Raw genomic sequence first — 72,089 nt, forward strand, 5'->3', positions numbered from 1 at the left:
CACCTCCACAAGGTATAACAGAGCAAGCATCAAAGGCAATGGTCTGAGGTGAGTCAGACTTAGTTACATTAATAACAAAGGCGCTAGTAACAAAAAGGAAAGGAAAAGAAGCGATATAAAAGGTATGTGAAAATTAAACTTTCTTTAACTTCAACTTGGTAGGGCTCGACCCTGGAACGATAGCCTATGATTCTGGCAATGATGATGCTTTCTTGACTTGAGTATGATGGGTCCACCCCTTCTCCGCTCTACGAATAGCAGTCTCGGTGGTTAGTAATACAAGGTAGGGTCCTTCCTAGGCTGGCACGAGCTTCTTTCCTTTCTATCCCTTGATGAAAACGTGATCCCCGGGCTGATGCCGGTGCACTGGAAACTCTAAGGGTGGCACCTGTGCTAAAATACCTTTAGTTTTAAGAGAAGAGAAGGTGGAAGAGAGACCAAATATATAATTTCTAAGAAATTCATCTTTGGTTTCAAAAGTGGGAACATCAGCTGAGGAATGCAGGTAAGGTAGTCTGTATAATATTTCATATGGGGATAGACCAATATCCTTCCGGGGAGCAGTCCTCATGGTCAGTAACACAATAGGAAGACATTTGGTCCATGGTAACTGTGTTTCTAAAATTAATTTAGTTAAATGTTTTTTTTCCTCAGAGATTGGTTCATTCTTTCTACTCTTCTAGAGGGGGAGGGGCGCCGGGGAATATGAAAGTCCTATTTTATGTCTAACACTTGGGCCAGCGTCTTAATAATATGTGCAGTGAAATGAGTCCTGTTATCTGAATCAATATTTTCTGTTAGTCTAAATCTAGACATAATAGGTTCAACTAATGCCTTTACTACATTACTGGCAGTTGCCTTTGAGAAAGGAATTGCTTCTACACAGTGTGTGAAGTGATCTATTATTACTAATAAATATTTTAGACAGCCAACTGAGGGCGTTTCAGTGTAATCTACTTGAACAATTCAACCTCTGACCTAGGACCACTTTGTCCCTGTCTTTCTTCCTACTTTTAGCACCCACAACCTTTGCAACCTTTACTCTGACCTCCCTTGAAATATTGGCCTTGCCTACTTTCCTTTTGCATCCTTGAATTCTAGGGCCTTCCTTTCACCTCATTTGGCAAATCTTGCAGGCATGGGTCTAAATTTAACCTTTGGCAAATTTGCCCTGGGCAACTTTGCCAAAAGAATTTTGCTTTCTGTCTTTGCTTTTCTCTCTCTCTACATATTCTTTCTGGACTTTGCCTAAAAGCTCTTCTATTGAACATTTTTTCCAACTGTCAAGATTTTGTAACTTCTTTGCAATATCTGGTCAGCTGTTTGTAACAAAATACAGCTTTAACGTTCCTTGTCCTAGAGGGCTTTGTATATCAAAAGCTTTAGAGAGATTTTTTTACCTTAAGGGGCTGACTCTCTAATTCTTTTAACAATCATTTCTTTTAAATCTCTCATGTTATTTTGATGGGCTGCAAGATTATCGTCCCACTGTGGGCCTCTAGCTGGAAACTTTGTATCTGCTGCTGGGACATCTTGGCCTGGAGGATGATCATGTTCCGTTTCTCCCCTGAAAAAAGAATACTTAAAATAGACATTAATTCTGTCCAAGCATATAATTGAGGCCCTAAGAACTGATCAATTTGTTTTGCTACTCTATCCGGGTCATTTAATAACGGCTTAAGTTCTCTTTTCAGACTTCAGACCTCAGAAGCAGTCAAAGGTGTGTTCACGAAGCCAATCAGTCGGACCCCCTCCTTGAGGCACTTCCTTTAGAGGAAAAATCTTTGAAGCTAAAGCGAATTCTTTAGAGGAAGGAAAAGGAAAATTTTGGATATCTCTTTTACATTGTGGTATCTCCTGCAGAGGCAGTTTTGCAGTGGGCTCAGGAAAGGCAGAAACAGGAGGCGTGGGAGGAGAAAAGGCAGATGAGGATGCAAGAGGTGGGGGAGCTGGGAGTGGAGGATCTGCGGGCGGCAGTGGGAATGAGAGAGGATGATCCAGGGAGTCCCACTTATATGAGGGTTGCTCACAGATAAAATACTTTACCCTTGTCAGGCGAGGCCCCTCCTAACTTTGTTCTGCTCTCTGGTTGTTTCCCTCCCTCCTTTAATGGGTAAAGGAATGTAAGCAGGAAAGGGAGCAGCCGAAGACGCTCCCAGTTCCCCGACTGGGAGCGGGGCATACTCGGCTCCCTCCTGGCTCTGATTCCAGGTCCTTGGCCTCTCTTATCCCAAGAATGGGGAAAGGGGCCCCAGAGGTGGTGAGCTTACCATTCAAATAAGTATCATGGACCCAAAGAGTTTAGCAGAGATTGATTTATTAGGCAGAGAGACAGTTCTCACACTGCCTGAGGGGATTCAAAGAAGGAATCTATATAGGAAAGGAGCAGCAGGATTTTAACCCTGGAGCTATTCCCGTCCCATTCATGTTCTCATCCAATGAATAGAGTTCTTTCAAACTTCCGCTGGAGTGACTGATCTTTGACTTTGATACTGGATTGGCTACTTGGTACCCAACAGAGCCCCCTTTGAACAAAGAAACCCACCTGGATTTCTCTGCCTAGCCTGCTGGGGGCCGGGGGAAGTCAAAGAACTTTACATTTGAAACCCCTCTGGTTCCCAGATGGAGGTGAAACCATGCCCCTCACTGACCAGATAGAGGTTTTTTTCATTAACACAGTCCCTCAGGAGGACCGCCCCTCCAGCCAACAGAGAGCATAGTCTATCTCCTCTTGTAAGAGTGGACTCTTATTATTGACATACATTATCAGAAATGGACAGACCCAATCCTCATTTGGCCAGACAACTGCAGGCTTGAGGATGGTTCTTTGGTCCAAATAAAACAGCAATGTTTTATCATTTGTTGCTTTTTCTTATGCTTGGTCCTTTCATTATCCTTCTAATATGTTAGCATATGCCCTAAAGGGCTGTCAGGAGGAATCTGATCACCAGAGTCAGCTTTACTTCCTGTCTTTGTTTTACTAGAAGCATTACCCATATTAGGTACTAGTCAGGTTTCATCTCCTGAAACCAGCAGAATGCCCAACCCTTCAAGCTAGGAATGTCTCACCTTTCTGCCCCTATAAGGCCCAACCCCTCAAGCTAGGAATGTCTCATCTTTCCAGTCCTAGAAGGCCCAACCCCTCAAGCTAGGGATGTCTTGCTTTTCCAGCCCTGGGAGGTTGACCTGTTCCCTCCCTTTTCCCTTCTGAAGGTCCTTTGCACACTCATGCATACACACATTGAATCCTCCAGATGTTGACCACGAAAGAAGTACTTTGTTGCCCTCTTGTGACGTTTCCTACTTGGCTCTTGCACAGGGTTGCCTGGCCACCAGCGCTGCAAGTCTCTTTCCCCCATGTTGCTGAGAATCCGGATTTATTTCTCAGACTGAGTGTGGGTCTTGGCTCCCTACTGCTACAGCTGCCAAAAAGAGGTTGTGGGGGTGCACCTCCCCACAAGAGGGCTGGAGACCACCCCAGAGGGGGAATGCCTCCCTATACGGGCCACCAAATTGTTGAGAATAAGTGCTTATATTTTGATATCACAGGGAAGAATCAGTATTCAGACAAAAGTTTTCTCAGCAAGGCTTTCTTTTACTTTCTGCAGAAAGGGCACTGCTCGTCAGCAGTCTTGGCGCGAGAGTGCACCAAACAAAGGAGATGGGATTATATATAACTTGACTTGTCCACCTTACTGCTGTGTCCGGCCTCCATTGGCTGGAGCAGGACCTCGCATTCTATACTTTACCCAAGTGACTAACAACTTAAAAGTTTTCTAAATAGGCAAAGGGAGAGAGAACAAAGAAAAGAGAAAGCTGCTCATGAGGTGGTCAAGGAAGTGGCTCCAAATAAGGAATGGCATGAACTATGGGCTGGGACTTGCTTAGGCCAGTCTGGGCATGCCTAAATAAGTCAAAGCAGCTAGCTGGGCTAGAATATAGGGGCTAATAACGGATAGGGACTCTAGAGTAAGAATTTGTTATTCTTTAAGGCCTAAGGTGAAAACTTTGAAGAAGAACTTCTCTATTCCTTACAGTTTCCATGGACATTTGTTCCTATAAGCTCCAGTGTTTGTTCTAAAGTCATTGGCACTACACTAATTTCTGAAAGTCCAGGTTCAGGCAATTTCAGATTCATAATGAACTACAAATGAATGCCAGCAGTACTGTGTTTTTTTACTAGTACCCAACTAAGAATGTGTCCATTTTCATTGGGTAGAAAAAGTTTTTCTGAGTTCTGTGAGACATTCCAGCAAATTATTAATATCAAACCTAAGGAGGGGGTCATGGGAACCCCTGAGTTATATCAGCCAGAAAAATGGATGGCATCAGACTTTTGAGTGCAGTCCGAAGTGGGGGAAGTCTTGTGAGACTGAACCCTTAAGCCTGCATCCTCACATTAGCAGTGATGGATTAGATGCTATTATCCTCTAAGCCCCACTTTACAGGGGAGTGGGCAGACAGGAGTTAAGACGGGTGGGCAGTGTTAGGATCACAAGGAACCTCATATTACAGGTCATGTGAAAACTGTGAAGGCTGTGCTAGACAGCTTGTGTTTGTCCCTCCCAGTCCACTCTCCACCCTGCTCAAGGCCCCAGGAGGCAAGCCTGTAAGGACTGTATCAAAGGCCGCTGCAGCCTGCCTTCCACTGGGGTTCACCCACTGATTATCTCTGCAGAGGTCAGAGGGAGGGACGTGACGTCAGGGTACTGATTCCCTGGCTCCCTCCCTGTCAGGTTGTGTGAAGCTGGTTGTGTCACAGCTGAAAGGCACTTCCCTTCTACAGAAGGCCAAGTCCACATGACTCCTCTCTCCGGGATTTAGTTACTTTCCCCTCCCTTCAAATCTTTACACTTGCGGGAGCTAAAATCCAGGCTGCTACCAGCAGTGGATCACTACAGCATCCCTGTGGGATTCCTACAGCTACAGCATTCAGTAGTACCTTTGTGAAAAAACCCGCACGCTTTTTTCTTTGTATTTATTTGTTTTTTTTTTTAATTATTTTAAAGATGGGGGTTTGCCTGTGTTGCCCAGACTGATCTCAAACTTCAGGACTCAAGTAATCAACCTGCCTCAGCCCCCCAAAGTGCTAGGATTACAGGCATGAGCCACTGTGCCTGGTTCCGCTGCCATTTCCCCCGCCCAAGCTGTCCTTGGACTAGATGACTGGATAACATTCCAATTTGTTTTTCAGCTTCCACTCTTTTTTGCGGGGGAGAGGGTGGAGGGAAGGATATAAAATTAAAATGGCTTTGTTCTTTTCTAATTATTGCTTTGTTGTTGTCGGTTGTGGGTGATGGCAGGGGTGGTGAAACCTGCATTTTTGTCCATCAGTATCTTGGGTAGATTTCACAGCTTTACCGTCAGTTACTAAAATTTACTTCGCATTAATCCTAGATTTTATTTATCTGTTTTGTTTTAAGAATTTATTTAAAATTCCTTTTTTTTTTTAAAGATAGGGTTTCACCATGATGACCGGGTTGGTCTTGAACTCCTGACCTCAGGTGATCCACCCACCTCGGCCTCCCAAAGTATTAGGATTACAGGCGTGAGCCACCATGCTTGTCTTTTTTTTTTTTTGGAGATGGAGTCTCGCTCTGTCACCCAGGCTGGAGTACAGTGATGTGATCCCAACTCATTGCAACCTCTGCCTCCCAGGTTCAAGCAACTCTCCTGTCTCAGCTTCCCCAGTAGCTGGGACTACAGATGGACGCCACCATGCCAGGCAAAATTTTGTATTTTTAGTAGAGATGAGGTTTTACCATATTGGTCAGGCTTCTCTTGAACTCCTGACCTTAGGTGATCCACCCACCTTGGCCTCCCAAAGTGCTGGGGTTATAGGCATGAGCCACCACAGCCGGCCAATTGCTAACTTTTTTTTCTTTCTTTTTTTTTTTCCAGAGAGGATCTTGCTCTGTTGCCAAGGCTGGAATGCAGTGTCATGATCACAGCTCACTGCAGCCTTGAGCTGTTGGGCTCAAGTGATCCTCCCACCTTGGCCTCCTAAAGTACTAGGATTACAGGCATGAACCACTGCACCCAACCAATTGCTAATATTTTGCCAGCTATTCTACCTTTCTTTTTCCTTTTCTCTGGATTATTTTAAACCAAATCTCAAATGTCATGTCATCTTAACTGTAAATTCTTCAGTGTGTGTATATAACCAACATATAAAGTCAGTGATTAAAAAAAAAACAAATTCCAATGCCATTACCACACCTAAGAGAACAGTTATTATTATTATTAGTTTTGAGATGGAGTCTTGCTCTATCACCTAGGCTGGAGTGCAGTGGTGTGATCTCAGCTCATTGCAATCTCCGCCTCCCTGGTCCAAGTGATTCTCTTGCTTCAGCCTCCTGAGTAGCTGGGATTACAGGTACCCACCTCTGTGCCCAACTAATTTTTGTATTTTTAGTAGAGACAGGGTTTCACCATGTTGGCCAGGCTGGTCTCGAACTCCTGACCTCAGGTGATATGCGTGCCTCGGGCTCCCAAACGGCTGGGATTACAGGCGTGAGCCACTGAACCTGGCCAAATTATTTCTTAATATCACCTTATACCCAACAGATATTCAAATTTTCCTGATTGTGTCAAAATGTCTTTTGCAGTTTGTTTACATCAGGATCCAAAGAGTATCCAGTTCCTTCCTTTTTAAACTTTCTTTTTCTGGCTGGGTGCAGTAGCTCATTCCTGTAATCCTAGCACTTTGGGAAGCCAAAGCTAGAGGATCACACGAAGCTAAATCCAAAGATCAAAATCTTCTTCCTCTCTTTGCCAAATTAACTGCTATTTATCTTTCAGAACTCAGATCACCTTAGTTCTTCAGGGAAGGCTTCCCTGACTGTACAGATAAATCTTTCAGTCAGGCCAGGCACAGTGGCTCATACCTGTAATCCCATCACTTTGGGAGGCCAAGGCGGGTGGGTCACCTGAGGTCAGGAGTTTGAGACCAGCCTGGCCAACAAGGTGAAATCCTGTCTATACTAAAAAATACAAAATTAGCCAGGTGTGGTGGTGCACGCCTGTAGTCCCGGCTAATTGGGAGGCTGAGTCATGAGATTTGCTTGAACCTGGGAGGGAGAGGTTGCAGTGAGCCAAGATTGCACCAGTGCACTCCAGCCAGGGAGAGAAGAGCAAAACTCCATCTCAAAAAATATTAATAATAAAAGATAAATAAAAAATAAATCTCTCAGTCAGGATGCTTTTCTCTTTCAATTGCAAGTGACAAAAAAAAGAAATTAATCAACCAAACCAATCAATCAGTCAAAATGGCTTAAGCAGAAATAGGGGAATTAACTTTCTCATATAACCAAAATGTTTATCAGATGCTGATATGAACCTGGGTACGTGTATTTAACTAATATCTGGAATATTAGTTAAATACAGGGATCTGTATTTCTTGCCTTTCTTCTTCTCTGTTGGCTTTATCCTCAGGTGTATTCTACTTGTGTCATGGCCACGAGCAGCTCCAAGTGCATTCTATTAGCTTAGCTGTTCAACTGAAGAAGAACATCTCATTCTTAATCGTTCCAGGAAAATCTCTGCATCTCTCTCATTGGCCTGGCTTGAGTCACATGAAACATTCTTGAACCAATCACTGTGGTCATAGAAGTAGTGCTTTCATTAGTCAAGACTAAGTCATGTGACCTTCAGTGAAGTCAGTGGGGAGAGGCTGTGATTAATGTGTGGAGCAATGTTAGCTCTACCTGAACTGCATTGTCAGAGAATGGGGAAGGGGTGGTTCCCAAAGGAAAACTGAAGTTTTTTTTTGAAACAGAGTCTTGCTTTGTTGCCTAGGCTGGAGTGCAGTGGTGCAAACTTGGCTCCCTGCAGCCTTGAACTCCTGGGCTCAAGCAGCGCTCCCACCTCAGCCTCCCCAGTAGCTAGGACCACAGGTGCATGCTACCACACCTGGATAATTTTTAATTTTTTTTTTTAGAGGTGGGGACTCACTATGTTATTCAGGCTGGTGTTGAACTCCTGGGCTCAAGCAATCCTCCCATCCATCTTGGCCTCCCAAAGTGTTGGAATTACAGGTGTGAGCCACTATAGGCCTGGCCGGAAGTAAAGTTTTTAGAAGAGGAAATGTTGGATAGATGGAAACAAACGTCCACTCTTTTAGGTATATACTTTTTCTCCTCCTCCTTTACCTCCTCCTCCTTCTCTTTCTCCTTCTTTCTTCTTCTTTTTCTCCTTCCCCATCTCCTTTTTCTTCTCCTTCTTCTTGTTAAGAGACAGGTCCTTATTTTTTTCCCCCAGGCTGGAGTGCAGTGTTGCAATCATATCTCACTGTGCCTTGAACTCCTGGGCTCAAGTGATTCTCCCATCTGGCCTCCCAAGTAACCAGAACCACTGAAGGCAGGGTCTCACTGTATTGCCCAGGCTGTTTTCAAACACCTGACCTCAAGGGATCCTCTGACTTTGGCCTCCTAAAGTGCTGGGATTATAGGTGTGAGCCACTGTACCTGGCCCCATACTAACACACTTTTGTAACACTATGTACTTTCCTTCGTGGTACAAGTCACAGCTGCAATATTACACTTATTTGTTTGATGGTTTGATTGATGCTTATCTCTTCCATTAGGCTGTAAGCTCCACGAGGAGAGGCACATTTTTGTTTTACCTTATTGTTATATTCTCAGTGGGTGCTTGCCTCCAGTGGGTGCACTATAAACATCTGTTAGCTAAATGAATTAACTGTGTTTTGTATATCTTGTAGGTGTTATGTCATGATGATTTTGGAATTAGACAAATTTGAATTTCAATATTGATTCAGTGTTGGCTTTGTCACTAATTTGCTGTTAGACCAGTTAATAATTTGGCCTAAGAGTTACAAGTCACAGCTTTTCCACATTTGTAAAGTTGAAATAATAAGTGGTTCATTGGACTGTTGTGAGGATTTGAATAGATAATGAATGCAAGAGGTTTAACATACTATAAGAATTCAATAACCAACTGAGATTACTATTTTACTCTACCTATTACCAGGAAAACTGGTTATCCATCTTCCCATGACAGAATTGCTTTATAATTTACTCCTCCACCCAGGCACTCCTTCAACTGTAACTAGGGCATATATCCATATTTTCTACTCTATAGGGCTCGACCTTCTTACCTATTACTGGGGAAAACTCAGGCAGAACAATATGTCTCAGGGACCACCTTGCAGGTGATTCTGTGTGTGTGTGTGTGTGTGTGTGAGAGAGAGAGAGAGAGAGAGAGAAAGAGAGAGAAACAAGACTAAACCAATAAATAACATGCAACAGGTGAGGCTCTTGCCTCTTCCCAGTCACTTATTGTTTTGTACATTCTCAGCAATCAAAAGAATCAATACAATGGTCTTCTACTCCAGTCTCCACTTCTATTTGCATCTCTGCCTTTATTTCTTCATGGCCTCATCCAACTGAGGGGCTTCCTTCCATACCCAAACTATCCATTCTGCCATCATAAGTAGGGAAATGGATGTGTATTCCAGACCAACCTGGGCTGTAAGCACCACAGATACATCATACAATAGCCAGTGAATGGAAAGAAAGATCAGGCTGAGTGATCCAGAAAGGAAGTGCACCTCCACTGATGCCCTGGCTACCAGTCAGCATTCTACTGCAAGGTTATGGAGTTACTCCTCTTCTCACTCCAAGTGTTTGGGGAACAGTAATTACAAGAGCACACACCTGAATAGGAAGGGAACAAATTCCATGAAAAGGTGGGTGTGGGTGTTGGAATTGAATAGAAGACACTTTGCCGAGCTGGTGTTGTATAAGGACAAACCTGTGCTGACAGGAGAGGAATTGCAATAGTGGACCTCAGGAAAGAGAAACAATTGCTATGACTTAGTTTTGGTTTTGAAGGAGTTTACATCTAATCAAAAGGACAGATATGAAAACTAACCAATAATAAAAAGCAAAATAATACAAATTATAATAAAAGTCTGTATAAGGTCTTAATGTGGGAGAGCAACCTCTGCCTGGAGGAGTTAGAAAAAAAGAGTTTATTAAATGTTTCAAAGATAAAAAGACATTTGGGATAAATTTGAAGCAAGATGATATTTCTTGCATGCCTTGGGGGGTAAGGGTGAGCTGAGTAGAAGCAAACATAAGCAAATATATGGAAGCGTAAAGAAGCATTGTGGGCTAAGTGAGGGGCAGGTAATTTAGATATAGCTAAAAATTAAACCACATTTGAAGGAATGCATGTAGGTTGGATAAAGAACAAAAGTACAGGGCCAGGTTGAACGGTGCATTGACGTTGCAGCAGGACATTTAGGCTAGGAACTTGGACTTTGGAGAAATACCACCCTAGCTTTGAAACTCAGATGCAGTGTCAGTACAACACATTGTCATTTCTGTCCCACATCTCAGGAGGTGACTCTTTGTGGAGGAAACTGTTTGAGACCAGAAATTCACAAAACAGGTGTTTTTTTTCCCCTAGACCAACCTCATATACCTGCCTGTTACTTGATCTCCAATCACCGGTTCAAAGACTCAGACCCAGCGAGGGGTCAGCTCTGATTTGGTGTTTTTAAGATGTATAGTCAATAGCCTGGCGTGGTGGGTGGCTCATACCTGTAACGCCAGCACTTTGGCAGGCTGAGTTGGGCGGATTGCTTGAGTCTAGGAGTCTGAGACCAGCCTGGGCAAAATAGTGAAACTCTGTTTCTACAAAAAATACAAAACTTAGCCGAGAGTGGTGGCATGTATCTGTAGTCTCAGCTTCTCTGGTGGCTGAGGTGGAAGGATTGCTTGGGCCCAGAAGGTCAAGGTTGCAGTGAGCTGTGATCGTGCCCCTGTACACCAGCCTAGGTGACCGAGCCAGACTGTATCTCAAAAAAAAAAAAGAAAAAAAAAAAAGCAAAACCCATAAAGCCAGGTGACCCTGTATTATAGATTTCCTTTTCAAGATTTTATTTCTTAATGTCAGAGGTACAAAAATTTAGAAACTAGAGGGCTGGGTTGCAATAAAAAGTGGAAAGCAGGGCTGGGACAGACCATCCAGTGCTTCTGTCTTTATTAGAATCCCTCTAATCTTTACTTTGATAAGCACTTACTTTGCAAATCCTTTTGTTCTTCCACAAAACTTTGGCTCATAGAACCCCTTAAACTCTGCGTTTAGTGGAGAAAGAGCCTTCTGGAATGCTTTTTATTTTACAACTCATGTTGACCTGACACTGGACCTTAGATCTTCATTGCATTTGCCTTGAATGGGACCTTTGAACACACTGCCTGAAACAGACATTTGGGCACAGAGTAGTCAGTGATTAGTTAATGTTTCACCAACATTGCCAAATACTTATGCATACCTAAGATACCTGTTTCATTTTTTATTTTACTTCTTTCTTATTCTTATTTTTAAAATAATTTTTTCTTCCTGAAAACATGAAAATAAGTTGCTGAGATTATGGTCCATCATCTCTATAACATATAAATCTTAAGAACAAGGACATTAGGATAATAACTACAGAGTGATAACCTAACAATAAATTTCATGCTGATAAAATACTGTTGCTTGGGCCAGGTATGGTGGCTCATGCCTATAATTCCAACACTTTGAGAGGCCAAGGTGGGAGGATTGCTTGAGCCCAAGAGTTTGAGACCGCCTGGGTAACATAGCAAAACGGTCTCATTTTATTTTATTTAATTTTTTATTTTTTAATTTCCATAGCTTATTGGGGAACAGGTGGTGTTTGGTTACATGAGTAAGATCTTTAGTGGAGATTTGTGAGATTTTGGTGCAACAATTACCCAAGCAGTATACACTGCACCCTATTTGTAGTCTTTTATGCCTTGCCCCTTCCCACCCTTTCCCTCTGGGTCCCCAGAGTCCATTGTGTTATTCTTATGTCTTTGCATTCTCATAGCTTAACTCCTACTTATAAGAACATATGTTTTGTTTTCAGTTCCTGAGTTACTTCACTTAGAATAATAGTCTACAATCTCATCCAGGTCACTGCTAATGCCATTAATTCATTCCTTTTGGTTGCTGAGTAGTATGCCATCATATATATTATATAGATGAATATATATATTATATATGAATATATATAATATATTTACATATATATCCATCATATATATATGTATTTTATATGTATATATATAAAACCAGTTTCTTTCATTCTTGGTTTTTTTTTTTTTTTTTTGAGATGAAGTCTAACTCTGTTGCCCAGGCTGGAGTGCATTGGTGCAATCTTGGCTCTCTGCAACCACTGCCTTCCAGGTTCAAGTGATTCTCCTGCCTCAGCCTTCTGAGTAGTTGGGATTGTGATTCTCCTGCCTCAGCCTCCTGAGTAGCTGGGATTGTGATTCTCCTGCCTCAGCCTCCTGAGTAACTGGGATTACAGGCGCCCACCACCATACCCAGCTAATTTTTGTATTTTTGGTAGAGACGGGTTTTCTCTATGTTGGCCAGGCTGGTCCTGACCTCAGGTGATCCACCTGCCTTGGCCTCACAATGTGCTGGGATTACAGGTGTAAGCCACTGCACTCAGCCTATAGCATAGTTTCTTTATCCACTCTTCAATCAATGGCATTTGGATTGGTTCAATGTTTTTGCAGCTATGAATTGTGCTGCCATAAATATACATGTACAAGTATCTTTTTTTGTATAATGACTCCTTTTTCTCTGGGTAGATACCCAATAGTGGGATTGCTGGATCCAATGGTAGTTCTACTTTTAGTTCTTTAAAGAATCTCCTTACTGTTTTCCATAGTGGCTGTACTAGTTTACATTCCCACCAGCAGAGTAGAAGTGTTCCCTTTTCACTGCATCCATGCAGTGAAATTTTAATTTTTTGATTATGGTCATTCTTGCAGGAGTAAGGTAGCATCCTTATTGTGGTTTTGATTTGCAGCTCCCTGATCATTAGTGATGTTGAGCATTTTTTCACATGTTTGTTGGCCAGTTGCATATCTTTTGAGAATTGTCTATTCATGTCCTTTGACCACTTTTTGATGGGATTGTTTGTTTTTTTCTTGTTGATTTGTTTGAGTTCACTAATATCCATTCTGGATATTAGTCCTTTGTCAGATGTACAGATTGCAAAGATTTTTTCCTATACTGTAGGTTGTTTACTCTGCTGACTGTTCATTTTGCTGTGCAAAAGCTCTTTAGTTTAATTAAGTCCCAGCAATTTATCTTTGTTTTCATTGCATTTGCTTTTGGGTTCTTGGTCATGAAATCCTTGCCAAAGCCAACGTCTAGAAGGGTTTTTCCAATGTTATGTTCGAGAATTTTTACAGTTTTAGATTTTAGATTTAAGTCCTTAATCTATCTTGAGTTGCTTTTTGTATAAGGTGAGAGATGAGTATCCAGTTTCATTATCCTACATGTGGCTAGCCAGTTATTCCAGCACCGTTTGTTGAAAAGGGTGTCCCTTCCCCACTTTATGTTTTTGTTTGCTTTGTCAAAAATCAGTTGGTTGTAAGTATTTAGGCTTATTTCTGGGTTCTCTATTCTGCTCTGTTGGTCTATGTGCCTATTTTTATACCAATATCATGCTGTTTTGGTGACTATGGCCTTATACTATAGTTTGAAATCAGGTAATTTTGTGATGCCTCCCAATTTGTTCTTTTTGCTTAGTCTTGCTTTGGCTATGCAGGCTCTTTTTCGGTTCCATATGAATTTGAGAATTGTTTTTTCTAATTCTGTGATGGATGATGGTGGTATTTTGATGGAAAGTGTGTTGAATTTGTAGATTGCTTTTGGCAGTATGGTCATTTTCACAATATTGATTCTAGTCACCTATGAGTATGGGATGTGTTTCCATTTGCTTGTGTCATCTATGAATTCTTTCAGCAGTGTTTGCAGCTTTTCTCGTAGAGGTTTTTCCCCTTCTTGGTTAGGTGTATTCCTAAGTATTATTTTATTTTTTGCAGCTATTGTCAAGGGGGTTGAGTTCTTGATTTGATTCTCTGATTACTCAGTGTTGGTGTATAGAAGAGCTACTGATTTATGCACATTAATTTTGTATCTGGAAACTTTGCTGAATTCCTTTATCAATTCTAGGAGCTTTCTAGAGCTCCTTCTTAGGAGGAGTCTTTAGGGTTTTCTAGGTAAACAATTGTATCATCAGCAAACAGCAACAGTTTGAATTCCTCTTTACAATTTGGATGCCCTTTATTTCTTTCTCTTGTCTGCTGTGGTTAGGACTCCCAGTACTATGTTGAAGAGGAGTAATGAGAATGGGCATCCTTGTCTTGTTACAGTTCTCAAAGGGATTGCTTTCAACTTTTCCCCATTCAGTATTATGTTGGCTTTGGGTTTGTCATAGATGGCTTTTATTACATTAAGGTATGTCCCTTGTATGCCGATTTTGCTGACAGTTTTAATCATAAAGGGATGCTGGATTTTGTCAAATGCTTTTTCTGCATCCATTGAGATGATCATGTGATTTTTGTTTTTAATTCTGTTTATGTGGTGTATCACATTTATTGACTTGCATATGTTAAATTATCCCTGCATCCCTGGTATAAAACCCATTTGATCATGGTGAATTATCTTTTTGATATGCTATTAGATTTGGTTAGCTAGTATTTTGTTAAGGATTTTACCATCTTTGTTCATCAGGGATATCAGTCTGTAGTTTTCTTTTTTGGTTTTGTCCTTTCCTGGTTTTGGTATTAGGGTGATATTGGCTTCACAGAATGATTTAGGGAAGGTTCTCTCTTTCTCTATCTTGTAGAATACTGCCAATAGGATTTTTACCAATTCTTCTCTGCTGTAAATCTGTCTGATCCCAGACTTTTTTTTTTTTTTTTTTGAGAGGGAGTCTCTGTCATCCAGGCTGGAGTGCCGTGGCACTATCTCAGCTCACTGCAACCTCCGCCTCCCAGGTTTAAGCAATTTTCCTCCCTCAGCCTCCTGAGTAGCTGGGATTACAGGCACACGCTTCCATGCCCAGCTAACTTTTGTATTTTTAATAGATACAGGGTGTCACCATGTTGGCCAGGCTAGTCTTGAAATTCTGACTTTGGGTGATCCACCTGCCTCGGCTTCCCAAAATGCTGGGATTACAGGCATCAGCTACCATGGCCTGTTGGTAATTTTTAAACCACTGTTTCAATCTTGATGCTTGTTATTGGTCTCTTCCGGGTACCTAATTCTTCCTGACTTAAGCTAGGAGAGTTGTCTCTTTCCAAGAATCCATTCATCTCTTCCAGATTTTCTGGTTTATGCACATAAAGGTGTTCATGATAGCCTTGAATGATCTTTTGTGTTTCTGTGGGGTTGGTTGTAATATCTCTTGTTTCATTTCTCCGTGAGGTTATTTGGATAGTCTCTCTTCTTTTCTTGGTTAATCTTGCTAGTGGTCTATCAATTTTATTTATCTTTTCAAAGAACCAGCTTGTTGTTTCATTTATCTTTTGTATATATTTTTTGTTGTTGTTTCAATTTCATTTAGTTTTGCTCTGATCTTGGTTATTTCCTTTCTTCTGCTGGGTTTGGGTTTGGTTTGTTCTTGTTTCTCTAGTCTTTGAGGTATAACCTTAGATTGTCTGTTTGTGCTCTTTCAGACTTTTTGGTGTAGACATTTAAGGCTATGAACTTTCCTCTTAACACTGCCTTTGCTGTATCCCAGAGGTTTTGGTAGGTTGTGTCACTATTGCCATTCAGTTCAAAGAACTTTTAAATTTTCATCTTGATTTCATTTTTGACCCAATCATCATTCAGGAACAGGTTATTTAATTTCCATGTATTTACTTGGTTTTGAAGGTTTCTTTTGAGGTTGATTTCCAGTTTTTTTCCACTGTAATCTGAGAGAGTGTTTGATGTAATTTCAGTTTTCTTAAATTTATTGAGGCTCGTTTTGTGGCCTACCATATGTTCTATCTTGGAGAAGGTTTTGTGCACTGTTGAACAGTTTAGAATGTATATTCTATGGTTGTTGGATTGAATGTTTTGTATATATCTGTTAAGTCCATTTGTTCCAGGGTATAGTTTAAATCCATTGTTTCTTTGTTGACTTTCTGTCTTAATGACCTACTCTAGTGCTGTCAGTGGAGTATTGAAGTCCCCCACCATTATTATGTTGCTGTTAATCTCATTTTTTAGATCTATTAGTAATTGTGTTGTAAATTTGGGAGCTTCAGTGTTAGGTGCATATATATTTAGGATTGTGATATTTTCCTGTCAGACAAGGCCTTTTATCATTATATAATGTCCCTCTTTGTCTTAACTGCTGTTGCTTTAATGTTTGTTTTGGCTGATATAAGAATAGCTATTCCTGCTTACTTTTGGTGTCCACTTGCATGAAATGTCTTTTTCCACCCCTTTACCTTAAGGTTGTGTGAGTCCTTATGTGCCTGTAAGACAGCAGATATTTAGTTGGTGAATTCTCATTCATTATGCAATTCTGTATCTTTTAAGTGGCGCATTTAGGCCATTTACATTCAATGTTAGTATTGAGATATGAGATGCCATTCAATTCATTGTGCTATTTGTTGCCTGTATACCTTGGTTTTCTGTTTGTTTGTTTGTTTTTTAATTGTATTTTTGTTTTTTAAGTCTTGTGTGATTTATGCTCTAAAGAGGTTCTGTTTTGATGCATTTCCAGGATTTGTTTCAAGATTTAGAGCTCCTTTTAACAGTTCTTATAGTAGTGGTTTGATAGTGGTGAATTCTCTCAGCATTTGTTTGTCTGAAAAAGACTATCTTTCATTCACATATGAAGCTTAATTTTGTTGGATATAAAATTCTTGGCTGAAAATGTTTTGGAGGAGGCTGAAGATAAGGCCCCAATTCCTGCTAGTTTGTAGGTTTTCTGCTGAGAAATCTGCTGTTAATCAGATAGATTTTCCTTTTTAGGTACCTGGTGCTTTTGTCTCACAGCTCTTAAGATTCTTTCCTTTATCTGAACTTTAGATAACCTGATGACAATGTGTCTAGCCAATAATCTTTTTGTGATGAATTTTCCAGGTGTTCTTTGTGCTTCTTGTATTTGGATGTCTAGGTCTCCAGCAAGGTTGGGTAAGTTTTCCTAAATTATTTCCCCAAATATGCTTTCCAAACTTTTAGATTTATCTTCCTCCTCAAGAACACTTATTATTATTATTTGAGGTGGAGTTTTGCTCTTGTTGCCCAGGCTGGAGTGCAATGGCACAATCTTGGCTCACCGCAACCTCCACCTCCCAGGTTCAAGTGATTCTCCTGCCTCAGCCTCCTAAGTAGCAGGGATTATAGGCATGAGCCACCACGCCAGGATAATTTTTGTATTTTTACTAGAGATGGGGTTTCTCCATGTTGGTCAGGCTGATCTTGAATGCCTGACCTCAAGTGATCTGCCCATCTCGGCCTTCCAAAGTGCTGGGATTATAGGTGTAAGCCACCACACTTGGCCCCAATTATTATTATATTTGGTCATTTAACACAATCCCAGACTTCCTGGAGGCTTCATTTATATTTTCTTATTTTTTTCTTTGTCTTTGTTGGATTGGGTTAATTCAAAGACCTTGTCTTCAACTCTGAATTTCTTTCTTCTACTTGTTCAATTCTATTGCTGAGACACATCATAAAGGAGAGCTCAGGCTGACATCTGGTGGGTATCCTTCTGGGACAAAGATAATAGAAGAAGAAACTGGCAGCAACCCTTACTGTTCTGCAGCCACTGCAGGTGATCCCCAGGCAAGCAGGGTCTGGAGTGGACCTCCAGCAGTCCTACAGCAGAGGGGCCTGACTGTTAGAAGGAAAACCAAAAAACAGAAAGAAATAACTTCATCATCAACAAAAAGGACGTCCACTCAGAGGCCCCATCCGAAAGTCACCAATTACAAAGTCCACAAGTAGATAAATCCACAAAGATGGGAAGAAACCAGCGAAAAAAGGATGAAAACACCCAAAACCAGAAAATCTCTCCTCCTCCAAGGGATCACAACTCACCAGCAAGGGAACAAGGCTGGATGGAGAATGAGTCTCATGAATTGACAGAAACAGGCTTCAGAAGGTGGATAATAACAAACTTCTCTGAGCTAAAAGAACATGTTCTAACCCAATGCAAACAAACTAAGAATCTTGAAAAAAAGGTTTGATGAAATGCCAATGAGAATAAACAGAGAAGAACAAAAATGAACTGATGGAGCTGAAAAATACAACATGAGAACTTTGTGAAGCCTATTCAAGTTTCAATAGCTGAATTGACCAAGCAGAAAAAGGGATATCACAGATTGAAGATCAGTTCAAGGAAATAAAATGAGAAGGCAAGGTTAGAGAAAAAAGAGTAAAAAGAAATGAACAAAGACTCCAAGAAATATGGGATAATGTGAAAAGACCTAATCTACGTTTGATATGTGTACCTGAATGTGATGGAGAGAATGAATCCAAGCTGGAAAACACTCTTCAGAATACTATCCAGGAGAACTTCCCCAACCTAGAAAGGCAGGCCAATACTCAAGTTCAGGAAATACAGAGAACACCACAAAGATATTCCTCAAGAAGAGCAACCCCAAGGCACATAATCGTCAGATTCACTAGGGTTGAAATAAAGGAAAAAATGCTAAGGGCAGCCAGAGAGAAAGGTTGGGTTACCCACAAAGGGAAGCCCATCAGACTCACAGCAGATCTCTTGGCAGAAACCCTACAAGCCAGAAGAGGGGGCCAATATTCAACATCCTTAAAGAAAAGAACTTTCAACCCAGAATTTAATATCCAGCCAAACTATGCTTCATAAGAGAAGGAGAAATAAAATCCTTTATGAACAAGCAACTGCTGAGAGATTTCATCACTACCAGGCCTGCCTTACAAGAGCTCCTGAAAGAAGCATTAACATAGAAAGGAACAACCAGTACCAGCCACTCCAAAAACACACCAAATGGTAAAGAGCTTTGACACAATTGAGAAACGGTGTCAACTAATGGGCAAAACAACCAGCTAGCATCAAATGACAGGGTCAAATTCACACATAACAATATTAACTGTTAAGTGTAAATGGGTTAAATGCCTCAATCAAAAGAAACAGACTGGCAAATTGGACAAAAAGTCAAAATCCATCAGTGTGCTGTATCCAGGAAACCCATCTCACATGCAAGGATACATAAAGGCTCAAAATAAAGGGATGGAGGAAGATCTACCAAGCAAATGGAGAGCAAAAAAAAAGCAGGAGTTGCAATCAATCTTAGTCTCTGGTAAAATAGACTTTAAACCAAAAAAGATTAAAAGAGACAAAGAAGGCCATTACATAATGGTAAAAGGATCAATGCAACAAGAAGAGCTAATGATTCTAAATATATATGCACCCAATACAGGAGCACCCAGATACATAAATCAAATTCTTAACAACCTACAAAGAGACTTAGACTCCCATACAGTAATTGTGGGAGACTTTAACACTCCACTGTCAATATTAGACAGATCAATGAGACAGAAAATTAACAAAGATATTCAGGAGTTGAACTCAGAGCTGGACCAAGCAAACCTAATAGACATTTACAGAACTCTCCACCCCAAATCCACAGAATATACATTCTTCTCAGCAACCTACTCTAAAACTGACCACATAATTGGAAGTAAATCACTCCTCAGCAAATGCAAAAGAACAGAAATCATAACAAACAGTCTTTCAGACCACAGTGCAATCAAATTAGAACTCAGGATTAAGAAACTAACTCAGAACCGCACAGCTTCATGGAAACTGAACAACTAGCTTATGAATGTTGTCTGGATAAACAATGAAATGAAGGCAGAAATAAAGATGTTCTTCGAAACCAACAAGAATGAAGACAAAACATACCAGAATTTCTGGGGCACATTTAAAGCAGTGTCTAGAGGAAAATTTATAGCAATAAACGCCCACATGAGAAGCAAGGAAAGATCTAAAATCGACACCCTATCATCAAAATTGAAAGAGCTATAGGAGCAAGATCAAAAAAACTCAAAAGCTATCAGAAAACAAGAAATAACTAAGAAAAGAGGAGAACTGAAGGAGATAGAGTCACAAAAAAAAAGCTTCAAAAAATTAATAAATCCAGGAGCTGGTTTTTTGAAAAGATCAACAAAATAGACAGACCACTAGCCAGGTTAATAAAAAAGAAAAGAGAGAAGAATCAAATAGATGCAATAAAAAAGCTAAAGGGGATATCACCACCAATTCCACAGAAAAACAAACTACAATCAGAGATTACTACAAACAACTCTATGCACATAAACCAGTAAACCTGGCAGAAATGGATAAATTCCTGGACACTTGCACCCTCCCAAGCCTAAACTAGGAAGAAGTTGAAACCCTGAATAGACCAATAACAAGGTCTGAAGTTGAGGCAGCAATTAATAGCCTACCAACCAAAAAAAGTCCAGGTCCAGATGGGTTCACAGCCAAATTCTACCAGACATACAAAGAGGAGCTGGTACCACTCCTTCTGAAACTATTCCAAACAATCCTAAAAGAGGGAGTTTTTCTCAAATCATTTTATGAGACCAACATCATCCTGATACCAAAACCCAGCAGAGACTCAACAAGAAAAGAAAACTTCAGGCCAATATCCATGATGAACATATACGCAAAAATCTTCAATAAAATACTGGCAAGCTGATTGCAACAGCACATCAAAAAGCTTATCCACAATGATCAAGTAGGATTCATCCCAGGGATGCAAGGCTGGTTCAACATACATAAGTCTATAAATGTAATTCACCACATAAACAGAACCAAAGACAAAACCACATGATTATCTCAATAGATGCAGAGAAGTCCTTTGACAAAATTCTACAGCCCTTTATGCTGAAAACTCTCAATAAACTAGGTATTGATGGAATGTATCTCAAAATAATAAAAGCTATTTGCCACAGACCCACAGCCAATATCACACTGAATGGGCAAAAACTGGAAGCCTTCTCTTTGAAATCTGGCACTAGACAAGGATGCCCTCTCTCACCACTCCTATTCAATATAGTATTGGAAGTTCTAGCCAGAGCAATCAGGCAAGAAAAAGAAATAAAGCATATTCGGGAAAGGAGGAAATCAAATTGTCTCTATTTGCAGATGACATGATTGTATATTTAGAAGACCCCATCATCTCAGCCCAAAATCTGAAATTGATAAGCAACTTCAGCAAAGTCTCAGGATACAAAATCAATGTGCAGAAATCACAAACATTTCTATACACCAATAACAGACTTAAAGAGAGCCAAATCAAGAATGAACTGCCATTCACAATTGCTACAAAGAGAATAAAATACCTAGGAATACAACTAACAAAGGATGTAAAGGACCTCTTCAAGGAGAACTACACACCACTGCTCAAGGAAATAAGAGAGGACACAAACAGATGGAAAAGCATTCCATGCTCATGGATAGGAAGAATCAGTATTGTGAAAATGGCCATACTGCCCAAAGTAATGTATAGATTCAGTACTATCCCCATCAAGCTATCTATGACCCTTTTTACAGAACTGGAAAAAAACCACCTTAAACTTCATATGGAACCAAAAGAGAGCCCGCATAGCCAAGTCAATTCTAAGCAAAAAGAACAAAGCTGGAGGCCTCACACTACCTGACTTCAAACTATACTATAGTAATCAAAATTACTACAGTAATCAAAATAGTATGGTACTGGTGTCAAACCAGAGATACAGACCAATGGAACAGAACAGAGGCCTCAGAGGCAATGCTGCACATCTACAACCATCTGATCTTTGACAAACCTGACAAAAACAAGCAATGAGGAAAGGATTCCCTGTTTAATAAATGGTGTTGGGAAAACTGGCTAGTCATGTGCAGAAAGCAGAAACTGGACGCCTTCCTGACACCTTACACTAAAATTAACTCCAGATGGATTAAAGACTTAAACATAAGACCTAGCACTATAAAAACCCTAGAAGAAAACCTAGGGAAAACCATTCAGGACATAGGCACAGGCAAGGACTTCATGACTAAAACACTGAAAGCATTGGCAACAAAAACCAAAATAGACAAATGGGATCTAATTAAACTCCAGAGCTTCTGCACAGCAAAATAAACAATCATTAGAGTGAACTGGCAACCAACAGAATGGGAAAAAATTTTTGCAATCTACCCATCTGACAAAGGGCTAATATCCAGAATCTACAAAGAACTAAAACAGATTTACAAGAAACAAACAAACCCATTCAAAAGTGGGCGAAGGATATGAACAGACACTTTACAAAAGAAGACATACATGAGGCCAACAAACATATGAAAAAATACCATCATCACTGGTCACTAGAGAAATGCAAATCAAAACTACATTGAGATGCCATCTCACGCCAGTTAGAATGGCAATCATCAAAAAATCTGGAGACAACAGATGCTGGAGAGGATGTGGAGAAATAGGAACACTTTTACACTGCTGGTGGGAGTGTAAATTAGTTCAACCATTGTGGAAGACAGTGTGGTGATTCCTCAAGGACCTAGAAATAGAAATTCCACTTGACCCAGCAATCCCATTACTGGGTATATATCCAAAGGATTATAAATCGTTCTACTATAAGGTCAAATGCACACTAATGTTCATTGCAGCACAGTTTACAATAGCAAAGACCTGGAACTAACCCAAATGCCCATCGATGGTAGACTGGACAGGGAAAATGTGGCACATATACACCATGGAATTTTATGCAGCCATTGAAAACAATGAGTTCGTGTCCTTTGTAGGGACATGGATGAACCTGGAAACCATCATTCTCAGCAAACTTACACAAGAACAGAAAATCATAATCAACACATTGCAAGAAAAAAAGAGCAAAAAAATAGATAATAAAAAAAAAGAAAAAAGACAAGAACAGAAAATCAAACACCACATGTTCTCACTCATAGGCAGGTGTTGAACAATGAGAACACATGGACACAGGGAGGGTAGCATCACACACTGGGGTCTGTCTGGGGGAAATAGGGGAGGGGAGGGATGGCAGGGGGTGGGGAGCTGGGGAGAGATAGCATGGGGAGAAATGCCAGATATAGGTGATGGGAAAGGAGGCAGCAAATCACACTGCCATGTGTGAGCCTATGCAACAATCTTGCATGTTCTTCACATGTACCCCAAAGCCTAAAATGCAATAAAAATAAATGCTCACCATCACTGGTCATTAGAGAAACGCAAATCAAAACCACATTGAGATATCATCTCACACCAGTTAGAATGGTGATCATTAAAAAATCTGGAGACAACAGATGCTGGAGAGGATGTGGAGAAATAGGAACACTTTTACACTGTTGGTGGGAGTATAAATTAGTTCAACTATTGTGGAAGATATTGTGGTGATTCCTCAAGGACCTAGAAACAGAAATTCCCTTTGACCCAGCAATCCCATTACTGGGTATATATCCAAAGGATCATAAATCATTCTACTATAAGGACACATGCACATGTATGTTCATTGCAGCACTGTTTACAATAGCAAAGACCTGGAACCAACCCAAATGCTCATCGATGATAGACTGGACAGGGAAAATGTGGCACATATACACTATAGATTACTATGCAGCCATAAAAAAAACGATGAGTTTGTGTCCTTTGTAGGGACATGGATGAACCTGGAAATCATCATTCTCAGCAAACTGACACAAGAACAGAAAATAAAACACTCCATGTTCTCACTGATAGGTGGGTGTTGAACAGTGAGAACACATGGACACAGGGAGGGAAGCATCACACACTGGGATCTATTGTGGGGGACTAGGGGAGAGACAGTGGCAGGTAGGGAGTTGGGGAGGGATAACATGATGAGAAATGCCAGATATAGGTGATGGGGCTGAAAGTGGCAAACCACATTGCCATGTATGTACCTATGCAACAATCCTGCATGTTCTTCACATGTACCCCAGAACCTAAAGTGCAATTATATGTATGTATATAAAATAATAAAATAACATTTTACTTGTTTCTTATTTATGCTATTTCCTTGAATATATCTCCCTTCACTTCTTTATCATATTTTGGATTTGCTTACCTTTTGTTTTACCTTTCTCTGCTGCCTCCCTGATTAGCTTAATAACTAACCTCCTGAATTATTTTTCAGGTAAATCTGGGATTTCTTCTTGTTTCAGGTCCATTGCTGGTGAGTGAGTATGATTTTTTTGGGGGGGAGGGGGTGTTAAACAGCCTTGTTTTGTCATATTACCAGAATTGGTTTTCTGGTTCCTTCTGATTTGGGTAGGCTCTGTCAGAGGGAAGGTCTAAGGCTGAAGGCTGTTATTCGGATCTTTTGTCCCATGGGTTGTTCCCTTGATGTAGTGCTCTCCTCCTTTTCCTGTGGATGAGGCTTCCTGAGAGCTGAGCTGTAGTGATTATTATCTCTCCTCTGGATCTAGCCCCCAGAAGGTCTACCAGGCTCTAGGCAGGTACTGGGGGTTGTCTGCACAGAGTCTTGTGATGTGAACCATCTGTGGGTCTTTCAGCTATAGATACCAGCAACTGTTCTAGTGGAGGTGGCAGGGGGGTGAAATTGACTCTGTGAGGGTTCTTAGCTTTGGTGATTTAATGCACTATTTTTGTGTTGGTGGGCCTTATACCAGGAGGTGGTGCTTTCCAGAGAGCATGAGCTGCGGTAGTATGGGGAGTAACAGGAGGTGGGTGGGGCCCTGAACTCCCAAGACTATATCTGAAGCCCTTTGTCATCAGTTACCAGGGTGAGTAGAAAAGGACCATCAGGTGGGGCAGTCCTAGGCATGTCTGCGCTCAGACTCTTTTTGTGGGGTTCTTGCTGGGGCTGCTGTAGGGGATGGGCCTGAGGTTCCCAGGTCAATGGAGTTGTGTACCTAGGAGGACTATGGCTGCCTCTTTTGTGTCATGCAAATTGTTAGGGAAGTTGGGGAAAGCTGGCAGTCACAGGCCTCACCCAGCTCCCATACAGTTTGAAGGGCCGGTCTCACTCCCTCTGTGCATGCCCCAACAGCATCTAGTCTGTTTCTAGGTAGTGGGAGAGCACAGCTGATAACTTGCCCCAGACTACATGCCTCCCAGCTGTGAAAACAAATAAGGCTTTCCTTCTACCCTAGCCTGTGGAGTCTGCACACTGGATTCATGCCCTCCCCTGAGTCCTGGCCTGGAGGCTTCTATATCAGTTCAGATTGTTACAAAGTTCAGCTGGAGATTTCCTTCTCCCTGTGGCCTTTGCCTAGTACCTCTGGCCACTCTCCTGGAGGACCTCTGTGAGGCCAGGAAGAAACAGGTTGCTAGGGGACCCAGTGAGCTTCCAGAAGTTTTGCTGCTGCTTCCTCTACCCCTGTATTTTGCTCAGCTCTCTAAATTGACTCAGTTTCAGGTAGGGTCAAAATCTTCTCACATAATCTAGGCCTTCAGTTTCCCCAGTGGGTTGTGTGTGTTCAGGGGTGGATCATCTCCCTTTCCCACTTCCACAGTTTTGGCACTCACAGTATTTGGGGTGTCTCCTGGGCACTGCAGGAGCCATCTGCTTCCTTCAGGAGGTCTGTGGGTCCTCTTGGCCTTCCTAATTTGTTTCCTGCAGTTGTTCTGGGCAAACATTCACAATGTGAGCTTCCACACACCACCTCTACTTAAAAAAAAAAAAAAGAAAGAAAAAAATACTATTATTTGATACACAGTTTACATTCAGTTTTCACTGATTATCTCAATATCATCCTTTGTAGCAGTGTATTCACCCTGGAACCAAGATTTTATTTTGTCCCTTTAGTCTCCTTTACTCTAGAACACTTCCTCAGCCTTTCATTGAAACTTTTATTAGTCACAAAACACAGGGCCAGATGCTGTGGCTCATGCCTAATCCCAGCACTTTAGGAGGTCAAAGTGGGTGGATCACTGAAGTCAGGAGTTTGAGACCAGCCTGGCCAACATGGCAAAATGCTGACTCTACTAAAAAATACAAAAAATTAGCTGGACATGGTTGCACATGCCTGTAGTCCCAGCTACTTCGGAGGTTGAGGAGGGAGAATTGCTTGAGCCTAGTAGGCAGAGTTTACAGTTAGCTTAGATGGCGCCATTGCGCTCCAGCCTAGGCAATAGAGTGAGACTCTGTTTTAATCTAAAACACACACACACACACACACACACAGAGCTCAAATACAAGTAATGAGACATATGCTAGGGGGTAAATATGTTATATGTAATTTTCAGTGCCACAAAAGAAGTAGTACTCAAATATAAATTTCCTTAGCAAGGCAATTTACTTCTATAGACATGTGTGTCTCACAGATGGAGCAATGGCAAGTACACACCTGGACAAGGGAGGGGAAGGGGTTCTTATTCCTGACACAGGTAGCCCCTACTGCTGTGTCGTTCCCCTATTGGCTAGGGTTAGACCGCACAGTCTAAGCTAATTCTGATTGGCTATTTTAAAGAGAGCAGGGGTATGAGCCAGAGTGGCAGAGTAGGTAGTTTGGCAGGAAGGGTGGTTATGGGACAGGTCAGAGCAGGTGACCAGGGGTGACTCAGGTCAAAGCAGAGCAGGTGATTGGAGCAGGTGACTGGAGCAGGTGACTGGGATGAGTCAGGACAGAGCAGGGGACTGTGGGAACAGATGTGAACTACTGATTAGAACTGGTGGAAAAGGTTATTACTGAAACTACAAGAAAGTTAAACTTTGCAATGGAGAATTAAAGAATGAGAGACCTGAACATACTGACATACTGATTCTTTGAAAAGAAGCTTGGAGTTCAAACAAATATTTTAAATGTCATCTTGTTTCACAACAGGAGACCTTGCAATAGTCTATGTGTAAAAAATGAGAATTATTCTTTCGTCTTTTCTTTTTTTTTTTTGAGATGGAGTCTTGCTTTTGTTAACCATGCTGAAGTGCAGTGGCGCAATCTTGGCCCACTGCAACATTTACCTCCCCAGTTCAAGCAATTCTCCTGCCCTAGCCTGTCGAGCAAGTGGGATTACAGGCATGTGTTATGATGCCTAGCTAATTTTTGTGTTTTTAGTAAGGATTTCGTTTGACTATATTGGCCAGGCTGGTCTCGAACTTAGGTGATCAACCTGTCTCGGATTTCCAAAGTGCTGGAATTACAGTCATGAACCACTGTGCTCAGCTGAGAACCATTCTTAAACTAACTAAAAACCAATTAAAGAAACAGTTTTCAAAAGAGGTATACAGAGGACATACCTAATTTGATGTGGAGTTACATAAGAAGGAAGGATCAGTGCTAACTCCACAGTGTCTAACACAGGGATGGGTGTGGGCGGGAATGTCCACTGCTCAGGAGACTGCAGGGAGGAATCATGCTATCCCACAATCATGCTTCCCACAATCACGGTGATGGTGGGAAGATGGTGAACTAGTTTTGGACATTTTGGGTACAAGGTGACTCAGTAGTGGTCCAGCTAGAATTATTTAGTAGTAAGGTGAGCAACTTGTCCCAGTTTACATGGCCCTTTCCTAGTTTTAGCACTGAAAGTCCACCCAGAAACCACTTATTTCTGGGCAAAATGGGGCAATTAGTTACTCTATGATCAGTAGACCATTAGTGACATGAATGTGAGGCCCCTAGAGTGGTGAAGTTGGGGACAGAGAGACAAAGACACCTGTGTAAAGGTGATCATCAAAATTTTGGTGGGCATCATCACAACTCAGGGACAAAAAGTCAGGTGAGCCTCAAAGGATTAACTAGAAGCTGAGACCCAAAGCATCTCTTTTTGAGCAAGCAATTTTCCTAGACTAACAATCATAAGGCAAGAATTAACTTAGTTACCATGCCTTTTAAGTTATTCTTTATACTGCTGTGAGCTGTTCATAAACTTAGTGTCTTAGAAATATAAATGAAATCAAATTCCTTATCTATCTAGGTGGCTGTTATCATTCCTTCAATCTGTGATTTCTTTACTAGACTCATTATTAATTTGGGAGATTTAATTTCTTTTTTTAATGTTACTCATGTTTTGTTTTTTTTCTTTTTTCTGAGATAGAGTCCTGCTCTGTCACCCAGGCTGGAGTGCAATGGCATGATCTTGGCTCACTGAAAACTTTGCCTTCCACATTCAAGTGATTCTCCTGCCTCGGCCTCCCAAGTAGCTGGGATTACAGATGCTCACCACCATGCCCGGCTAATTTTTGTATTTTTAATAGAGAGTGGGTTTTTCCATGTTGGCCAGGCTGGTCTTAAATTCCTGACCTCAGGTGATCCACCCGCCTTGGCCTCCCAAAGTGCTGGAATTACAGGTGTGAGCCACTGTTCCTGGTCTTATTTTTTTTCATTCAATTCTTTACAACCACTTTCCATAGCTGCTTGTGATTATTACTTTTCTTTTCTTCTTTTTTTTTTTTGCATTTTACTAAATTTAATTGGACCTTATTTTTATAATAAAAATGAAAGCAGCTGAATGATAGAATGGCTTAAAGGAGAAAAAGAGGGAAAGAAAAACATGCATAACAGATAACCTTTTGACATTGACTGTGAGGATAGCACAGTCTATATATTCTGTCTGATGCTCAAGGGAAAAAAAAATGCCACTTCTAACTTTGTGACCTTTCCAAAGTCTTGATTGGTATACGGAAAGTGTATTTTTCTTTTCTTTCTTTTTTTTTTTTCCCAGAGAACTGTTCTCAAAGCATAGATCTACCAGATCTGCTCCTCCCAGCCTTCCCAATGATTCTTTTTTTTTTTATTTTAAGGAAAGAAAAAAAAGGAGTGAAGGAGAGGAAGAAAGAGGAAGAAAAAGAGGGAGAGAGAATGGAAATGTTGCTTTATTCTAAAAAATGGGCATTAATAATGGCCAATCAACATTTCATTTAAACCTATGAGTAGGTGTGATGTGGTATTGACAAGAATGTATATTTTGTGTATTTAAAGTGGAGAGCTCTATAAATATTTATTAAGTTTACTTGTTTCGGATGTGAGTTCGAGTCCTGGATATCCTTATTAATTTTCTGACTCATTGAGTCTAAGTATCTATGTATCTTGGTGTTAGGATCGTTAGCTCTTGTTGTTGCATTGATCCTTTTACCACTGTATCTTTGTTGCTTTAAAATCTATTTTATCAGAGGTGAGAATTGCAACTCCTGCTTTTTATTTATTTATTTATTTTTGCTCTCCATTTGGTTGGTAAATCTTTCTCCATCCCTTTGTTTTGAGTCTTTGTGTATCCTTGCATGTGAAATGGGTCTGGATGTAGCATACCGTTGGGTTTTGGCTGTATCTTTTGATTGGGGGATTTAGTCGATTTAAATTTAGGATTACTGCTATTTGATGTTAACTGACTGTTTTATCCATTCGTTGATGTAAATTCTTCTTTATGTTGATGCTCTTTACCTTTTGTTATATTTTTAGAGAGGCTAATACTGGTTGTTTCTTTCTATGTGTAATGCTTCTTTCAGAAGCTCTTGTAAAGCAGGCCTGGTGGTAATAAAATCTCTGAGTACTTGCTTGTTCATAAAAGATTTTATTTTTCCTTCAGTTGTGAAGCTTAGTTTGGCTGGATATGAAATTCTGGGCTGAAAGTTCTGTTCTTTAAGGATGTTGAATATTGGCTTCCACTCTCTTCTGGCTTGTAGAGTTTCTTCTGAGAGACCTGCTGTAAGTCTGATAGGCTTCCCTTTATGGGTAACCTGACCTTTCTCTCTGGCTGCCCTTAGTATTTTCTCCTTTGCTTCAACCCTGGTGAATCTAACGATTATGTGCCTTGGGGTTGCTCTTCTTGAGGAATATCTTTGTGGTGTTCTCTGTATTACCTGGGGTTGAATATTGACCTGCTTTGCTAGGTTAGGAAAATTTTCCTGAATAATATCCTGAAGAATATTTTCCAGCTTGGATTCATTCTCTCCATCGCATTCAGATACACCTATCATACGTAAATTAGGTCTTTTCACATAGTCCCACATTTCTTGGAGACTTTGCTCATTCCTTTTTATCCTTTTTTCTCTAATCTTGTCTTCACGTTTTATTTCATTAAGTTGGTCTTCGACCTCTGATATCCTTTCTTCTGCTTGATCAATTCGAGTGTTTAAACCTGTGCATACTTCTAGGAGTTCCCATATTGTATTCTTAAGTTCCATTAATTCACTTATATTCCTCTCTAAATTGTCTATTCTCATTAGGATTTCGTCAAACCTTTTTTCAAAGTTCCTAGTTTCTTTACATTGGGCTATAGCATGTTCTTTTAACTCACAGAAGTTTCTTATTATCCATCTTCTGAAGCCTGATTCTGTTAATGGGATGTACTCGTTCTCCATCAAGCCTTGTTCCCTTGTTGATGAGGAACTGTGATCCTCTTTAGAGGTAGAAGCATTCTGATTTTGAGGATTCTCAGCATTTTTACGCTGGTTTTTTCCCATCATTGTAAATTTATCCACCTGTTGTCTTTGTAATTACCAACTTTCAAATTAGGTCTCTGAGTGGACGTCCAAGTTGTTAATTCCCAGGACCGAAATATGAGCAACCCACTGTTCTGGCCAAAACAGTGGCATTAAGACTGATGGTGCTTTTCTGCCTGGGAATCTCCAGTCTGGCTTCCTTCTTGAGTCCGTAATAGGTGACTCTGCCTTCCCGGAGCTCCAAACGTCGGTCAGAAGGGGAACCAGTCTCGTTTACTCTGCACCAAGAGCTGCCGCGCCGAGGTGCTGGCACAACTGCTGCACCGGCCACAAGAGTTGCACTGGCAACCCATGGGGCTCCTCCACTGGGACTCTTCTGCTCCATGAGTGATAAAAATTTGTCTGAAAGTGTGACGTCCTCTCATTCTCTGCACTTTCACTGGCAGCTGCAATCCCGAGATGTTAGCGATCAACCATCTTGGATCGTTCTCGATTATTACTTTTCAATTCTGAATTATTTCCCAGTATAGCATTTTCTGCAATATGCTCCATTTTCTGCATCATGAGTTTCAGCAGAATGGATCTTTGAGTAAATAAAATAGGAATAAATTTAAAAGTTTGTTCAGCTATGGACCTTGTAAAAATCATAGGAACTGTGCTTTTTTGATATTAATTTCCCAAAATAAGAAATAGACTTCAGTTGATGTGTAGCTTCATTGTATTAACATGTTACACTCATTTTTTTTTTCATCTTATTGTTGGTCCTTGTTTTGTTGAAATGTTTTAACTTAGTAAGTCAAGCATAAGTAATTAGTTTGGCTCAAGGTCTTAATTACAGGTCTTACAGGGACCAAAGGCCATTTATTCTGCATTCCCATCCAGGGCTTTTCCTGAATTTGCTTCTATCCTTAGCTTTCCTGAAGACAGCAGAGGCTAAACCTGACATATCCATATACAGGCATACCTCAGAGATATTGTGAGTTTGATTCTAGACCACCGTAATAAAGCCAATATTGCAATAAAGTGAGTCACACACATTTTCTGGTTTTTCAGTGCATCTAAAAGTTATGTTTGCACTATACTGTAGTCTATTAAGTGGGCAAATTATTACATGTAAAAACAAGTATACACTTTAATTTTAAAATAATTTATTGCTAAAAAAGATAATGATCATGTGTGCCTCCAGCAAGTCATAATCTTTTTGCTCATGGAGGGTCTTGCCTCAATGTTGATGGTTGTTGACTGATCAGGTTGGTGGTTGCCAAACATTGGAATGACTGTGGTAATTTTTTTTTTTTAAATAGGGTCTCACTCTGTTGCTCTAGCTGGAATACAGTGGTACAGCCATAGTTTACTACAATCTCAAACTCCTGGCCTCAAGTGATCCTCCTGTCTTGGCCTTCCAAAGTGCTGGGATTACAAACCTGAGCCACTGCACCCAGCTGAAATTTCTTAAAATAAGACAACAATGAAGTTTGCCACATCGATTGACTCTTTTGTAAAAGATTTCTCTGTAGCATACAATGCTGCCTTATAGCATTTCACCCACAGTAAATCTTTCAAAGCTGGAGTTTGTCCTTTTAAACTCTGCTTCTGTAATATTCTAAATATTTTGTTGTTGTTTCAACAATGTTTGTGGCATCATCACCAGGAGTGGATTTCATCTCAAGAAATCACTTTTTTTTTTTTTTGCTTATACATAAGCAATTCCTCATCTGTTCAAGTTCTATCATGAGATTGCAGCAATTCAGTCACATCTTCAGGCTCCACTTCTAATTCTCTTGCTATCTCCAGCACATCTGCAGGTACTTTCTCTGCTGCAATTTTGAACCTTTCAAAATCATCCATGTAGATTAGAAAAACTCCTTCCAAATGCCTGTTAATGTTGATATTTTGACCTCCTCCCATGAATAATGAATGCTCTTTTTAAATTTTTACTTTAAAAAAATTTTAACCTTATTTACATTGAAAGACTAAAATGTTTCTAATGGCATCTAAAGTGGTGAATCCTTTCCAGAAGATTTTCAATTTACTTTGCCCAGATTCACCAGAAGAATCACTATGTGGCAACTATAGTGTATGAAATGTACTTTTTTTTTTGAGACATGGTCTCACTGTGTTACCCAGGTTGGAGTATAGTGGTGCAATCTTGGCTTAAGGAAGTCTCCACCTCCCATGCTCAAGCGGTCCTCCAACCTCAGTCTCCTGAGTATCTGGAACCACAGGGACATTGCCATCACACTCAGCTAATTTTTTTGTGTATTTTTGGTAGAGACGGGTTTTTACCATGTTGCTCAGGCTGGGAAATGTACTTCTTAAGTAATAAGACTTGAAAGTCAAAATTACTCCTTGATTCAGAGGTTACAGAATGAATGCTGTGTTGGCAGGCATTAAAACATTAATCTCCTGTACATCTTGAAGGAAATAATGTATATGATGGTCCATTTCCAAGACAAAGTGCCTTGAATAGGCTTGGTCCACAAACTACGGAAGGTCAGAGTATACTAGGCCCCTGCTCTGATAGCCTGTACCTACTTATCGGGGCCCCCCTTAGTTGCCCTCACCAGAACCAAAGAAGTTTAGCCTAGAATAAAAGTTTACTAGCCTGCAAAATAGCTCACTTGATCTATTCCTATTGGCTTGCCTGACTACCTAGGTCATAATCATAAGTCAAATACTTGAAATACTCCTGAGCTGACTATGATTGCAATGCATTGTAGACTGCAACAAAATGCAGCGAGACAAACCTAAAGAAGACACCTAAAAATCCCTACCTCACAACCAATAGGCGACATCTGGGAAGACTGTGACCCCATAGTAGTCAGCCTCTAAGGAACCAGGTGGGGGATCTGCACGCTAAGGGATAAATTGCTTGTTGTAACCTGCTGGGTCTGTCTGCCCATCAGACACCTGATCTCGCAAGACTGTCATTAAAAGTCTTGCTTTCACTATTCCCTGTGTCTCTGAATCCACTCTTTGGGTTTGGACAGGTAAGTTTATTTCTCACAATCTCCACCAGGGCTCTTGTGTGACCAGGTACATTGTCAATGAGCAGTAATATTTTGAAATGAATCATTTTTCTAGGCAATAGATCTCGACAGTGAGCTTAAAATATTGAACCATGCTGTAAACAGGTGTGCTATCACCCAGGCTCTTTTGTTCCATTTATAGAGCACAGGCAGAGTAGATTTATCATAATACTTAAGGGCCTCAGGATTTTTGGAATGGTGAATGCACACTGCCTTCAACTTGACGTCATCAACGACATAAGCCCCTAACAAGGGAGTCAGCCTGTCCTTTGAAACTTTGAAGCCAGGCATTGACTTCTCCTCTCTAGCTATGAAAGTCCTAGATGGCATCTTCTTCCAATAGAAGGCTGTTTCATCTACACTGAAAATCTGCTGTTTATTATAGCCAGCTTCATCAATGGTCTTAGCTAGATCTTCAGGATAACTTGCAGCTTCTACAGCAGCACCTGTGGCTTCACTTTGCCTTTTATGTTATAAAGATGGCTTCTTTCCTTAAACTTTTGCTAGTGTCAAACTTTTCTTCTGCAGCTTCCTTACCTCTCTCAGCCTTCATAGAATTGAGGAGTTAGGGCCTTGCTCTGGAGTAGGCTTTGGTTTACAGGAATGTTGTGGCTGGTTTGATCTTTAATTTGCTAAAACTTTCTCCAAATCAGTAAATATCTGTTTTGTTTTCTATCACTCATGTGTTCACTGGAGTAGCACTTTTAATTTTTTTCAAGTTTTTTTTTTTTTAAGGGCTTCTTCTTTGCATTCACAACTTGGCTGCTTGGCACAAGAGGCCTAACTATTGGCCTGCCTTGGGTTTTTTGTTTTTTCTTTTCTTTTTTGAGACACAGTTTCACTCTGTTACCCAGGCTACAGTGCAGTGGTGTGATCTTGGCTCACTGCAACCTCCACCTCCTAGGTTCAAGTGATTCTTGTGCCTCTGCCTCCTGAGTTGCTGGGATTACAGGTGTTAGCCACCACACCTGACTAATTTTTGTACTATTAGTAGAGACGGGGTTTCACCATGTTAGCCAGGCTGGTCTTGAACTCCTGACCTCAAGTGATCCACCTGCCTCAGCCTCCCAAAGTGCTGGGATTACAGGTGTGAGCCACCACACCCAGCCCTGCCTTGGGTTTTGATGTGCCTTCTTCATAAAGCTTAAACATTTCTAGTTTTTGATTAAATGTGAGAGATGTGTTATTCCTCCTTTCACTTGAACACATAGAGGCCATGGTGGGGTTACTTATTGGCCTAATTTTAATATTGTTGTGTCTGAGAGAATAGGGAGGCTGAGGAGAGGGAAAGAGATAAGGGGAACAGCCGGGTCAGTGGAGCAGTCAGAGGATACACATTATTTATCAAATTCACTGTCTTATATGAGCATGGTTCATAGCAACCCAAAACAATTACAATGGTAACATCAAAGATCACTGATTATAGATCACCATAACAGGTACAATAATAATAAAAAAAGTCTGAAATCTGGTGAGAATTACCAAAATGTGCTGCAGTGACACCAAGTGAGCTGCATAAGAATGGTGCTGTTTAGAATGGTGCCAATGGACTTGCTCAAAGGGTTGCCACAAACCTTCAATTTGTAAAAAATACAATATCTATATTTAAAACAAAGCATTGAAAAAAGTAATCCACAAAGTGCAATAAAACAAGGTATGCCTCAATATCCCCACCCCCCGCCATCCCTCCCCTAGCCCTCCAACCCCCAACAGACCGCAGTGTGTGATGTTCTTCTCCTTGTGCAACTTGTGTTCTCATTGTTCAGCACCCACCTATGAGTGAGAACATTCAGTGTTTGGTTTTCTGTTCTTGTGTCAGTTTCCTGAGAATGATGGTTTCCTGATTCATCCATATCCCTACAAAGAATATCAACCCATCTTTTTTATGGCTGCATAATATTCCATGGTGTATATGTGCCACATTTTCTTTGGGGAGGGATAACATTTAAAGAAACACCTGATGTAGGTGATGGGGGCTGGGGGGGGAGGAGAGAGCAAACCACCATGGCATGTGTGTACCTATGCAACAATCCTGCAAGATCTGCACACGTACCCCAGAACTTAAAGTACAATTTAAAAAATAAAATAAAACAAGGTAAGCCTGTAATACTGCAACGCCTTATGTTTCCACAGCAATTTTTCATACTTATTTGATTCCTATGGCTATGAAGTGGACAGTTCAAGTTCTGCTGTCATTCTCATCTGTAGGAGATTGGTCAGGGTGGTGGGAAAAATTATAGGAAAGATATAAACCTTCTTGGAAGGCCAGGAGGCTTTGCAAAAGCTTCAGGAAAGGGTTATGACTGAAAGCAGGCTAATCCTCTTACCTTGAGCTAATGGCAGAGGGCAGATAACAAGGGAGTGTAAAGGAATTTATCCAGGTAAGTTGGTTTACCTATTTCTCTGGGAACCAACCTTTGATCATCCATGCACAGGACTGCCTCCTACTTGGGAGGTCAACAATGTTAGTTACCCACAAATGGTGTTTGCTCCAGGCCTTTGTCATTAAATCTGTACTAAATAAATTCAAGCATCTCCGGCTTATCACGGCTGTACCTTCTCATTGGCTGTGTTAAGCCATGCGGTCCCCTAGCCACGGTCACAGGCAGAATACCTGTGTCTGTATACTCTGTTCATCCATTGCTCAGCCAAAGTCTGTGGGACAGAGTCAGCACTCATTTCGAAAAGTGAGGCACCTGAGATAGAAAGTGACTTGACCAGTGTCACAAGATGAATCAATGGAGGTGCCAGCAGAGGAGACAGAGACAGAATCTCTGACTCCTTAGCTGATAGTCTTAGGACATCAGATGCCAGTTGATGCTCATATAATGTCACCCAAAGGTATAAAGCACACCTGAGATTTGAATATGTGACCTTGCCAGCCACATTGCTTCCACTTTTTGCCATCATTTTGTTGAATTCTAGCCCATAGTTTAAAATTTAAACCCACAGGGCTGGTCTTGATGGCTCACATCTGTAATCCCAGCACTTTGGGAGGCCAAGGCAGGTGGATCACTTGAGGTCAGGAGTTCGACACCAGCCTGGTCAAAATGGTGAAACCCTGTCTCTACTAAAAATACAAAAAAAGTATCTTGGTGTGGTGGCAGATGTCTATAATTCCAGCTACTCAGGAGGCTGAGGCAAGAGAGTCACTTGAACCCAGGAGGCAGAGGCTGCAGTGAGCCAAGATTGTGTCACTGCACTCCAGCCTGGGTGACAGGGCAAGACTCTATCTCAAAAAAAAAAAGAAAAATTAAACCCACAGGATAAAGCCTGACTTATTAGATGTGGAATATAGTGAGAAGAATTTGAGAGAATGAATTTCTTTTTTTCCCTCTCCACCACGTCCACCACCTGGGTACGCTCAAGTCCCTGGAGTGTCTCAGTGGACTGTGTATACAACTGTGGCAAATTGTATTTTCAAAAGATGGCCATAACAATATCTCCCAACTCACATGCTCTTCTTACAACATGCTGTGCCTTTGACCCTTCTCTAATAGAGAGGTTGAATCTATGATCCCTGCCCTTGAATATGACTGGGTGACACTATGTGACTTCTGAGACTAGACCATAGAAGGTGACAGAACACTACCTGGTTCCACTGGGACACTTACTTTTGGAACCTGGCCAACATGCTATGAGGATGCCTAAGCAGCCACATGGAGAGTCAACGTAAAGGTATTCCTGTCAATAATTCCAACTAAGTGCTCAGCCAACAGTCAGCATTAATCACCAGACACCTAATAAGTGAGTCTTCAGATGATTGCAGTCCCCAGGCTAGAGGAACTATCCTGACTCCCTCCTGTCTTGGGCAAACCAAGAGAGTCATTTATCCTACCCTGGGTGTTGAGTCATATTCTCCCCTCTGCCCCTGCCACATTAGCTGTTGAGTCTTCCTAGCTGCAGCCCCAGACTCATGGAGCAGAGACAATTCAAGCTGTGCCCTTTCTTTTTTATTTTTTTTTTTAAAGACAGGGTTTCACCATGTTGGTCAGACTGGTCTTGAACTCCTGACTTCAGGTGATCTGCCACCCTTGGCCTTCCAAAGTGCTGGGATTACAGGCATGAGCCACTATACCCAGCCTAAGCTGTGCCCTTTCAAGATTGCTGACCAACAGGATCTGTGAGCATAACATCTTGGTTGTTGTTTTATGCTACTGAAGTTTGTACTATTGGACACAATAAGTTGTAAATTTCTCTTCAAAGAATCAGTATGTCATTGTGTTGAGTTATTTGTCCTTCATTTTAAAATTTTATTTCCTTGTAGTTCCAGTAAACAACCTTCTCCACTGGTTCTAATCAGTAGTTCATATCTGTTCCCCCCGGCCCCTCGCTCCATCCTAACTCAATCTAGTCACCTGCTTCAGTTACCTGCTCCGGTCACCTTCTTTGACCTAGGTCACCCCTGGCTACCTGTTCTGATCCTCCCATAACCATCCTTCCAGCCAAACCACCCTGCCACTCCAGCTCGGACCCCTGCTCTCTTTAAAATACCCAGTTGGGATTAGTCTAGCTTGTGCGGTCTAACCCTAGCCAAATAGGGGAATGACACAGTGGTAGGGGTAACCCCCATCAGGCGTAAGTATCCCTTTTCCCCCTTGTCTAAATGTGCTGTCACCATTGCTTCATCCATGAGCCACACCCTTCTATAGAAGTAAACTGCCTTGCTGAGAGGATTTATCTTTGAGTGCTATTTCTTTTGCAGAATCAAAGTTTTACTTATAACAGGATGGTTCAGCAAAAGATAATTGGAACAACTTCTGAGGATTTAGGATCCTCCACCTTTAGATGGTCCAAAGCTCCAAGCAAAATATCTCCTTCAAAGGGAAACAATTCAGGCACAGCCCAAACTTAGATGCAGGATTTCAGCAGGCTGAAATTTCCTCCCCAGTCTTAGCAATCTGACACCTCACTTCCATAGTAGAAGATTTAGTCTGTAGTCCAATCGAAGGGCCTGAGGATGTTACCAGTGAAGCTGTTGTCTTTTTATAGACCCGAATGAGTAATTGAAATATATGATCTCTAATAGCAGATTCAACCCTAGAATTATAGGATTTAAATGTTGTATTAGTTTGTTCTCACACTACTGTAAAGAACTACCTGAGACTGGGTAATTGATGAAAAAAAGAGGTTTAATTGACTCACAGTTCCACTTAACAGTAAGCATGCCTGGGAGGCCTCAAACTTACAATCATGGAGGAAGGTGAAGGGGAAGCAAGAACCTTCTTCACATGGTGACAGAAGAGAGACAGAGAGAGAGCAAGGGGAAGTGCCACACTTCTAAACCATCAGATCTCAACAGAACTTACTATCCCACTCCCATGATCCAGTCACCTCCCACCTCCCACCTCCCTTGACATGTGAGAATTACAATTCAAGATGAGATTTGAGTGGGAACACAGAGCTGAACCATATCACATGTTGATGTAAATGAGCTGATCATTTCATTTACTGGAGACAGTTTTTTATATAGGACCTGGGAGGGAGAATATCAGAACAATGTGTTCCTGAAAATAAGTGATGAACTTAGTCTGCCCATTGTTCTTTCTCTCCTGTATCTTCAGCATGAGACTGAGGTGCTTTTCACTGCTCAAGGCAGGTGTCTCTGGCCACATTTAAACATATTAAGTCTGTCCAGCACCCCAGCTCTCTACTGCTTTTCACAACCAAGCCGTTTCATTTTTTATTTTGAACTTTAAAAGTTAAAATATAAACAAAGAACAGAAAAATGTACAAACCAAAGAAGTAAAATTTACTGGATTATCACAAAATACATTCCTTGATCACCTTTCAAGGCAACAATGTAAATATTGCTAACACCCCAGAAATCTCTCTCATGCCCCCTCCCAATCACTATTTCCTCCCCCAAAGGCAACCTCTTGACTTTAGCATTAGAGTTTAGCTATGCCTGCTCCAACTTTATCTAAGTGGAATCATGAAGTATGTATTTAGCATTTAGCTTCTCTTGTTCATTGTTGTGCTTCTCATATTCATACATATTGCTCCATGTAGCTATTTCTTTCTGCATAATATTCCACTATATGTATATACTACAATTTACTTATGTATTCCATTGTTGATGGCATTTTTGTTATTCTTCATTTTGGGATATTACGAATATACTGCTATAAACATTCTATTACATGCCTGCTGGTCTGCTAGATATATATCTAGGAGTGGAATTACTGTAGCATAGGATATGTGCATATTCATAGTCACATATTCAGCTTTAGTAGGGAATAGCCAAATAGTTTCCTTTTTTTTGTTTTGTTTTGTTTTTTAGAGACAGGATCTCACTCTGTCTGTCAGGCAGTAGTAGGGAATAGCCAAACAGTTTTAGTAGGGAATAGCCAAATAGTTTCCTTTTTTTTTTTTTTTTTTTTTTTTTAAGAGACAGGATCTCACTCTGTCTCTCAGGTGGTAGTGCAGTGGCTCAGTAATGGCTCACTGCAGCCTCGAACTCCTGGGCTCAAGCAATCCTTCCATGCCAACCTCCTGAGTAGCTGGGACTACAGGCACCCACCACTGTGCCTGGTTAATTAAATTTTTTTTGTAGAGGCAGGGTCTCACTATGTTGCTCAGGCTTCTCGGGAACACCTGAGCTCAAGCAATCCTCCTGCCTCAGCCTCCCAAAGTGCCAAAAAATACTGATGTGAGCCACCATGCCCAGCCAGTTTCCCAACTTACACAAATTTACACTCCCTGGAGTAGTGGATGTAAGCTTTCCTTGCTTCACATCCTCATCAACACTTGGTATTGTTAATTATTTCAATTTAAGCTATATTGAAATGTGTAGTACTGTCTCAGTAAGGCTTTAATTTGGATTTCTCTGGTTATTAATGAGTGTGAGCATATTTTTGTGTCATTGGCCATTTGAATGTTCTTTTTTGTGAAGTAAAGAGACCCTTTAAGCCTCCTGCCCATTTTTTCTTTGTTTTTAAAGATATGTCTACTGAATAAAGGAAGAAATAATCCATTTTTTATTCAAATATGTAGAGATTATTTTTAAATGAGGACTTCCAGGTTTCAGTTCCATATGTAATGAGCCTAGAAGCTGCCACCCCGTCCTAACAAGTAAGCTGAATAGTCTGAAAAATCAGCAACACTTCTTGGATCTACAAGAGAGTTGGGGACACAGGAAAAACTGTTGCTCCAAGATTGTAGAGACAGACAGGGTATCCCAGGGAATCATGATTTACCAGAGCAGAGACTTCATGAATGGAAATTACTGCCAGGAACCAGTAGGAGTCATGATTTACCACAGCAGAGACTTGTGAATGGGAATCACCGCCAGCCAGGGTAGGAAAACCTAAACTGAAATTGATGGATTGCTAATGGCTCAGTGCAGACAAGTCTGAGAGTTTAAAAAACCCAGGCGGACCTAGTCATCACGCCTTCCCCCAACTTTTGCGAGTTCTACCTTCAGGAGCTTGACCAGCTTCTCATAGTAAGTATCAGAGAAAAATCTTCTCATGCTTCTGGCAGGAGGAGGGGAAAAGGAAGCATTTTGAAATATTCCAGAGGATCCAATTCTTCTTAATAAGGTCTGCTGCCCTCAGTAGAAACTAGTTAACCAGATTGTAACCTGCTGGGGGATTATCAGAGCCTAACTTGCTGAGGAAAAGGGAAATACCTAATTCCAGCCCACTGTAGCCATTCTCTTCTGCCCAGGGGAGGAGAGAAAAACAACTTAGAAACACTTGTGAAGTTTGCAGTCCAGAGGCACAGGATCATAAAAAGACTGAGACCTGATCATAAGACTATAGAATGCTTCCCTCCCCTCTGCACCTTCCTACCACATTACCAAAGACCTATTTACAGGAGTTACTTTTACACAGTAGATCATTTCTAGCTATCAATGCAAAATTACAAGGCATACTAAAAGGCAAAAGCACAAATTGAAGAGACAAAGTAAGGATCAGAGCCAGACATGACAGGAATATTGGAATTATCAGACTAGGAATTTAAAAACAACTATGGGCCATCCATTTCTCCATCAGCCAGGAAGGACATTGGTGTTGAGATTGCCATACCTATTAGGGACAGTAACTACCAGTGCTTTGACAAAACCTCAGTTGCTTGGCCTTCAACCAAGTGTCTGTGATTTCATATTGTTGGAACATTTGTTGTATCTCTGGGGGTTGCAGTTCTTCATAAGTTTGCCGTGGCTGAACCAAGAAAGCAATGATAGATTTCTACAGAAATTGTAATTCCATGAAAGATTTTGTGGAGATGAGGAAAGTGCAAAGTGATTACAGAATATAAAGAATTTCTTTTGGTTGAATTACTTAGAAGTTTGTCATTGACCTGTGTTTCTGAACTATGAAACATGAATTTGTGGACTAACAAATAGGTTTTTTGGTTTTTTTCTTTTGCTGGGTGCAGTGGCTTATGCCTGTAATCCCAGCACTTTGGGAGGCTGAGACAGGTGGATCACTTGAGGTCAGGAGTTTGAGACCCTAGCCTGCCCAACATGGTGAAATGCTGTCTCTAGTAAAAATACAAAAAATTAGCTGGGCATGATGGTCCACGCCTGTAATCTCAATTACTTGGGAAGCTGAGGCAGGAGAATCGCTGGAACCTGGGAGGCAGAGGTTGCAGTGAGCCAAGATCATGCCATTGCACTCCAGCCTGGGCAACAGAGAGAGACTTTGTCTCAAAAAAAAAAAAAGAGAGAAAGAAAGAAAGAAAGAAAGAGAGAGAGAGAGAGAGAGAGAGAGAGAGAGAGAGAGAGAGAGGGAAAGAAAGAGAGAGAAAGAAAGAGAGAGAGAGAAAGAAAATAGTTTCCTTTGATAAATAAACAATTAACAAATACTGTGGACAGAAAAACAACTATGAGCAACATGCTAAGGACTCTAATGGATAAAGTAGATAACATGCAAAATCTTTTGGTTGGCTGGGCATGGTGGCTCACGCCTGTAATCTCAGCGCTTTGGGAAGCTGAGGCGGGTGGATCACCTGAGGTAAGGTGTTCAAGACAACCTTAGCCAACATGGTAAAACCCTTTCTCTATTAAAAACACAAAATATTAGCTGGGTGTGATGGAATGCACCTATTATCCCAGCTATGCAGAGCCTGAGGCAGGAGAATCACTTGTATCCAGGAGGCAGAGGTTGCAGGGAGCCAAGATTGCACCACTGCACTCCAGCCTGGGCAACAGAATGAGACTCCATTCAAAACAAACAAACAATAAGAACAACAACAAAACCCAGAAAACCATGTGGGCAATGCAAGGAGAGATGGAAATCCTAAGAAAGAGTAGAGAATCTTTGAGCTTGGGGATATTCCAATAGAAACCTCCAAAACTGAAAAGCAAACAGCATATAGACTGAAGACAAAAAATAAAAGAACAGAATATCCAAGAACTTGGCAACAACTACAAAAAATGTAAATGTAAATATGCATAATGGGAATACCAAAAGAAGAAGAAAAAGAGAAACGAAAAGAAGACATGTTTAGGCAGGGCATGGTAGCTCACACCTGTAATCCCAGCACTTTAGGCGGCTAAGGCAGGTGGATCATGAGATCAAGAGATTGAGACCATCCTGGCCAACAAAAATTAGCTGGGCATGGTGGCGCATGCCTGTAGTCCCAGCTACTTGGGAGACTGAGGCAGGAGAATCCTTGAACCAGGGAGGCGAGGTTGCAGTGAGCCAAGATCACGCCACTGCACTCTAGCCTGCAGAGCAAGACTCCGTCTCAAAAAAAGAAAAGACATATTCAAAACAATAATGACTGAGCATTTCCCCAAAGTGATATCAGACACCAAACTAGATCTGGGAAGTTCTGAGAACATGCAGAAGAATAAATGCCAAAACAAAAACAGATCCCACAGAACTACACCTATGCATATAATTTTTAAATTATAGAAAATCAAGCATGGTGGCACACGCCTGTAATCCTAAAACTTTGGCAAGCCAAGGCAGGAGGATCATCTGAGCCAGGAAGTTCAAGACCAGCCAGGGCAACATAGTGAGACCTCATCCCCCCCCCAAAAAAAAGAAAGAAAATCAAAGATAAAGATAAGGTCCTGGAAGAAGCCACAGGAAAAAGCAACTTAGCTACAGAAGAGCAAAGATAAGAATTACATCCCATTTTTCTTCAGAAACCATGCAAGCAAGAAGAGAATGGAGTGAAATATGTCATGCGTTGAATGAAAAAAAAAGCTACCATCTTAGAATTATATACCCTGCAAAATTATTTTTCCAAAGTGAAGGATAAATACTTTCTCAGACAAACAGAAATTGAGGGACTTTGTTATCTTTAAACTTGTCTTGCAAAAAATATTAAAGTAAGCTTTTTTAGAGAGAAGGAAAATAATGTAGCTCAGATACCTGGATCTGTATAAAGAAAGGAAGAACATTTAAGGAATAAGTGAAGATAAAAATTTTTTCTTACTTGACCTAACAGATACCAGTTTGTTAAAAACAGTAACAATATGTATTCAGTTATGTATGCATTTATAATACTGTATGCTTATATGTAAATGAAATGAATGACAGCAATTGTACAAGGAAAAGGAGGGAGAAATTAGTATTATTTTGTTATGAAGTATTTATATTATCAGTTAAGTGGTTTAGTGTTATTTGAAAGTCAACTGGATTCATTGTAAATGTATTTTGCAAAGTCTAGGGCAATCACTAAAAAATGTAGGAAAAAAAGAATTATAATTGATATTCTAAGAGAGAACATGGAATCACATGAAATGCTCAATTAAAACCACAAAATACAGAAAAAGATGTAAGACAAAAATAGTAACAAAGAACAAGGGCTACAGATAAAAAAATGGTAATATATATGCTCGATATTAATCCAACTATATTAGCAATCACTTTGAATATCAATGGTCAAAATGCACTAACTAAAAGATAGAGATTTTCAGAGTGGATCAAAAAACAAGACACAACTATGTATAGTCTATAAGAAACTCACTTTAATTCCAATTAGATAAGTCAGAACAACAAAAGAAATCCACTTTAAATATAAAGATGCATATAGATTACAAATAAACTGATGAGCTAGGCTTGGTGGCTCATGCTTATAATCCCAGCTACTTGGAGGCTGAAGCAGGAGGATCACTTTGAGCCCAGGAGTTTGAGTCCAGCCTGGGAAACATAGCAAGACCTTGTCTCTTAAAAACAAAAAGTAGGCCAGGCACAGTGGCTTACACTTTGGGAGGCCAAGGCATGTGGATCACCTGAGGCCAGGAGTTCGAGACCAGCCTGGCCAACATGGTGAAGCCCATCTCTACTAAAAATACCAAAATTAGTTGAATATGGTAGCAGGTGCTTGTAACCCAGCTACTTGGGAGGCTGAGGCAGGAGAATCGCGTGGACCTGGGAGGCGGAGATTGCAGTGAGCCGAGATCACGCCACTGCACTCCGGCCTGGCGCCTGGTGACAGAGCAAGACTATGTCTCAAAAAAAAAAATAGATATATATATACTATGCTAACAGTAATCAAAAGAAAGCAGGAATATCTACAGCTGGACCTCGAACAATATGGACTTGAATGGTGGGGTCCACTTAGACACAAATTTTCTTCTGCCTTCACCACCCACAAGACAGCAAGATCAAGCCCTCCTCTTTCTCCTTCTCAGCCTACTTATGATGATGATCCAATCCACTTAATGAATAGTAAATATATTTTCTCTTATGATTCTCTTTTTTTCCCTTTTATTTATTTATTTATTATATCAATAGGTTTTTGGGGAACAGCTGTTGTTTAGTTACATGAATAATTTCTTTGGTGGTGAGTTATAATTTTCTTAATAACATTTTTTCCTCTAGCTTACTTTATTATAATAAAACAATATGTAATACATATAACACCAATGATATGTTAATCAACTATGTTATCGTTAAGGCTTCAGGTCAACAGCAGGCTATTATTAAAGTTTTTGTGGAGTCAAAAGTTACACACAGTTTTCCAGGCACAGTGGAGTATACCTGTAATCCCAGCAACTCAGGGGGCTGAGGTGGGAGTAGCACTTGAGGCCAGGAGACCAGCCTTGGTAATGTAAGGAGACTCTGTCTCTAAAAAATGAAATAAAATCAAAACAAAAAGTAAAATAAATAAAATATAAGTTTTACATGGATTTTCAACTATGCAGAGGGTCAGAGTTCTTAACCCCTATTTATTCAACCCCTATGTTGTTCACTGTATATTAATTTCAGGCAGAACAGACTTCAAACAAGGAGAGTTATTAAGAATAAATAACTTTGAGAAGATATATTTATCACATAATGATAAAGCAGTCAATTCTCAAAGAAGACAACAATTCTTAACATGTAGCATTTAACAACAGAGCGTCAATATATGTGAGATAAAACAGAATTGCAAGGAGAAATCAATGAATCCCACCATTGATGGAGATTTCAACACCTCTCTATCAGAAATGGACAGATCCAGTAGGCAGAAAATCATTAAGGATGTAGTTAAACTAAAAAATACCAGAAAGTTTGGGCGCCGTGGCTCAAGACTGTAATCCCAGCACTTGGGGAGGCTGAGGTGGGTGGATCACTTGAGGTCAGGATTTCATGACCAGCCTGGCCAACCGTAGTGAAACCCTGTCTCTCCTGAAAATACAAAAATTAGCCGGGCGTGATGGTGCATGCCTGTAATCCCAGCTACTTGGGAGGCTGAGATGGGAGAATCTCCTGAACCCAGGAGGCAGAGATTGCAGTCAGCCGAGATTGCACAACTGAACTCCAGCCTGGTAGACAGAATGAGACTCTATCTCAAAAACAAATAAACAAACAAAGAAAACCCCCTCAAAAAACCACTACCAAGCAACTGGATAAAATTAACATCTATAGACAACTTCATCCAGTAACAGCAGAATATACATTCTTTTCAAGCTTTCATAGAACATTCACTAAGACCACATTCCGGGCCATAAAATACACCTTAACAAATTTAAAAGAATACAAATCATACAATTTCTGGTTTCAGATCACAGTAGAATTAAATGAGAAATCAATAACAGAAAGATAACTGGAGAATTCCCAAAATCTGTGGAGATTAAACAACAGATTTCTAAATAATAAATGGGTCAAAGACTAAATGAAAAAATATTTTGAACTGAATGAAAATGAAAATACCACTTATCAAAACTGATAAAATGTAGCAAAAGCAGTGCTTAGAGGGAAATGTATAGCATTGAATGTCTATATTAGACAAGAAGAAAGATCTAAAATCAATAGCTTAAGTTTTCACCTAGCAAAATAAGAGTAAATTCAATCCAAAAGTAAGCAACAGAAAAGAAATAATAAGAATAAAGCAGAGCCAGGCACCATGGCTCACGCCAGTAATCCCATAACTTTGGGAGGCCAAGGTGGGTAGATTACCTGAGGTCAGGAGTTCAAGAATTAAAGCTGAAATCAATACAATTGAAAAGCTGTACAGCTTTTTTTTTTCTTTTGGAGACGGAGTCCACACTGGATTGCAGTGGCACGATCTCAGCTCACTGCAACTTCCATCTCCCAGCTCAAGTGATTCTTGTGCCTCAGCGCCTCTGAGTAGCTGGGATTATGAGTGTGGGTCACCACGCCTGGCTAATTTTTTGTATTTTTAGTAGAGGCAGGTTTTGCCATGTTGGCCAGGCTGTTCTTGAACTCTTGGCCTCAAGTGATCCACCCTTCTTGGGCTCTCAAAGTGCCAGATTACAGGCATGAGCCACCACGCCCAGACAACAATTGACATCCTTTTAAAATTGAGTCTTCCAAACAAAGAACACGTTATATTCCTCTATTTATTTAGGTTGTCTTTATTTCAATAATATTTTATTTGTTGGATTTATTACCATGTATTTGATGTTTTTGAAATAATAAAAAATGATGTTTTTAAATGCTTATTTTCTATTTGTTGCTGGTATAAAGAACTAAAGTTGACTTTCCATCAAGTTTAAAGAACTCATTAAATCTAATGATTTATCCGTAGCTTATTTTGCATTTTTAGATTTAAAATCATATTACCTGAAGTTAATGACACTTCCATTGTTTTGTTTCCAATATTTAATCAATTTTTGATTTTTTGCTTTATTGCACTGGCTAGTTCAATATTGAATGAAAAGCAGGTATCCTTTTATTATTCAAGGGAAATCTCAACATTTCACTAAGTATATGGTTACTGTAGATCTTTTGTAGGTGCTATTTATCATATTATGTAAGTTTTCTATTATCCCTAGTTTTTAAAGAGTTGTATCATATAGTGTATAGATTTGTAATCAGACACTCTGCTTACTGCCAATTATTTTAATTTATTTAAAAATAGTAACAATTTTTGTTTGTTTTTAGGCAGGGTCTCACCCTGTCACCCAGATTGGTGTGCAGTAGCACAATCTTGGTTGTCTGCTGCCTTGACCTCCTGGGCTTGAGTGAGCCTCCTGCCTTGGTCTCCTCAGTAGCTGAGACTGCAGATATGTTACCATACCTGGCTATTTATTTATTTATTTATTTATTGAGACAAAATCTTGCTCTGTCACCCAGGCTGGAGTGCAGTGGCACCATCTCGGCTCACTACAACCTCTGCCTCCCAGGTTCAAGTAATTCTTGTGTCTCAGCCTCCCAAGTAGCTGGGAATACAGGTGTGTACCACCATGCCAGGCTAATTTTTGTATTTTTTTGTCGAGATGGGTTTCACTATGTTTGCCAGTCTGGTCTTGAACTCCTGGACTCAAGTGATCTGCCCACCTCAGCCTCCCAAAATGCTAGGATTACAGGTGTGAACCACCATGCCTAGCCTTAATTTTTTAATTTATTTTATTTTATTTTATTTTTTTGAGATGAAGTTTCGCTCTTTTTGCCCAGGCTAGAGTGCAATGGTGTGATCTTGGCTCACTGCAACCTCTACTTCCTGGGTTCAAGTGATTCTCCTGCCTTAGCTTCCAAAGTAGCTGGGATTACAGGTGCACACCACCATGCCCTGCTAATTTTGTATTTTTAGTAGAGGCAGGGTTTCATCATGTTGGCCAGGCTGGTCCTGAACTCCTGACCTCCATTAATACACTCACCTCAGTCTCCCGAAGTTCTGGGATTATAGGTATGAGCCACTGCATCCCGCCCACGATCTGTTTTTATTTTATTTATTTATTTATTTATTTTGAGATGGAGTCTTGTTCCCTTGCCCAGGCTGGAGTGCAATGGCACTGCACTCTGCAACCTCCGCCTCTCTGGTTCAAGCAATTCTCCTGCCTCAGCCTCCTGAGTAGCTGGGACTACAGGCACACACCACCACACCTAAATAATTTTTGTACCTTTTGTAGAGACGGGATTTCACCATTTTGGCCAGGCTGGTCTTGAACTCCTGACCTCGTGATTTGCCCACCTCAGCCTCCCAAAGTGCTGGGATTATAGGTGTGAGCCACCGACCCCAGCCAATCTGTTATTCTTAATAGGTAAATTAATCTGCTTTCCAGTTGACATTTTTCATCCCTAATTAATGTAGCAAGCCATGTTTGAAAATATCTCCAACTTTAAGTTCAGGGAACATCTGTTACGTGTTTGATTTTGCCTACATAGCAGCACAGCTGGCTAAATAGGTGATGAAAGGCACACAATGGGAGGTGGCAACAAGAAGTGCTGATTGCAATTTGAAAGTGTGTATCCAGAGTAACACATTACTTTTGAAAATATATCATCCGGGCTAAGCATATTAATTATTCAGATGTCATCTCAGATGTAGTACTTGTCAAAAACAAAGAGTGCTGTGTTCCCAAAACACGTCACACTCAGTGCACCTAGTATCAGCAGCTGTTTATGTTCATTCTAAATTACTTCAGTGCTTCAACTTATGCCTTTTCTATTTAATATGCATAGCCTTAGGTGAGTTATTCATTGCATAAACATATCTAGGGACTGATAATAATTTATTTTATGCTCCAATATGTTGTAGTATAGATAATGCTGAATCTGGTCTTTCATTTCATTAGCATTTTTTTTCTGGTGGAGTTTCTAAAGGATTCCTCCTCCTCCTCCTCCTCCTCTTTCTTCTTCTTTTCTCTCTCTCTCTCTCTCTCTCTCTCTCTCTCTCTCTCCACTGCTTCCTCTTTTCCCCATGTCTCTCACACACTATTGATTGATTAAGATGGAGTTTTGCTCTGTCACCCAGGTTGCAGTACAGTGGCACAGTCTCTGCTCACTGCAACCTCTGTCTCTCAGGTTCAAGCAATTCTCTTGCCTCAGCCTCCTGAGTAACTGGGATTATAGGCATACGCCACCATGCCTGGACAATTTTTTTTTTTTTTGAGACGAAGTCTTGCTCTGTTGCCCAGGCTGGAGTGCAATGGCGCAATCTCGGCTCACTGCAACCTCCGCGTCTCGGATTCAAGCAATTCTCCTGCCTCAGCCTCCCGAGTAGCTGAGATTACAGGCACGTGACACCACACCCAGCTAATTTTTTATTTTTAGTAGAGATGGGGTTTCACCATGTTGGCCAGGCTGGTCTCGAACTCCTGACCTCAGGTGATCCTCCCACCTCAGCCTCCCAAAGTGCTGGGAATATAGGTGTGAGCCACTGTGCCCGGCTGCCTGGCCAATTTTTTATACTTTTAGTAGAGGCAGGGTTTTGCCATGTTGGCCAGGCTGGTCTCGAACTCCTGACCTCAAGAGATCTTCCTGCCTCGGACTCCCAAAGTGCTGGGATGATAGGCGTAAGCCACCATGCCTGGCCTACACCAATTATTATATTTCCTTCTCAGAGATTTAATCATTATTTTAACATAACATAACTTGGAAGTATATTTTCTAGTTACTTACATTCATGACCGAAGTTTTTCGTAAGATAACACAGGCGCTTTTCTTTCTGAGATACAAATGTGCTGATGGAAGCCTCTCAAGGAAAATTCTACGTAATCCCACCCAGTGAGCACCTCCCTCAACCTGTGCGTCCTTCTGGCTCCACTTCCTCTGATATTGAGGAAGACCTAGGTACTCCTAGCCTCAGCAACCCCTGCCTCTCCCTCTTCAGTGTACTCTGACAAAGATTCCCTAAATTCCTCCCACTCTTTCCATCCCAATCCAGGTCAAGGCCAAGAGAAATAAAGTCCAGAGAAAATATTCCCCGATTCCCTAGTTGAAAAAGCAGGTGAGGAATGCATACAGAAACATTACATTGGATGCAGATATTTCTCATCCAGACTGATATCAGTCTTTAAAGTTAGACTGGATGTGGTGGTGCATGACTGTAGTCCCAGCTACTTGGGAGGCTGAGGTGAAAGAACTGCTTGAGCCCAGGAGTTTGAGCCAGCCTGAACGACATAGTGGCTGTCTCAAAAGCAAACAAACAAATGCATCGAGCTACATCAATGTTACACTTCAACAAAAGTTAAAAAATACGTTAGATTCATCAAAGACCATTGGCCATTTAGACCTTCCTCCTAGCTTTAGAACTAAGTGTGTGTTTACTATTTAGATTCCTAAATAGTTGTAAATATAATTTTTCTTTAAATATTTTCTAGGAAAGAAAGTTTATTGCTTTCATCAGCAACCAATATCAGAGCTTAATGGTTCTTAATGATTCTACTGTTTTCATCAGAGATAATTATTTTCATGAAACACTTGAATCTGCATTCCAATGTAAGCATGTGTAAGAGTCAGTTTCTTTCACAGGTTGTCAACCCTGGCTGCACTTGAGGAGCCTTTAGAAAATACTATTATAATGCCTAGGATTGTGCCAAAAAGACATTAGAAAAAACAAGACAGATAACAAATATAAAGACTGGTGAAAGTATAATTATAAGTACCAAAGCAAATAAACATAAAGATAAATGTCTGGGGATGGGAGGTGGGTTATCTATGAAGATAACGAACTACTCAACAAGAGGAAAACTTTGGAAAAGAACACAGCTAGAGAGAAGGAGGAGACAAAATGAAATTGGATTTGACTGACCAAAGACTGAGACCTTGATCCACTGGTCAGCGCTACCCAAGGCTGGGGGTTAAGAGCAACCTCTGATAATGTGCAAGAGGCTGCAGATATTTCATTATCACAAAGTAAACCTCTGGGGAGAGTTTAGGACAACAGTTAAGAATAACCAAACAATTAGTGACAATATTTGAGAAGAAATAATAATAGCTAACACTTAGTAGGCAGTATTCCAAGTATTTTACATACATGAAATCATTTAACCCTGAAAAATAACCCTACAATGTAGTCTAGGATAACATTGATTTTGCAGATGAAGGGCTCCACAATATACCACCCCCAAATATACTACTTTGGCATAGGTATTACTTTGGGCTGAAAGCAATTGAAAAATGACAGATGCAGGAAGAGACTCTGCCCTTCCTCCCTCTGCCTAAAAGCAGGGCATACGTTTTCTTTTGTGAAGGTGGCATAAATCTTCCCCAGAACTCCTGTACCAAGATGAAGAGAAAAACCTTTATAATCAAACAGAGAATTAGCACTGAGATAAGTTTGCAGAAACAAACCTTGCTCAAATAACTCTTATCTTTCATTTGTTTCCTCCATATATTTCCTAGTCATTTTCCCACAATTTTCTGCCCCTAGAAGTCAAAACTTCCTTTCCTTTATCTAGTCACTTCTCCACAATTTATCATTTGTTAAAATGATATAAAAACTCCTTAGTGTAGCACACACCTGTAAAACTCCCAGTGGCACACACCTGTAATCTCAGCACCTTGGGAGGCTGAGGTTGTAAGGTTTATTGCCAAGTTTAAAATGAGGAAACTGAGACCAGTGTAAGAAAATGAAAATCCAATTTATTCGGCTCCCAGGCAAGGTTCCAAGGTCCAGGGGAAAGGGGCCAGGGAAGTCACGCACCAACTTCCTGGGGGTGGGGTTTTTATGGCTAGAAGGAACGAGCAACAGCTGTGTGCTCTGATTAACTCCAGGGGAGGGGGATTGAGACGGGGCAGGCCGCTATTGGTTGGCAGGTTGTTGGGTGGGTTTTCCGGTGGGAGAGCCGGCCAGGAGCCTTGCATCTGCTGGAGCCTTTTCCAGGGGAGCCATGCGGCAGAGCTAGGTGCGAGTGCAGAGCCTGGTGCCGGGTGCAGAGGTGGGTGTGTGCAGAGGTGGGTGTGTCCAACCTCCCGGCGAGGCAACCGGCCTTACAGAGATGGGACAATCACTTGAGGCCAGGAGTTTGATACCAGCCTGGGCAACATAGTGAGATCTTGTCTCTAGAAAAAATAAAACACAATAAGTGAAAAAAAAATAATTTGCCATTTGATTGAGACTTCAACTCTCATTCTCTCAATACCACCATTTGCTTTCTTTTATTGTGGATGGGCTGATTTTGTCTTCACTAACCAGTCAGAGCTTACATTGGAGAATTATCCCTTCACTCCTTACTCTGAAAGTCTTACTCCTAAGACTTTCTGATTGAGTGGCTTCATACTCACATTTGTTCTTCTCACTCTGTAGGAAAACCAGGACACCTTATAACGGAAAAGGACTGCATTGTCTAGGATGCAATAAGGAAGCTTTTTAGTCATCTTAATCACCTTGGTTTCTTTGGCTTGACCCATACTCACACTCCCCAAATTTCTGATCCTTCCTCCTCCTTGTCTACAGAGCTATCTGATTAAAGGAGATAATGATCCTCCAGTCCCCCTCCAGGAACCCAGTTTCTAGAAATAAGTGACTGACATTCAAGTACCCGAGACATTAGGAAGATGAGCTCTGGCATTAGATTGCCTGGGTTCAAATCCTAGTGTCTTCTATAATGTTAAACAAGTGTTATTTATATTCAATAATTGAAGAGAAGATACAAGGAAACATTATGAGAACATGCTACAACTTAGAACATACATATTGTTTCTAGATTTTACATGAGATATAGTCACTTATTCATTTTAGTTTGCATTTGATATATTTTATTTTATACCTTTTGCATATAGGTGATTGCATATAGAACAATTCACACACTGGGATAAAAGAGAATGCATAGATACTATCTTTAGAGATTGATCCAAGATGGCCGACCACTAACAGCTCAGGATTGTAGCTCCCAGTGAAAGCCCAGAGAACGAGACGACGCCACACTTTTAGACAAAATTTCGTCACTCACCGATCAGCCGATTCCCAGTGGAGGAGCCCCACGGGTCGCCAGCGCGACTCTTGTGGCCGCCGCAGCGCTTTTGCCGGCGTCTCGGCACAGCAGCTCTTCATGCAGAGCCAACGGGACTGCTTCCCCTACTGACCGGAGTTTGGAACTCCGGGAAGTCAGCCGATTGTTGCGGACTCAAGAGGGAAGCCGGACCAGAGATTCCCGGGCAGAAGAGCACCATCAGTCTTACCGCTGCTATTTAGGCTGCCACAGTGGGTTGCTCGGATCCCAACACTGGGAATCAATAAGTCGGACGTCGACTCAGAAAACTAATTAGAAAGGCGGTTCATCTACAATGAAGGGAAAAAAACAGCCTAAGAAGGCCGAGTATACTCAAAATCAGAACCCATCAGCAACGGAACAAGCCCTGATGGAAAAGGACTCATCAGCAACCGAACAAGCCCTGATGGAAAAGGACTCATCAGTAATGGAACAAGCCCTGATGGAAAAGGACTGTGTTCCATTACCTGAAGTAGGCTTTAAAAGGTGGATGATAAGAAACTTCTGGGAGTTAAAGGAACTTGTTCTAACCCAATGTAAAGAAACTAAGAACTTGGAAAAAAGGTTAGATGAAATGTTGAAAAGAATAGACAATATAGAGAGGAATACAAATGAACTTATGGAGTTGAAAAATACAACACGAGAACTTAGTGAAATATGTACAAGCTTAAACAGCCGAATGGATCAAGCAGAAGAAAGGGTATCAGAGGTCGAAGATCAACTTAATGAAACAAAACAACAAGACAAGAATAGAGAAAAAAGGATAAAAAGGAATGAGCAAAGTCTCCAAGCAATATGGGACTATGTGAAAAGACCTAATATACGCTTGATTGGTGTACCTGAATGTGACGGAGAGAATGAATTCAAGCTGGAAAATACTCTCCAGGACATTATCCAGGAAAATTTTCCTAATTTAGCAAAGCAGGACACTATTCAACCCCAGGCAATACAGAGAACACCACAAAGATATTCCTCAAGAAGACCAACCCCAAGGCACATAATCGTTAGATTCACCAAGATCGAAACAAAGGAGAAAATATTAAGGGCAGCCAGAGAGAAAGATCAAGTTACCCATAAAGGTAAGCCTATTAGGCTTACAGCAGATCTCTCAATGGAAACCCTACAAGCTAGAAGAGAGTGGGGGCCAATATTCAATATACTTAATCAACAGAACTTTCAGCCCAGAATTTCATATCCTGCCAATTTAAGCTTTACATTTGAAGGAAAAATAAAATTTTTTAGGAACAAGCAAGTACTCAGAGATTTTATTACCACCAGGCCTGCTTTACAAGAACTTCTAAAAGAAGCACTATACACAGAAAGGAACAACCAGTATGACCCTTTCTAAAAATACACCAAAAAGTAAAGAGCATTAACATAAAGAAGAATTTTTATCAACAAAAGGACAAAATAGCCAGTTAATATCAAACGGCAGCAACCCTAAATTTAAATCGACCAAATCTCCCAGTCAAAAGATACAGACAAAATCTAACGGTATATCCAAAGATATACATAGACTCAAAGTAAAGGGTTGGAAAAAAAAAACGTACCAACCAAATGGAGAGCAAAAATAAATAAATAAAAAGCAGGAGTTGCAATTTTCACATTTGACAAAATAGATTTCAAAGCTACAAGGATAAAAGGATTAATGTAATAATAAGAGATCTTAACGCCCAGATACATAAGACCCATAATGAGATATAGATTCAACGAGACAGAAAATTGATAACGATATCCGGGACTGGAACTAAGATCCAGAACAAATAAACTCAATAGAGCTCTCCATTTTAAACACACAAAATATACATTATCCACAAAATCTAACGATATATCTAAAGATATACAAAGACTCAAAACAAGGGGATGGAAAAAAACTCACCAACCAAATGGAGAGCAAAAATAAATAAATAAAAAGCAGGAGTTGCAATTCTCACACTTAATAAAATAGATTTCAAAGCTACAAGGATGCAAGGGTAAAAGGATTAATGCAACAATAAGAGATCTTAACACCCAGATACATAAGACACATAATGAGATTTAGATTCAACGAGACAACAAATTGATAACGATATCCAGGACTTGAACTCAGAGTCAGAACAAATAAACACAATAGAGGTCTCCATTTTAAACACATAAAATATGCATTAACCACTTTAAACACTCAAAATATTGATCGGCCATTATTGAAACCCATTTTAGGAATGAAGTAATATTCCTTTTTCCCTCTTTTTCTTTTTTTCCCCTTCTTCTTCTCTTTTTCCCTCAAAAAAAAAAAAAAAAAAAAAAAGAGAATGCATAGAGTTTTTAGCTTTTGTTGTGAATCCTTTAGGTAATTTGAACTAAGTAGGAAAATGAAAAACATGAAATTTTTTTTCTAGTTTATAAAAGAGCACAGGCTAAAATAACATTAATTTTGAAAGTAGAAAATTTAATTTTGCCTACAGTATAATTAAAACTGAGAACAGTTTGATTTATGATGACATTGAAATTATGAGTGAAATTTTCTTTTATTTCAATTTATGTTCAGGCTGTTATGGCTATTATGTACAATAAATGAATAAAATCGACCTATTGTAAAAAAAACTATATTATAATGTATATGTAAATTAAAAGATTCTTTTCAATTAGCTCCATGTTTAAAAGCATTAAAAGCTAATATAATGTCTCAACATTTTTGTAATTGCATCTGAGGTTATAATTATCAGAGAATTGGTTATTAACATAGATAAAATTAGTGCAGTAAAAGTCTTATTGGTTGTCAACCATGAGAAAGATACTTTATTATCTAAAGTGAATAATAAAAAATTTTAATATAGTTGCATTACATAGAATACATTAGTAGTAAATTCTCAATTAGTAGAAAATAAATCTACAATAGAGTTTCCTTTGGTTGATCTCTTTCAGGAGAAACAGGAAAAATCAATTACATACATATACTTTGTGTCTATACTCCCAAACTTTCAGTGTTTGGCTTTGCTAGAGATTTGGGTCCATTATTCTATCTCAATCTGTAAAATTTTCTATGAGGATTGAAATTAAAGGTCAATACTGAAACTGTAAAACTCCTAGAAGAAAACATAGAGGAAAATCTCCTTGACATTGTCACGGGCAATGATTGTTTGGATATAAAGTAGTCCCCACTCATCTGTGGAAGATGTTCAAAGACTCCCAGTGATGTAGGATTTTTCTGCTCCTTAGCTCAGCTAGACCCAGGTTCTTGTCTCACGACCAGGAAAAATTAAGCATGCAGACCTTGAAGAGCAAAAGGAGTAGAATTTATTAACCAAAAGGAAAGTTCTCAGCAAAGAATGGGATCCTGGAAGCAGGTTCTCAGTTGCCCACCTTCACAGTTGAATACAATGGCTTTTTTAATCCAAACTCATGGGGCTGGGTTCCCTATTTGTATAAGGCGTGAATTCCTGGTGGCTCCACCCTGTCCTTCCAGTGTGCATGGGCGGCCTTAGTCTGAGCCACTCTATTGGCTTATTGATTTATTTCCCCTTACTGCATGTGTATCAAGGAATGGAATTTTCCACTGCAGGCATGTTTAGACAAGCCCCCTGTGCAGGTTCCCTTATCTGCATAAAATGTCTGGTATAAATACTTGTGGGGCAGGTTAGAGATTCTGTGGGGGCCCTTCCCTTCCTGTCTTCCTAAAGTAAGCTAGCTAACTCCTTTTACCCGTGGATGCCTGAAACCATGGATAGTACGAAACCCAATTGTCATAAACAGGAACACATTTCTGTTATGTATTTCACAGATAAATTTAATGACTTTTCTATCTTAGTTAAGCACTTATCACATGTTGGCTGTAACTTTTGCAGTTTGAGATGTGATTTGTTCTTACCATAGATCTTAGCAACCTCAGCATGCAATTTTTTTTTTTTTCTTCTCTTATTAGGTTGAGAACTTCCATCTTTTCAGTTAAGGAAATACTTTATTGTCGCTCTTTGGCATATCTGAATTGTCAGCATCACTCCTCTTGTACTTTGGTCCTTCTTTTTTTTTGAGATGGAATCTTGCTCTGTTGCCCAGGTTGAAGTGCAGTGACGCAATGCCAGCTCACTGCAACCTCCAGTCCCGGGTTCAAGCAATTCTCATGCCTCAGTCTCCCAAGTAGGTGGGATTGCAGGCATGCACCACCATGTCAGCATAATTTTTTTTTGTATTTTTTTATTAGAGATGGGGTTTCACCATATTCAGGAGTCTGACTTGAACTCCTGACTTCAGGTGATCTGCCCGCCTCAGCCTCCCAAAGCTTTGGTCCATTTTTAAGTAAAATAAGGGTGACTTGAGCAAAGCACTGTGATATAACAATAGTACATCTGATAACTGAGAAGGCTACTAAGTGACATTGGGATGGGTCACATAGCATGAATCGGTTGTACAAAGGGACGATTTATGACCTGGGTGGGACAGCACAAGATTTCATTATGCTACTCAGAACAGTATACAATTTAAAACTTATGAATTGTGCAACTCTGGAATTTTCCATTTAGTATGTTTGGACCCCAGTTGACCATGGGTAACCGAACGAAAAAAGAAACAACAGATAAAGAGGGACTACGTTAACACCAAAAGCCCTGGTAAACAAAAGCGAAAATAAACAAGTGGGATGACATCAAACGAAAAAGTCGCTGCACAGCAAAGAAAACAATCAGCAAAATGAAAAGACAACCTATGGATTGGGAAAAAAAATATTTGCAAACTAAAATATTTTGGATAAGGTATTAATTGCCAAAACACATATAGAACTCCTACAACTCAACCACAAAACAAATAACCCGATTGAAACATGGGCAAAAGAAATGAATAGACATTTTCCCAAAGACCTACAAATGGCCAACAAGTGTATGAAGAGGTGCTCAATGCCAACAATCATCAGAGAGATGCAATTCAGAACCACGATAAGGTATCACCTCATACCTGTTAGAATAGCTATCATCAAAGAGACAAAAAAAAGTTTTGGTGAGGGTGTGAAGAACAGGAAACCCTTGACTGGGCATGGTGGCTCACCTTGTAATCTTAGCACTTCTGGAGGCTGAGGCAGGAGGATCAGTTGAGCTTGAGACTAGTCTAGGCAAGATAGTGAGATCTTGTCTCCACCAAAAAAAAAAAAAAAAAAAAAAGCTGGGTGTGGTGGTGTGTGCTTGTGGTTCCAGCTCTGCAGGAGTCTGGGGTGGGAGGATTGTTGAGGCCGGAAGATTCAGGCTGCAGCAAGCTGTAATTATGCCATTGCACTCTAACCTGGATGAGAGAGCCAGACTTTGTCAAGAAAGGAAGCAAGGAAGGAAGGAAGGAAGGAAGGGAGGGAGGGAGGGAGGGAGGGAGGGAGGGAGGGAGGAAGGAAGGAAGGAAGGAAGGAAGGAAGGAAGGAAGGAAGGAAGGAAGGAAGGAAGGAAGGAAGGAAGGAAGGGAAAGAAGGAGGGAGGGACGGAGGGAGGGAAAAGAAAATAAAGAAAGACCTGTAATCCCAGCACTTTGGGAGGCTGAGGCGGGGGGATCACGAGGTTAAGAGATGGAGACCATGGTGAAACCCCATCTCTACTAAAAAATACAAAAACAAGCTGGGTGTGGTGGCATGTGCCTGTGGTCCCAGCTACTCCGGAGGCTGAGGCAGGAGAATTGCTTGAACTCAGGAGACGAGTTTGCACTGAACTGAGATTACACCACTGCACTCCAGCCTGGCGCCTGGCAACAGAGCAAGACTCTGTCTCAAAAAAAAAAAAAAAAAAAAAAAAAAAGGAAAAGAACATAAAGAAAGAAAGAAAAAGAGAGAAAAGGAAATCCTTGTATGCTGTTGGTGGATATGTAAATTGGTATGGCCATTATGGAAAACAGTGCAGAAGTTCCTCCAAAAAATTAAAAATAGAACTACTGTGTGATCCAGCAATTCTTCTTCTGAATCTGTGCCCAAAGGAGACAAAATTAGTACTTCAAGGAGGTATCTGCGCTCTCATGTTCATTCAACATTGATCACGATAGCCAAGATGTGGAATCAACCTAAGTGTCCATTGACAGATGAATGGAAAAAGGAATTGTGGTATATAGACACAGTAGGATATTATTCAGCCTTAAAAAAGAAGTAGATCCTGCCTTTTGTTTGTTTGTTTTTTGAGGTGGAGTCTTGCTCTGTTGCCCAGGATGGAGTGCAGTGGCACAATCTCAGCTCACGGCAGCCTCCGCCTCCTGGGTTCAAGCAATTCTCCTGTCTCACCCTCCCAAGTAGCTAAGATTACAGGAGTGCGCCACTACCCCTGGCTAAATTTTGCATTTTTAGTGAAGATGGAGTTTCACCATGCTGGCCAGGCTGGTCTCAAACTCCACCCTCCTAGGCCTCCCGAAGTGCTGGGATTACAGGTGTGAGCCGCTGTGCCCAGCCAGATCCTGCCATTTTTAATAACATGGATGAACCTAGAGGACACTATGCTAAGTGAAATAAGCCAGACACAGAAAGAAAAATACTGTATGATCTCACTTATATGTGAACTCTAAAGAAGTTGAATATATAGAAACAAAGTAGAATGGAATGGGTGGATGTTGTTCGAAGGGTACAAGGTTGCAGTTAGGATGAATCAGTCTAGAGCTCTAACAAACAGCATGATGAGTTCAGTTAATAATGTGGTATAACTGATCACTCTGTTGTATTAATGTAATCACTCTGTATAGTCAGTAACACTCTATTGGGAATTTACTAAGGGTAGGTTTCGGGTGCTCTTACTGCACACACACAGAAGGTAACTATGTGAAGAGATGGATTCTGTATTAGTCCGTTCTTGCTCTGCTATAAAGAAATACCTGAGACTGGGTAATTTATAAAGAAAAGAAGTTTAATTGGCTCACAGCTCTGCAGGCTGTACAGGAAGCATAGTGGTTTCTGTTTCTGGAGAGGCCTCAGGAAGCTTCCTATCATGTCAGAAGGCAAATGGGGAGCAAGATGTCTCACATGGTGGGAGCAGGAGCAAGAGAGAGAGTGAGGGCTGCACACTTTTAAACAACCGGATCTCTCGAGAACTCACTCACTACCATGAGAATGGCACCGAGGGGATGGTGCTAATCCACTCATGAGAATCTACCCTCATGATCCAACCACCTCCCACCAGGCCCCATCTCCAACATTGAGGATTATAATACAATATAAGATTTGGTGGGGACACAGATCCAAACCATATCAGATATGTAATTTGCTTGACTGTAGCAACCACTCACTGTATGTATGTATGTATATCAAAACCTCATGTTGTGTACCTTAAATATATACAATTTTTATGAAGAAAAATAAAAAAGAAATTAAAGGTCAATACTAAGTTAAATAAACAAACAAACCAGTTAAAAACACTTCATGTCCCCAAGGGGAATAGTAATTATTTGTTCTCAGTAGAAATTAATGATGCATAGTAAGATAATCAGAACCACAGAACCCCAACAGCATCTTGTCTGACATGGAGTGAGTGAAGATGAGAATTTTAGATGCAGCCTGTGGGCTCTGCATGATGTTTCTTCCTTTGAATCATGTCACATTGCTTGGGCCAATTTAGTTCAGACAACATTTACAGATCCCCTGCCTGAGACTAGGTACTGTGCCAGGAGCTAGAGACTCCAAGATTGTCAAAATTGATCCCTTCCCCTCTCCCTCCCCCCACCGCCCTGCATACAGCAATGATATTTAGTTTGCGTAGCTATTTATACTGTGAGGTATCACAAAAGCACATTGTGTGATGTGAAATACAAATGTATACACTTAATAACTACAAAGCAAATACAAGTATAACCATTCAACTAGGAAAAGAAAAAACACAAACAGTAGTGTAATCATCCTCCAAAGTCAGAAATAAGACAATGGTAACACCCCTAAGTATCCAACACCTTTGTTAACTTTTCCCCATGACATCCCCTTTCATCACCCCCAGAGCTAACTTCTCTCCTGATTTTAAAGTAATTGCTTCTTTTTCTCTCTAGCTATCTAAAAAAGTATGGATACATACTTTTCTTTTTTTTGAGAGAGTCTCACTGTCACCCAGGCTGGAGCACAGTGGTGCAATCACTATTCACTGCAACCTCACTTCCCTGGTTCAAGGGATTCTCATGCTTCAGCCTCCCAGGTAGTGAGGATTACAGGCGTGCACGACCATACCTGGCTAATTTTTGTATTTTTCGTAGAGACAGGGTTTCACCATGTTGACCAGGCTAGTCTCGAACTCCTGACCTCAGGTGATCCTCCTGCTTTGGCCTCCCAAGGTGCTGGAATTATTGGCGTGAGCCACCACACCCAGCCTATGGATACATACTTTCTATGTATGCATCCCTTAAATAATACAGCTTAGTTTTGCTTGCTTTTGAATTTTATGTAGATGCAATCATACCGTCCATGTTCTTTTGTATCCTGTTTCTGTTGTGCAACATTCTAAGAGCCTGTTGCTCCATGTAGCTGAGAGCTTATCCATCTTGATTGCTGCGTATCACCATTTATTTATCCATTCTACTTACTGAGCCACAGAGTTTCTCCAGAGGCCAAGAACCTCCAGGACTGTCCTCACAGTTGATGTCCTGCTTGCTGATGTGCTTCAACCCACTAGCTTGCAGGTCCTTTTCTTCCAGTCAACCCAGTCAGCCTGCTACATACCTCTATAGTCCTTGATGTTGTCTCAACCAAAAAGGAAAACATTCAGGAATCCTGAAAGCCTTTTATTCCAAAAATGATTCAGTAAAAATATGTGATCTTTCTAACAACAGTTTTCTGTCCTCATTTTATTCAAGGTGCCTGCATAATTTAAATTCTGTTGGTAATGAGAATGGCAAGTTATCTAAAGATAGTCAACACTATCTACCTTAACGTTTTTCTTATTTCTAGTTCTTTCACTTGGAGCTATATACATTTTCTGATTTCAATAGAGGCTTTTCTCTCTTCAGAACAAAGCCCACATCATTTTCTTTAAAGTTAATATTAATATGAAATTCAAATCCATTCATATGGTAATTCCATCATTCAAATTTATGGCTGTAATTGAGAATCTTACATTGTTTGATCTAAGGATAATAAAAATGAATAGAGCTATGGTCAGATCAAAGTGAGTTTTCAACACATGCAACACCAAAAGTAAATGAGGTAATTTGATACTGTCTAACATAATATTCAATATTCATGGAATATTTCCCTCAATTTCTTCAGACACAGTTATTCTTCCCTATGAAGGACAAATATGAATAAAGAAACCACCATAGATGCTACTGCCTATCAATGTTTACACCTGGAGATTCTTAACCACCTGTGAACTACATTTAAAAGACATTCATTGATTCGCTTATTCTATAATCATTTATAGACTGACTGTTAGGAGCCATGTTAAGCACTAAAAATACAAAAGTAAATCAAAACAAGACAAAAAATGATTTGTCCCCTATTGATTATTTGGATGGCAAAGAGTTGGAAAGAGACTTCGGAAAGAAGCAGGACATCAACTAAAATTACTAAGTAGTGAAGTACATGCTATGACAGAGCTAAACCCAGCATGCAAGAGAGAGAGGGGAGGATAAGAATATGGCAATGATAGGGGGAATTTGGGATCATTTCCTAGAGCAGCTGAATCTGAAGAACAGTAAGAACCAGGCAAAAGGAGATGGCAAAGACATTTCAAACAGAAGAGGGCAGAAAATGCAAAGATCTAGAAATGAGAAAGAGCATGGTATGGTCCCGGAATTGCAAGTGGCTTGATGAAACTAGCTTGGAATGAGAGGTGGAGAGTGGTAAGAGATAAAGGTCGAGAAGTGAATTGGTACCACATCATAGGAGACCTGTAGGCAATTGCAGTGGGTTGAATATTCTCCCTCCAAAATTCATGTCCCCTTGAAATCTCAGAATGTGACCTTATTTGGAAATAGAGTCTTTGCAGATGTAATTAGTTGAGAATCTCAAAATAGAATTATCCTAAGGTGGGTCCTAAATTTGTTTTTATAAGAAGAAAAGACTCAGGCAGGATGTGATGGTTCATGCCTGTAATCCCAGCACTCTTTTAGGAGACCGAGGTGGGAGAATCACTTGAGGTCAGGCATTTGAGATCAGCCTGGCCAACGTGGTGAAGTTCCATCTCTACTAAAAATACAAAAAGTAGCTAGGCATGATGGCGAGCACCTATAATTCCAGCTACTCTGGAGGCTGAGGCAGAAGAATCGATTGAACCTGGGAGTCGCACGTTGCAGTGAGCCAAGATCATGCCACTGCAGTCCAGCCTGGGAGACAGAGTGAGACTCCATCTCAAAAAAAAAAAAAAACTCAAAGAGACACAGAGAAGGCTATGTTAAGACTGCATCAGAGATTAGAGCAATGCAGCTACAAGACAAAGAACACCAAGGATTTCAGGAAGCCACCAGAAACTAGGAAGAGCAAGGAAGGAGTCTTCCCCAGAGTCTTCAGAGAGAGGATGGCTCTGACAACTGCCTTGATTTCAGACTTCTAGCCTCCAGAACGGTGAAGGAATAAATATCTCTTATGTTGTCCCTGTTCATGGTAGTTTGTTATGTTAGCCCTCAGAAACCAATACAATCACATTAAGGGGGTTGAACAGATTTGCAGATACCTGCATATCCTATGACATGTCCTAGTCTTTTAAGCAAAAAAGTGACATTGAATAGGTACTTTCTTTTTTCTTTCTTCTTTCTTTCCTTCCTTCCTTTCTTTCTTTCTCTCTCTCTTTCTTTCTTTCTTCTTTCTTTTCTTTCTCTCTTTCTTTCTTCTTTCTTTTCTTTTCTTTTTCTCTTTCTTCTTTTTTTTTTGAGACAGCCTTGCTCTATTTCCCAGGCTGGAGTACAGTGGGATGATCTCGGCTCACTGCAACATCTGCCTCCCAGGTTCAAGTCATGCTCGTGCCTCAACCTCCCAAGTAGCTGGGATTACAGGGGTGTGCCACTTTGCGCAGCTACTTTTTGTATTTTTAAGAGAGATGGGGTTTCTCCATGTTAGCCAGACTGGTCTGGAACTCCTGACCTCAGGTGATTCACATGCTTTGGCCTCCCAAAATGCTGGGATTATGGTGTGAGCCACCATGCTTGGCCGAAATGGGTAGTTTAGAGAGGTAATTTTGAGGCAGGGCATGCTAGTTCACACCTGTAACCTCAGCACTTTGGGAGGTGGAAGCAGGAGGACTGCTTGAGTCCAGGAGTTTGAGACCCAACTGGGCAACATAGTGAGACTCCATCTTTACAGGGAGCTTTAAAAAAATTATCCAGGTGTGGTAGCAGCACCTATAGTCCTAGCTACTTGTGAGGCTGAGGCAGCAGGATTGCTTGAGCCCAGGTGCTTGTGGTGGCAGTGGACTATAACGGCACCACTGCACTCCAGCCTGGGTGACAGAGCAAGAACCCGTTTCTAAAAGTAAAAAATAAAACACAAAGTCACCATTTTGCAAACTCTGATGAAACATGGGCTATAAAAAATGCTCACTAATGGCTGCTAAAGCCATTAGCTGACAGACTGGAGGGGAAATTTATGTATATATGTATTTATTTATTTAGAGACGCAGTCTCGCTCTGTTGCCCAGGCTGGAGTGCAGCGGCACAATCTCAGCTCACGGCAATCTCTGCCTCCCAGGTTCAAGTGATTCTCCTGCCTCAGCCTCCCTAGTAGCTGGGACTACAGGTGTGTGTCACCGTACCTGGTTAAATTTTTTGTATTTTTAATAGAGACAGAGTTTCACTATGTTGGCCAGGCTGGTCTCAAATTCCTGACCTCTGATTATCCACCTGCCTAGTCCTCCTGAAGTGCGGGGATTACATATGTGAGCTACCGTGTCCGGCTGGGAGGAGAACTTCATAATGAAGTGATCAGGGGGAATATGTGAATTCATCCATCAATCTCAATATCATTATAAGTGGAACAACCAGATATTAAGAACACCATCATGTGATACAATATAAAATATATTACAACACCTATGAAAAATACTCGACAAAAGAATAATTAAATAATATTAGGCCTCTATCTTTCAGTCTACAAGAAATGAGAAGAAAAGAAGAATAAACAACTCTACAAGGAAATGATCAACCAAATTCAGAATCTGGAATGTTCTGTAGGACAAGCAAGATGATTTTCAACAAATAAATGGCATGGGAAAAAATTTTTGTACTTAAGAGGGAACTATACTGGGCAAAGTGGTGTGTGCCCTTAGTCCCAGCTACTTGTGAGACTGAGGCAGAAGGATTGCTTTAGCCTGGGAGTTCCAGGCTGCAGTGCACAATTATCTGTGAATAGCTGCTGCACTCCAGCCTGGGCAGCAGAGAGTGACCCTGTCTCTAAAAATATAAAAAACAGAGAGACAGCAACATTGTGGAAGAACTTGCCTACCCAGGTATTGGGAATATACTATAAAGCTAATATAAAATGCAATCCATATGGCACTGGTGAAGGAAGACAGTAGAAAAGTTTAGAAATAGATACAGCATAAAATGAAAATGTAATATATGGCAAAGGAGATAGTTTACATAATAAATAGTGTTGGTACAATTGGGGGAAAATAAAATTAATCTTGTATTTTATAATACTAAAAAATAAACTCTGGTTGAATCAAAGGCATAATCATAAACAATAAAATCAGAAGTGTCTGCAAGAAGACATAGGAGTCTACATGAGCCATCTAAGGGTGTGAGGGATCTTGACCCAGACTGGAAACCCAGAAGCAACAACAGAAAAGGTAAACATATTAGACTACATAAAAAACTTTTCAGACCATGTATACTGGGTCACTCCTATAATCCCAGCACTCTGGGAAGCTGAGGCAGGAGGACTGCTTGAGCCTAGGAGTTTGAGACCAGCCTGAACAATATAGGGAGACCTCATTTCTACAAAATATTTAAACATTAGCTGGGTGTTTTGGTGCATGCCTGTGATCCTAGCTACTCAGGAGGCTGAGATGGAAGCATCACTTGAGCCCAGGAGAGGAGGTTACAGTGAACCAAGATTGCTCCACTGTATTGCAGCCTGGGTGATGGAAGGGAGACCCTGTCTCAAAAAAAAAAAAAAAAAAGAGTAAAAAAGAAAAGAAAAATGAAAGCAATTGCCGGAAATATCAGAAACAGGCCAGCACAATTATTATTCAGCATTGTTTTGGAGGTTTTAGCTGAGGGAGTAAGGCAATAAAATAAAATTTAAATGTTCAAAAAGAAGACACAGAATTTGAAGATAATGTGATTACGTATCCAGAAAACATAACTCAATTTAAAAACTATTAAAACTAACAAGAGGCTGCTGAGTAATGTAGTTAAATACAAATGAGGTGAATAAAATCTATTATCTTTACACTAGGAATAACCATTTGAAAATTAAAAATGAAGAAAAACATTCGCAATAGAGACAAAAATTATAAAATGCAAGGGAAAAAATTAAATAGGGGTAGTTTTAGAAGACTAAAATTTTATTTAAAGGCATAAAAATGGAGTTTCAGATACAGCTTAATAATCGCTGGGAGGGTCAATATTATAAAAATGCCAATCCTTTAATTAACATATAAACTTAATGGACTTCCAACTGGAATCTTATCTTTTAATGAAGCTAAGCAAAATCATATTAATTAAAAATATTTGGTCAGATATAGTGGCTCATGTAACCTCAGCACTTTAGGAGGCCAAGGTGGAAGAATTGCTTCAGCCCAGCAGTTCAAGATCAGCCTGAGCAATGTGGTGAAACATTCAATATGGTGAAACACGCAATATGGTGAAACATTCCATGTGGTGAAACACTGTCTCTATTAAAAAAAAAAAATTAGCTGGGATTAGATGGTGGCATACCCTTGTAGTCCCAGCTATTCAAAGACACTGAAGCAGGAGGATTGTTTCAGCCCAGGAAGTCAAGGCTGCAGTGACTCGTGTTTACGCCATTGCACTCCAGCCTGAGTGACAGAGAGAGACCCTTTCTCAAAAAAGGTATTTAAAATTTCGTACAGAGTAATGTATGCCAGAATAATTACAAAACATTTGAATAAAGACTACGCGGGAGAATTTGTCCTATTAGAGAGTAAAACTTACGGTAAAGTATCTGTAATCAAGAGAGTAAAGGAAGAGATGAATATGTATACAGAGTCCAGAAATCATCTAAGTGTACATAGGGTACTAGTAAATTGGTGCAAAAAGAATTGTGGTAGTTGCCAATTACTGCTGTACCAATCTAATGTTAGATTTCTTTTCAGTTAAGTGGGAAAAAGACCTTTTATATAAGAAATAGTATTGGCATAATCTGCTAACAATTTAGAAGAAAGTTAAACCACTTGGAAAGAAACACAAACTTTAATATACAAATAACTAACAGTAAAATTGAAATATACTCAAAAATATCTTTCATTCCACCACTTTCCATAAAAGCACTAGGCCCAGACAATTCTTGTGATTTCTATAATACTGTCAACTTTATTAAGAAATAAATTATTGTCTTATCAAGCTGGCTCAGAAAAGTAATTTTTTAAAGTATGATATTAAGTGGATGGAAAGCTATTTGACTTATTTTGTGAGATAAATATAACATTAATGCCTAAACTGGGTATACCAGTGTATTAGTTGTCTTTTGTTGCTGGAGCAGATTACCACATACTTAGTGGCATAAAAATACACAAATCTGGGCCTTCTGCACCACCATTACCATTGACCACAGTACCTTACAAACAATGTAGGAGTTAAACAATGAAATAATATGTGTATAAAAATTAAGAGTGATGAAATTTTTATTTTGTGAATGATATTATCATTTACAGAGAAAAATGAAGATAATCAACAGGACCACCAGATACAAGATCAACAGAAAATGTAGAAGAAAATAAGATACTATTAATAATGGCAATATCCATATAGAGTAGGAGTTAAACTATAGAAACGCAGAAAAAAGTTATGGGGAAAGTACTATTTAGAATATATAGGAAACTTTGCAACAGTTGAGGAAAAACAAATCAACAATCAGAAAATCCAGTGGGCAAAACCTTAATTGTTAACAAGAAAATGAAAAGATGCTTAATTTCACTAGGAATCTTACCACATTGGCAAATGAGAATGCTACACAATAGCAAGAGCAGGAGAGGATTTGAATGAATGGGAATGCTCAAGTATTGCTGTGTAAACTGGCACAGCCCTTCCTAGTTAATTAAATATGTGTTGACAATGTACAGATAGCAATTTCACTTCTGAGAACGTAACTGCAAATTTTTCACGTGGATCTTTAAGAAAACAGGTAAAAAATGTTAATATGGAAAAAGGATTGACAGGCCATATATATACTATGATAGGTGCTTACAAAAAGGGAAAGGGGACTGGGAATGGCAATAAAGTGGGAAAATATGAAGCAAAAGAGGGGACCTGCATAAACTAGTAATGATAGTGTGTCATAAACTGGAGTATAACCGGTTCGATTCAGAACATGTGATATATAAAAATGCACATATCTCATTCTTTGACACACAATCTCACTTTAAGTAATTAAAAAAAAATTATTTTGTAGAAACAAGGTCTTGCTATGTTGCCCAGGCTGGTTTTGAACTCCTGGGCTAAAGGAATCCTCTTACCTTGGCCCCCCAAAGTACTGGGATTACAGGTGTGAGCCATCATGCCACACCTCAGTAATATTTTAATAGATACAAATGTCTTTGTATAGAAGGATATATATACAAAAATGTTTATGTACATTTTTTGTAATAGCAAAAACTAAGACTTGCCTTATCTATTCATCAACAGAAGAATGGTTGAATTACAGTATGTACATATGGAATATTATATAGCTATTGAGAAGACTTAGAAGTATTTATATTGATCTTGAAAGATATCCGTGAAACATTAAGTGAACAAAGCAATTTGCAGAGTAACGGGTATAGCATTATCCTATTTATGTAAATAAATAAATACATAAGAAAGGGAAGAAAATTCCAATATGTGTGTATTTTTGTATTGGTCAATGTCTAGTCACAAGAGAGAAATCATATCAATTATTTGAATGGAGAAAATATAGAGACTTCTAAGATGAGGGTTCCACTCAGCAGGTGTTGGGGACTCAGCTTAGAGGAGGGAGCCCAAGGGCCTGGGACCAAGACAGTTGAGGAGCAGCACAGGCAGCTGGTGCTGATGTCTTTGAGTGGGGAGATAAACCTGGTTCCGCAATCCTTGGAAAAACTGCAAGCCAGATTCAGCTACTGCTAGGGGTAGTAGCTGAGGCAGCAGGAGTGAGGAAGCATTGCTCAGGTGGTACTCCTGTGATCTTTAGCAAGCCGGAAGCCAGCAAGGATCCTAGTAGGATGCCAGAGAGCAAAGGGGAAACGTGGTTTGCAGAGTCCCGATCCCAGCATCATGAAACAGGGCTGAGGGTAGAGTGGAGAGGCAAGAGCTAATAACTGACACAGAGTTTTCACAACTGTGTGAATATAAAAAAAATCCTTGAATATATAATTCTGTTTCTGTTAACACTCATTACCTCAGAAGTAAGAAGAGACTGGGAACTTAACTAAGCAATAACTCTCCCATAGTAGTTGATGGATTACCATAAGTACGTAGTATTTTTATAGTAACAATTAATAACATAACCAATGAAGCAGAAAAATAAAGAAAAATAAAAATGAATAATATACTTCCCTGTGGTGTGTATTCTGGGGAAAGAATGGCTCTAGCTCTGTACAGTGGTAGATGCCTGAGCTATCAATGCCTTGGGCGCCTCAAAAGTATCTGCTTGGGGACCAGTTTTGCACTGCAAAACACACAGCTACATTTATACATTGTCTTTTATAAATATTTCTGCAACAAATATGGGAACTCCTTGGTAATTGTTGAATCTAGATAATGAGTACATGGGGGTTCATTTTACTGTTTGTCTATTTTTGTGTAGGTTGATGTTTTTTCACAATAAATACCGAAAAAGGAATCGGATATAATCACCACATACTTTACAACCACAGCCCATGAAAGGAAGAAAACAGATGTATTTTTCCTAATTCCAAGAGAATTTGGCAATTGCTTTGTACTTTTTGAGTTTAGATTATAATAAAGATGGTTACAATGTTGATGAGGTAGTTCAGATTGAACTTTCTGTAACAATGGAGAAATACAATTTCTCAAAACAAACAAGTAAAAGAGGCACCATTGTCTCAAAATTAAGGGTTGTATAACAATAAACCACTGTAGTTAAAATTCAAGATGTAGCTGGGAAACTTCTTAAATGCACACTAGTCAGAATCAATTTCATGATGACAAGAAACATAAATCTGTAGAGAAAGGACCTTCACCCCAACCTAGCTAACGTTTACATTTTTAGTGTGCTCAAGATATCTGATTGGTTAATATGTCCATTTTTTCATCTTTATCTCTATAAGGAGCTACAATGGCCAGTTTAGTATTTTGCAACCTTAAAATGCCTGTGTCAATATCTCATCTGCCCAAGGTTCTTGTTATTGAAACATATGGCACCTCTGGTGCAACTACAATTTTAATCAAGGCTGACTTAAAGATATTTGGGGCTTACATTTTTAAAAATTTCCACTGCTCTAGGTCTGTAATTTTGAGAGTCTGTGAGCGTGGTAGGCTTGGGAAAGGCTAATGCTGTGTAAGGGGGTTGTTCACTCCTGAAGACTTGAGACATCCCTGCAAGATCATCAAAGGAGCTGGCCACAGTTGATGACGTTCCAACATGTTGTTGGGTGATGTAAATGTCAACAATATGTGTGCCAGCCAGAAGTCATGGCAGCAGGTCCCAGGCAGACTCCAGAGCCATCTCTACCTGGGGATGGAAGGCAGATTGACACCCTTCTGGCTGTGAAAACCTCTAACGCTTTTGGACAATTCAGATGAAATGTGGAGACTTCAAGAAGGAGATACTGGGGCCGGGCGTGGTGGCTCACACCTGTAATCCCAGCACTTTGGGAGGCTGAGGCAGGAGGATCATGAGGTCAGGAGATCGAGACCATCCTGGCTAACATGGTGAAACCCCGTCTCTACTAAAAATACAAAAATTAACTGCATGTGGTGGCACATGCCTGTAGTTCCAGATACTTGGGAGGCTGAGGCAAAAGAATCACTTGAACCCAGGAGGTGAAGCTTGCAGTGAGCCAAGATCGTGCCACTGCACTCCAGCCTGGGTGACAGAGTGAGACTCCATCTCAAAAAAAAAAAAAAAAAAAAAAAGTTAAAAAAAGGAGGTACTGAAATTCCAGCTAAAAAGACCTGTAGACTGAGGGCTTTGTGGTTCCAGACACCCTAGGTGTCAGAACTTCCTTCTGAATACACCTGCAAAGTAGGGTCAGTATCCTCCTCTGAGCCTAAGGAGGGGTCTATAGAGTAGGGGAGTTGAGGGTAGAAGTTTGGAACAACTGCCATGAGGAACTGGAGAAAAATCCAACAAAGCATTCACTGAAGGACTTTGGGCTTTGAGGAAGAAGTTGAGGCTGGAGAAACTTATCACCCTAAAGCAGGCTGAGATCAAGGCCTGAGGATGGATGGGTAAAGGCTGGGGTATGATGGGAGGCAAAAAGGCAAAGACGGGAGGTCCCTGATGAGACTGTGATTGAATGGATGCATCCAGGGGTCTAGGATGAGTGAAGAAAGTAGAGAAGACAGAAAGACTATGAAAGTTAGAGGGAAACACAGGGCAGTTCCTAGGAGACAGGTGGAGGGTGGGGCCTTAGAGAAATCAAAGGCCATGTTGAGGAGTGAGATGTAGGAGAGCTAGAAGCTTGTGGTCAGAGAGCAATTTACTGGAATTCAATGTATCAGAGGTGGAGCACATAGCTGTGCAAAGGTCTCCAGGTGTGCCCATGGGAGGAGGTATTGATATGGAATAAAGGTCATTGTATATCAAGCCACCATGA

Source organism: Callithrix jacchus, chromosome 2, assembly GCF_049354715.1.
Source record: "Callithrix jacchus isolate 240 chromosome 2, calJac240_pri, whole genome shotgun sequence".
Lineage (NCBI taxonomy): Eukaryota > Metazoa > Chordata > Mammalia > Primates > Cebidae > Callithrix > Callithrix jacchus.